Below are 72,089 nucleotides of genomic sequence, written 5' to 3'. Positions count from 1 at the left end.
TCAATACACTAATTTATAAATAAAATATTATAATTTTTTGTTTAGCTATATCAAATTATTTAGAATTTGTCAAATTAATTGGCATTGAAAATGAAATAGGTAGAGGCCAAACATGTATAATGGAATGTAATTTTTTTTTTAATAATTCTTGGTTTCTCAACAGTTTAGTTTTAACGGTATTTAGTTTTAAAACTAATAAAATATATAACACTTTTGAACCCACCAACTATTAAAAGTCAATAATTTGGAAATCGTGTTCTAATACCCACAGGTCTGGGTTTGAGTCCCAGCAGGTTCACCTCCGAGTATCTTGACAGTTAGAAAAGCTGCATAATATGAAATAATAATAATAATAATACAAAGATTGTTTAACTCAAAAAATTATTTATATATTTTAAAAATTGAAATCATCAAATCCAACCCGGGACAGAGAGTATTCCTTTCCTATTACAGTCGGTAAAGAACAGTAAAGGTAAGCAAAATATGACTACAGAAAGTACATCTTTTATTAATTTTTATTAAAATGAATGCAGAAAAACCATTATGTAAGTGTTGTTCATTAAAAGAGTGGAAATAAGCTAACAGGTGCATTTGCAACAAATAGCTTGCAGTGCCTTCTTTTAAACTATTTTGGATTTTACATATGCAATGAACATCATCAATTTTGAAGAGGCAGGATACAAAAGACACAACTCAGAAGTATATTCCCGTCCAATCCAAGCCAACGTAACACGTGAAGACAACAAAAAAATAAATAAAGATAAACAAAGCTTTGGTCAGCAGACAAGATAGTTGAAAGGTTGAGTGTGAGCCAAACGGCATGTGGCAAAAGTATGTAGAAAATTTTATAAATATTCTGACAACATATTAATTGCATTTATATGAGTACCAGCGCTGCATTGCATTTGATGTTTTGGCAGCCTTTTTTTACCTATTTCCATTCTCCAAAAATCTATTTTCTCCCCAGGAAATTAGCAACTAGCCAATCACAATTAAAAATTTTGTGTAGGAAAAACGAATTAAAAAATACTTGGATTTATGACTTTAGTCTTTTGGTACCTAAAGTCTAAAATGAAATGGCAGGGGGGCAAAAGAAAACATTAGTACCCTGCCTTATAAATAAGGTAGGGACTAATAATAAAAATTTAGACTTACGACACAACTTATTGAGATGTGACGCAATATACAGCTGTATCGTACCAGATTCCATGTTTGGCTTCCACGTTTACTCCCACTGGTCCGTCATTTGGAAGATGTCAAGATGGAATCATAACAAACGAAAAGGAACCTTGAAAAAGGACCTCCTTCACGTGCAGTCATGTCATGTTCATAATTATGACCCACGTGAACTACGCCACAAATGCCGTCCAGTCTGGTCCCACGCGATCGAATTTTTCATTATTATCACACCGACTTCCACCGTGGGTCATGTAAATCAAATCAATCGATCAATCCCTGTTCTACTATATTCATTTTGGTAGTAAATATAAATAATAAATAAATAACAAAATTTCTTCTCTTCAATAATAAATAAATAATACAATAGAAAAATGAATTTATCAATTCTCAAATATTAAACATTATCTTATTTAAAAAATTTAAACATTTAAAAAATTAAACAAATTCAAAACTTCAAAAAACTAGTTGATTTCTTTTGGAACAAATTATATATATACATATATGTATATATATACATATATACATATATATGTACATATACATATACATATGTATATATGTACATATACATATATACATATATACATATACATATACATATATACATATGTATGAACATATATATACATGTATATATGTACATATACATTTATACATATACATAGATACAAATTGTTTTTAAACTAAACATTCAGAATGTATTTTTACATTCTAATAAATTTTCGTTTATGTTTTTTTATTGGTAATTTTCATTTAAGATTTTACTATATTATAGTATTCTACCATTTAATTTAAAATTATATTAGAAAAAATTTTAAAAATTATAGCAATTAATTTAGTAAATGTTAATCTAATGTAATATATATATATATATATATATATATATTATATACATTATTTGAAAATATATATATTTTATATTAGTATAATTTTAAAATATATTTATTTTAAACCCACAATCCTTAAGAAATAATAAGGATTATATCAACAAATAGACTGAGTTAGATATAAAATGATTTAAAAAATTTAAATATATTGAAAATGATATATTTTATTTATAATTTTCTTTATCTTATTGTTTGATCAATATATACAAAAACGAACTTATATTTTCATCTAATACTCGGTAACATCCACATCTAACGTAGATACAAATTGTTTTTAAACTAAACATTCAAAATGTATTTTTACATTCTAATAAATTTTCGTTTATGTTTTTTTATTGGTAATTTTCATTTAAGATTTTACTATATTATAGTATTTTACCATTTAATTTAAAATTATATTAGAAAAAATTTAAAAAATTATAGCAATTAATTTAGTAAATGTTAATCTAATGTAATATATATATATATATTATATACATTATTTGACAATATATATATTTAATATTAGTATAATTTTAAAATATATTTATTTAAAAAAATATTACATTTATACTTATAATTTTATTTTTTTAATCTCTAAGTCAAAGTAATTTTTATTTTATACTTATAATTATATATTTTTAATATATATATAGTTCCGCTTATAAATAGGTTGCCCAGTTAATAGATAGCTAGCGTGCATTTGTAACGACGGGCTAAATGTCATGCTGGGCTTCTGATGGTTCCTTAAAGAACAAGAGCTCTTTGCGAGCAGGAGTCCCTACCTTTTGGAGTTATAGTGGGGGTTGTAGTTATTAGTGACGGGTTTGATGCAACCTTCCCAAAGTTAATTCTAATAATAATTTTATTTTTTGGTGATCACAATAAAGCCAACTAAAGGTACACAATTGTCCTTAGAGTTAACAAATTCAATAATACTAATATAATTAAAACTTTATTAGTTGTATGAAGCCTCCACAACTTTGTTTATTGTATTCAAAAGAAAATAATAATTCAAATCTCTTTGCATAAGACAACAAGGTCATATACAACTAATAATAATAATAATAAACAAACATCAAATGCACTTAATTTATCAGATACATTTGATATTTATTAAACCTCAATACACTAATTTATAAATAAAATATTATAATTTTTTGTTTAGCTATATCAAATTATTTAAAATTTGTCAAATTAATTGGCATTGAAAATGAAATAGGTAGAGGCCAAACATGTATAATGGAATGTAATTTTTTTTTTAATAATTCTTGGTTTCTCAACAGTTTAGTTTTAACGGTATTTAGTTTTAAAACTAATATAATATATAACACTTTTGAAGCCACCAACTATTAAAAGTCAATAATTTGGAAATCGTGTTCTAATACCCACAGGTCTGGGTTTGAGTCCCAGCAGCTTCACCTCCGAGTATCTTGACAGTTAGAAAAGCTGCATAATATGAAATAATAATAATAATAATACAAAGATTGTTTAACTCAAAAAATTATTTATATATTTTAAAAATCGAAATCATCAAATCCAACCCAGGACAGAGAGTATTCATTTCCTATTACAGTTGGTAAAGAACAGTAAAGGTAAGCAAAATATGACTACAGAAAGTCCATCTTTTATTAATTTTTATTACAATGAATGCAAAAAAACCATTATGTAAGTGTTGTTCATTAAAAGAGTGGAAATAAGCTAACAGGTGCATTCACAACAAATATCTTGTAGTGCCTTCTTTTAAACTATTTTGGATTTTACATATGCAATGAACATCATCAATTTTGAAGAGGCAGGATACAAAAAACACAACTCAGAAGTATATTCCCGTCCAATCCAAGCTGACGTAACACGTGAAGACAACAAAAAAATAAATAAAGATAAACAAAGCTTTGGTCAGTAGACAAGATAGTTGAAAGGTTGAGTGTGAGCCAAACGGCATGTGGCAAAAGTATGTAGAAAATTTTATAAATATTCTGACAACATATTAATTGCATTTAAATGAGTACCAGCGCTGCATTGCATTTGATGTTTTGGCAGCCTTTTTTTACCTATTTCCAATCTCCAAAAATCTATTTTCTCCCCAGGAAATTAGCAACTAGCTAATAACAATTAAAAATTTTGTGTAGGAAAAATGAATTAAAAAATACTTGGATTTATGACTTTAGTCTTTTGGTACCTAAAGTCTAAAATGAAATGGCAGGGGGGCAAAAGAAAACATTAGTACCCTGCCTTATAAATAAGGTAGGGACTAATAATAAAAATTTAGACTTACGACACAACTTATTGAGATGTGACGCAATATACAGTTGTATCGTACCAGATTCCATGTTTGGCTTCCACGTTTACTCCCACTGGTCCGTCATTTGGAAGATGTCAAGATGGAATCATAACAAACGACAAGGAACCTTGAAAAAGGACCTCCTTCACGTGCAATCATGTGATGTTCATAATTATGACCCACGTGAACTACGCCACAAATGTCGTCCAGTCTGGTCCCACGCGATTGAATTTTTCATTATTATCACACCGACTTCCACCGTGGGTCATGTAAATCAAATCACTCGATCAATCCTTGTTCTACTATATTCATTTTGGTAGTAAATATAAATAATAAATAAATAACAGAATTTCTTCTCTTCAATAATAAATAAATAATACAATAGAAAAATGAATTTATCAATTCTCAAATATTAAACATTATCTTATTTAAAAAATTTAAACATTTAAAAAATTAAACAAATTCAAAACTTCAAAAAACTAGTTAATTTCTTTTGGAACAATTATATATATACATATATGTATATATATACATATATACATATATATGTACATATACATATACATATGTATATATGTACATATACATATATACATATATACATATACATATAGATATATACATATATGTATATATATAAATATATACATATATATGAACATATATATACATATATGTATATATATACATATATACATATATATGAACATATATATACATGTATATATGTACATATATACACATATATACATCGTGTACATTCTAATAAATTTTCGTTTATGGTTTTTTATTGGTAATTTTCATTTAAGATTTTACTATATTATAGTAATCTACCATTTAATTTAAAATTATATTAGAAATTTTTTTTAAAATATAGCAATTAATTTAGTAAATGCTAATCTAATGTACAAATTATATATATATATATATATATATATTACATACATTATTTGACAATATATATTTTTTATATTAGTATAATTTTAAAATATATTTATTTATAAAAATATTACATTTATACTTATAATTTTATTTTTTTAGTCTCTAAGTCAAAGTAATTTATCAAAAATGACTTCCACCGCGGGTCATGTAAATCAAATCACTCAATCAATCCCTGTTGTACTATATTCATTTTGGTAGTACATATAAATAATAAATAAATAATAGAATTTCTTCTCTTCAATAATAAATAAATAATAGAATAGAAAAATGAATTTATCAATTCTCATATATTAAACATTATCTTATTTTAAAAATTTAAACATTTAAAAAATTAAACAAATTCAAAACTTCAAAAAACTAGTTGATTTTTTTTGGAACAATTATATATATACATATATGTATATATATACATATATACATATATATGTACATATACATATACATATGTATATATGTACATATACATATATACATATATACATATACATATACATATATACATATGTATGAACATATATATACATGTATATATGTACATATACATTTATACATATACATGTATATATGTATATGTACATATATATACATGTATACATATATGTATATATATACATATGTATACATGTATATATAAATAATCATATAATGTTAATGGGTCCTTGGTCTATGGTGAAGCTGAACGACTCACAGAGAGCTCACCAGGGATGAGGTCGAGATTGTGCCCAAGTGATTTTGACAACATACCGCATTCTTAAATCTTCAAATGGTAGTAGCTTGTAGGTCTAAACCCTCCATCAAAAAAACAAAACTATATAATATACTTAAATAAAACCTTGGTTTTGAGTAATCTTTTTTTCATAAACTCCTCAAATTTAAAATCTTTTATTATTTTAAATTGTTTTTAGAAGTGGTCATTTATAAAAATGAGCAATGGGACATAATGCAACGATTTGATGGTCATGGACATACCCAGCCATGTCGAACGAACTGGCTGCGTAGCCATTGCACACATGCCATAACTGGCTGGGTAGCAGTTGCCACTAATGATTGCTCTATAGACAAAGGTTGTAAAAAATGATTGTCCTATAGATTTTCTTGTTGAGTGATACGAGTTAAATTTGTGTTGTCGAGATGTGATATGCTTTAATGAAGGTCTGTGCACTCTGAGTTTTACTCTTCATCTTCTTTGGCACTTGAGTTCATGGCGTCTTCCTCCTCATCGCACCAAGAAAAAAAGAGATGTGGTCCTTTTGGTGAATTTGCAAGGAAAGCATTCCCTGCATCTAGAAAATTGTTTGAAGCATTCATCAATCACCGTGGCCCTAACGTGAAAGAAACAGTGGCTGCAGCACTCCATAAATCTCTCAAGGACAAGGAGTGTCGGGCATTTCTTGATGATCGAGAGTTTGAAATCGGAGATCCAATTATCTCTACGATAGAAAATGCCATATTATCTTCACGAGTTCAAATAGCCATCTTCTCGCCGCGATATGCGGAGTCCTCCTGGTGTTTAGATGAGCTGGTCCTCATGTTAAACACCAAGGCTCGTTCTATTCCTATATTTTGTGATGTGGAGCCTTTTGAACTTCGCTACCCTAACAAGGCAGCTTATGCAAACGCATTCAAAAAGCATGAAGAAAGCGGCAGATTCAGTGAAGAGAGGATTCGCCAGTGGAAAGAGGCACTGAAGTGTTGGTCACTCATCTTAGGCCACAGACACAACACATCTCATGAGTACGTAGGCTATTTGTTTTCCACATGGTATTTCTTTGTTTATTTCGATTGTTTGCTTCGACTGCCTATAACTCAACTGTCATTTTTACCTCTTCACCCTCTTCATATTTATATTGAAGTTAACTTGTAGACCTTGAAATTGCCAGTGATGTCCAGAGGCTGTGTACAAAGATTGTAGACAAAGGAACGCCTAATCTAAGGAATCGAATGGGAAGAGCTGGAAATAGTTTCCTTATTGTTCTCGATGATGTTGATCATCCGAAGCAGCTGGATGCTCTCTTGGTCAGAAGGAAAGATGGTCTTGTCATTGTCACAACGCGCGATGAAAGGGTGTTTGGAACTGCTAGTATTAGTAACTGTTACAGATTAAAAGAGATGGATGAGGCTCACGAAAAATAGCTCTTTTGCTGGAACGCCTTCGATGTGCCAATAGCACCCCAACGGTGTGAAACATTAGTTAATAGCTTCGTGGACCTATGTGGAGGATTACCTCTCTCTATACAGGTCTCTGCTGGGAATCTTTATGGCGTTGAAGACATAGCTTTTTGGCAGTCAGAATTGGAGAAATTTAGGAGCACTCTGCATCTCGACGTAAAAGAGAGACTTAAATTGAGCTTCGACAGACTAGACAGAGAACAAAAACTGATTTTTATGGACATCGCATGTTTTTTTATTGGGACAGTCAACAGTATAGGCGTCAGGATATGGAAGGGATCAGGATTGAACGCGGAGCACACAGTTCAAATTCTCAAAGATAAATGTCTTATTGAAACAGAATGGAAGCGTTCAGAGGAATTATTGTACGATGATCAACTGGTTTTCAAAATGCACAATCACCTTCGTGATTTAGGAAGAGAAATGGCGGATCATCATACGTCTCCAATTAGCCTATGGCGACCACGAGATCTTAATTCTCTGGTTGACTCGTCTCTGCCCCAGCTCGTCATATTTGAAATTATAAGATCTATCCTAATCTTGGTTTTTTAAATCTTTTGTTAAGCTTATTCTCTCTTTTAAAACAATATCAAACTGAAGCAACATTTGATCTGGATCTTTATATGTAGGAAACTGATTCCCTGAAAGACATCCTCACCAAAACGCAGAACAAAAGAATTAGATGTTTCTGTTCAATTTTTGACACATCCTTCGGTTGTCACAATAAATACTTCATAGGAGATTCGGATGATCATCGGCAGCCATTTTTTGAACTGTTATGGATTAAGGTTGACCTCATTCGGCATGCAGGTATACGCGTGGTACCTTCCAGAATAATCTGCGGATGTTTTCGGAGATTGTGGCATGAAGATATACAGGTATATTCTTCTTCTTCTTCACCGATAATTAAATCTATTTATACTCATATTGGAGAGCGCGTTCTAGATTATTACTTAATTTTAATATTTCTCGCCAGTGTGAAATAACTGTTCATCACAAATTTATTGTAAATTTCAGGTCCCGTCCCTGTTGAAAGCGCTGCAACTCAATGCAACCCCGTTCTTATATCTTCCAAAAGAATTGAGAATGTTAAATGAATTGGGAATGTTAAATAAGTTGGAGGACCTCGTAATTGTAGGTAATCTGCCGTTAAGAACGCCATATGATGGAGCATTCTTATCTGAATTGCTTACGAAACTCACTAATCTTACAAGATTGGTTCTAAGGAGTTTCAAATTGCGAGGAGAATTGACATTGAGCAGTTGTGGATACTCAGGAGGTAAGAATGTTGCAGTCGGATACATGAATAAGCTTCGAATTGTAGAAATCAACCATGTAAGCTTGGTATCTAAAGTAATAATCAGTGGAGAGTATTATTCAAGCCTTGAGAAATTGGTTCTTTATAACATGCCAGATTTAATGAAGTCATCCTATTTTTCTAAAAATATCCACACACACACAGATATTGCAAGCAGGGTTCTGTAATGGTAATTATCCTCATGGGCCAACCTACATTTTAGAAGAAGGGTTAATGTCATTAGTCAATGTTTTGTATCTAAAAGAGATATTATTAATTGAAGTATTAATGGTCTATTCTTCTATCAAAATAGACTCATGATTAGGTCAAAATATAGGAAATGTATAGGCATGAGTCATAATGTTTTATCTTAAATAGAAATATAGATAGGAGGAAAAGTTGGTTTACTTTCAAAAGCATTCAATGAAATATTATGAACTTTTCCAATAAAACTGAAAATTGAATTAGCAACATAATATAAAACATCCATTCACAATATGCATAATGATCAAACAAAACACAAGTATAACATGTATCATTTTAAATAAAATAAAAATAACTAAAGATATTGTTTGAATATGAGAAATGAATGCTTCTCATTATAAGAATCTCATTAAAAAATAATTTAAAAAACTAAATTTTAGAGTCTATGCGAATGTAAGAAGAAGAAGTGTAAGTATTTGTGGTGTCTAACTAGTTGTGTAGATACGGTTATAACTACCATGGTATGCCTGGTTATAATTTAAATGGCTAGGTGATATATATTATTGTGTAGATGGTTGAGTTGAGATATGAGTTGACTTAGATTTTTGAATCAAATGTTAAGGCAATGTGATGTAAATGAGAAAGTGCAAAGGTGCGAGTGCGTGTGTTTGAAAAAGTTTTTACAATAGTTTACAAGAAGATATCATATCTTTTTATGTCATCTTATTAGTGAGTTAGCATGAAGACAATATCTCTTTTGCCAACTTGTGCAAACCTGCATTTGGGCTTCAAGAATCCTAACATTGGTGTCTCAACTGACAAGTTCTTTCAGCTGTAGTGCATTCCTTGGTTTGGTATAAAATATATAAAATTAGTTATTTATATTTTGAGTGTGGTTCTCACCTTTCTTTTTATTGATATTATATTTCCATGTAAAAATATTGTATTTACGTGTTTGTGTTTCCTTCTCCTTACCCTTACTCGTTTTCATTGTCTTCAATGCAATTTTCCTGTAATTAGATATATTATCTTGAGTATGAATTTTTATTTTCAATTTTCATTGTCTTCAACATAATTTTATGTAATTAGATATATTATCTTGAGTATGGATTTTTTAATCATTTTTTTAAGACTTTGTCCTTGACTTAAATGAGTTTATTTTAAACGAATCTTTTAGAATAGCCTTTAAATAAATCTAAGAATTTTATTGAAAAATGCACACTTCTTGAAATAAAATACTAAAATAGAAAAAAAATTATTATATTAAGTGAGGAACCAAAGAAAAAAAACTAAAACAAGCCCTCAACCATCTAAAACTATCAATTAAATCAAAAATAAATTAATTAAATAAACTAAAATTAACAGCTCGTAATACTTAAGAAACATTTTTTCACATAAAAACCCAACTAAGCCTCACGTGAAACTACAATGAAATAGAGTTGTACACATGGCAATGATAGAATGAAGGCTTGGAATTTGATGAATGATAATAAATAAGTTAAGCTTCGCTTTAAATATTTAAAATGATATATATGAATATTTCTAAATTTTAAATTTTAAAATAGTTTAGGATGAATTAGAAATTTAATATAATTTATTATTATTAGTGATCATCATTTAATATAAGTATTAATGTATATGTTTCTATTTTTTCATATATTACTAATCCAATGTAATGTTTCTATATTGTTTGTTTGTTATACATTTATATTAATCTAGATTTTTAAAATAAAAAGTGCGGGTGATCGTCAAAATCTAGGTCCGATAGGATTATATGATGATGCCATTGTTCTATTCTTACTTGTCGTTTCCTATAATCTTTCAAGAGTTCAAACCTTGTGTTTCAATTCAAGGAGAGTGGAGGGAAAAATAACAGGTTTTATTACATTGTCAATCATAATTAATAATCCACCATCACAGTGAACAAGCTGGTACATCTAGAAAAAAGTATTCAATATTAAAAAACCTCCTTTATAATCAGTTTTTTTTCCCCTTTGGCATAAGTTGTCCCATTTTGGTCTACGACATCGTAAGCTACTGTAAGGATGATGATTTACGTCGTGTAGTGCAATTTTCTATAAGGTCGATATTGATGGCAACAGCTACCCAGGCTAGAGGATCAACATGCCTGGGTATGTCGTGTATGCCCATGGCTATGCCCCTGCCTTGTACTATGCTATGCCATCCAACCGTGGAATACCATGCCTGCATGTCGGCCACGTTCATGCTGCGTTCGAGGATGTCAGATTTCGTTTTGCATTTAACTACCCTTTATTATTATGTTATAAAGCTTTATTATTATTATTATGATGTTATATAAAGGAATAGTAACATAAGAATTTCTTGTACTTAACTTTGTAATTGTCATTTTAAAAAAAAATACATTTAAATTTTGGTAGAGAAATTAGTTCATATAAAAAATTAAAGTTAAATATAAATAAGAAATATATAAATAAACTATATAAATAATTTATTTAATGTATATAGTTAAAATTTAATGTACATCTATATTATAATAATATTATTAATTTTGTTATTAATTTATCTTATCATATTAATTTAAATATTCTAAAATTTCATAACAATTGAAATTGCCATGTTAGTAAAAGATTTTTAAATGTATTTTTTTTTAATCATTTCTTTTTGATATTGTATTATGTTTTTTGTTTTGTATTTTTTTTGGTTAAAAATATAATTTGATTATAATTTATTTTTATATAAATAATAATTTAAAATTACATAAAATTTAGATAACAAAAAATTATTTAAAAAATAATTAAACATAATATTGTATTTATCTTGTTTAATATTTTTATAAAATCTTGTTTAATATTTGTATACAATCTTGTCATAATAAATGTGTTGGTTGTTCCTCAAACTCGCCTAAACTATCCCCATGCCACCCATGCCCCCATACCCATCTGGGAGAAACTGTTATACATTTTTTGGTGCAAAATACTTGTCAGATTTGATTCGTATACGGATGCATCAGTGGAGCTTTTAATTAAATGGCAAAGGAATGCAACATGTAGCATTTTATCATTTATTTTATATTATATTATTTTATAAAGTGAATATTTTTCCTTATCTATTAAATATTAAAAAGTATTTAACTAAGAAAGAAAATGTTTTAGAATAAATAAAACAACTTATGTATTTCTCTTGATATATATTAGTCTACAAATTAATTTTGATAGAAGAATTATAAAATCAAATGAAAAAATATTATAAAATCAAATATAAAATGTGCTAATAAATGTGTTGGTTGTTCCTCAAACTTATCTAAACAAGAATAACTAAACCAACAAATTTATTAGCACAAAACAAGAATAACTAAACCAACAAATGTATTTCAGATGATAAGATCGGATAAATCTTCTAGAAGTCGGTCGAGAATAAAACAAAATTTGAGAACCAGCAGTATTCCGCGGCAACGGCTACCCAGCCAGTTATTTCGACTGGCTGGGTATGCCCTGTCGTTTACCTCTGTCGCCATCTCCATCCGTCTACATTCCTGCTTCCTCTAACATGACCATCCTACGTCCGTTCAGAAATCGTACTCTGACGGATGAGTTCTGGCCCGCTCTGACAGAAATGTGCAGGCATGATAAATATTTAAAACGATTAACATTTTAAATAAAATTTATATTGACAAAGTAATTGTATTTCATTATAACATTAACATCAATGTAATTGTAACATTAAAGTAATTGTATTTCATTATAAATGTTTTTTTAACATAAATTACTTTGTCAATATAAATTTTATTTAAAATGTTAATCTTTTTAAATATTTATCCTATTTTAAATATTTGTAAGTTACTAATAATTAATTAAAATATTACATTGCAATTAGAAATGGATAGATCATAAAATATTTACCTACAACATTTGTAAGAATTTTACTTCTAGTTATTATTATATAAGTAATGTCTTAAACCCACAATCCTTAAGAAATAATAAGGATTATATCAACAAATAGACTGAGTTAGATATAAAATGATTTAAAAAATTTAAATATATTGAAAATGATATATTTTATTTATATTTTCTTTATCTTATTGTTTGATTAATATATACAAAAACGAACTTATATTCTCATCTAATACTCGGTAACAACCAGATCTAACGTAGATACAAATTGTTTTTAAACTAAACATTCAAAATGTATTTTTACATTCTAATAAATTTTCGTTTATGTTTTTTTATTGGTAATTTTCATTTAAGATTTTACTATATTATAGTATTCTACCATTTAATTTAAAATTATATTAGAAAAAATAAAAAAAATATAGCAATTAATATAGTTAATGTTATTCTAATGTACAAATTATATATATATATATATATTATATACATTATTTGACAATATATATATTTTATATTAGTATAATTTTAAAATATATTTATTTAAAAAAATATTACATTTATACTTATAATTTTATTTTTTTAATCTCTAAGTCAAAGTAATTTTTATTTTATACTTATAATTATATATTTTTAATATATATATAGTTCCGCTTATAAATAGGTTGCCCAGTTAATAGATAGATGGCGTGCATTTGTAACGACGGGCTAAATGTCATGTTGGGCTCCTGATGGTTCCTTAAAGAACAAGAGCTCTTTGCGAGCAGGAGTCCCTGCCTTTTGGAGTTATAGTGGGGGTTGTAGTTATTAGTGACGGGTTTGATGCAACCTTCCCAAAGTTAATTCTAATAATAATTTTATTTTTTGGTGACCACAATAAAGCCAACTAAAGGTACACAATTGTCCTTAGAGTGAACAAATTCAATAATACTAATATAATTAAAACTTGATTAGTTGTATGAAGCCTCCACAACTTTGTTTATTGTATTCAAAAGAAATGTCTTAAACCCACAATCCTTAAGAAATATTAAGGATTATATCAACAAATAGACTGAGTTAGATATAAAATGATTTAATAAATTTAAATATATTGAAAATGATATATTTTATTTATAATTTTCTTTATCTTATTGTTTGATTAATATATACAAAAACGAACTTATATTCTCATCTAATACTCGGTAACATCCACATCTAACGTAGATACAAATTTTTTTTAAACTAAACATTCAAAATGTATTTTTACATTCTAATAAATTTTCGTTTATGTTTTTTTATTGGTAATTTTCATTTAAGATTTTACTATATTATAGTATTCTACCATTTAATTTAAAATTATATTAGAATTTTTTTTTAAAATATAGCAATTAATTTAGTAAATGCTAATCTAAGGTACAAATTAAATATATATATATATATATATATATATATATATATATATAGATATATATTACATACATTATTTGACAATATATATATTTTATATTAGTATAATTTTAAAATATATTTATTTATAAAAATATTACATTTATACTCATAATTTTATTTTTTTAATCTCTAAGTCAAAGTAATTTTTATTTTATACTTATAATTATATATTTTTAATATATATATATATATAGTTCCGCTTATAAATAGGTTGCCTAGTTAATAGATAGCTGGCGTGCATTTGTAACGACGGGCTAAATGTCATGCTGGGCTCCTGATGGTTCCTTAAAGAACAAGAGCTCTTTGCGAGAAGGAGTCCCTGCCTTTTGGAGTTATAGTGGGGGTTGTAGTTATTAGTGACGGGTTTGATGCAACCTTCCCAAAGTTAATTCTAATAATTATTTTATTTTTTTGTGACCACAATAAAGCCAACTAAAGGTACACAATTGTCCTTAGAGTGAACAAATTCAATAATACTAATATAATTAAAACTTGATTAGTTGTATGAAGCCTCCACAACTTTGTTTATTGTATTCAAAAGAAAATAATAATTCAAATCTCTTTGCATAAGACAACAAGGTCATATACAACTAATAATAATAATAAACAAACATCAAATGCACTTAATTTATCAGATACATTTGATATTTATTAAACCTCAATACACTAATCTATAAATAAAATATTATAATTTTTTATTTAGCTATATCAAATTATTTAGAATTTGTCAAATTAATTGGCATTGAAAATGAAATAGGTAGAGGCCAAACATGTATAATGGAATGTAATTTTTTTTATAATAATTCTTGGTTTCTCAATAGTTTAGTTTTAAATGTATTTAGTTTTAAAAGTAATAAAATATATAACACTTTTGAAGCCACCAACTATTAAAAGTCAATAATTTGGAGATCATGTTCTGATACCCACAAGTCTGGGTTTGAGTCCCAGCAGCTTCACCTCCGAGTATCTTGACAGTTAGAAATGCTGCATAATATGAAATAATAATAATAATAATAATACAAATATTGTTTAACTCAAAAAATTATTTATATATTTTAAAAATTGAAATCATCGAATCCAACCCGGGACAGAGAGTATTCCTTTCCTATTACAGTCAGTAAAGAACAGTAAAGGTAAGCAAAATATGACTACAGAAAGTCCATCTTTTATTCATTTTTATTACAATGAATGCAGAAAAACCATTATGTAAGTGTTGTTCATTAAAAGAGTGGAAATGAGCTAACAGGTGCATTCGCTACAAACAGCTTGCAGTGCCTTCTTTTAAACTATTTTGCATTTTACATATGCAATGAACATCATCAATTTTGAAGAGGCAGGATACAAAAAACACAACTCAGAAGTATATTCCCATCCAATCCAAGCTGACGTAACACGTGAAGACAACAAAAAAATAAATAAAGATAAACAAAGCTTTGGTCAGCAGACAAGATAGTTGAAAGGTTGAGTGTGAGCCAAACCACATGTGGCAAAAGTATGTAGAAAATTTTATAAATATTCTGACAACATATTAATTGCATTTATATGAGTACCAGTGCTGCATTGCATTTAATGTTTTGGCAGCCTTTTTTTACCTATTTCCAATCTCCAAAAATCTATTTTCTCCCCAGGAAATTAGCAACTAGCCAATCACAATTAAAAATTTTGTGTAGGAAAAATGAATTAAAAAATACTTGGATTTATGACTTTAGTCTTTTGGTACCTAAAGTCTAAAATGAAATGGCAGGGGGGCAAAAGAAAACATTAGTACCCTGCCTTATAAATAAGGCAGGGACTAATAATAAAAATTCAGACTTACGACACAACTTATTGAGATGTGACGCAATATACAGCTGTATCGTACCAGATTCCATGTTTGGCTTCCACGTTTACTCCCGCTGGTCCGTCATTTGGAAGATGTCAAGATGGAATCATAACAAACAACAAGGTACCTTGAAAAAGGATCTCCTTCACGTGCAGTCATGTCATGTTCATAATTATGACCCGCATGAACTACGCCACAAATGCCGTCCAGTCTGGTCCCACACGATCGAATTTTTCATTATTATCACACCGACTTCCACCGCGGGTCATGTAAATCAAATCACTCGATCAATCCCTGTTGTACTATATTCGTTTTGGTAGTACATATAAATAATAAATAAATAATAGAATTTCTTCTCTTCAATAATAAATAAATAATAGAATAGAAAAATGAATTTATCAATTCTCAAATATGAAACATTATCTTATTTTATAAATTTTAACATTTAAAAAATTAAACCAAATTCAAAACTTCAAAAAACTAGTTGATTTCTTTTGGAACAATTATATATATACATATATATCTACATATACATATACATATGTATATATGTACATATACATATATACATATATACATATACATATACATATACATATATACATATATGTATATATATAAATATATACATATATATGAACATATATATACATATATGTATATATATACATATATACATGTATATGAACATATATATACATGTATATATGTACATATACATTTATACATATACATGTATATATGTACATATATACATGTTTATGTATATATGTATATGTACATTTATACACATATATATGTCGTGTACATTCTAATAAATTTTCGTTTATGGTATTTTATTGGTAATTTTCATTTAAGATTTTACTATATTATAGTATTCTACCATTTAATTTAAAATTATATTAGAAATTTTTTTAAAAATATAGCAATTAATTTAGTAAATGCTAATCTAATGTACAAATTATATATATATATATATATATTACATACATTATTTGACAATATATATATTTTATATTAGTATAATTTTAAAATATATTTATTTATAAAAATATTACATTTATACTCATAATTTTATTTTTTTAATCTCTAAGTCAAAGTAATTTATCAAAAATGACTTCCACCGCGGGTCATGTAAATCAAATCACTCAATCAATCCCTGTTGTACTATATTCATTTTGGTAGTACATATAAATAATAAATAAATAATAGAATTTCTTCTCTTCAATAATAAATAAATAATAGAATAGCAAAATGAATTTATAAATTCTCATATATTAAACATTATCTTATTTTAAAAATTTAAACATTTAAAAAATTAAACAAATTCAAAACTTCAAAAAACTAGTTGATTTTTTTTGGAACAATTATATATATACATATATGTACATATATACATATATACATATATATGTACATATACATATACATATGTATATATGTACATATACATATATACATATATACATATACATATACATATATACATATATGTATATATATACATATATACATATATATGAACATATATATACATGTATACATTTATACATATACATGTATATATGTACATATATACATGTTTATGTATATATGTATATGTACATATATATACATGTATACATATATGTATATATATACATATATATACATGTATATATAAATAATCATATAATGTTAATGGTTCCTTGGTCTATGGTGAAGCTGAACGACTCACAGAGAGCTAACTAGGGATGAGGTCGAGATTGTGCCCAAGTGATTTTGACAGCATACCGCATTCTTAAATCTTCAAATGGTAGTAGCTTGTAGGTCTAAACCGTCCATCAAGAAAACAAAACTATATAATATACTTAAATAAAACCTTGGTTTTGAGTAATCTTTTTTTCATAAACTCCTCAAATTTAAAATCTTTTATTATTTTAAATTGTTTTTAGAAGTGGTCATTTATAAAAATGAGCAATGGGACATAATACAACGATTTGTATGGTCATGGGCATACCCAGCCATGTCGAAGGAACTGGCTGCGTAGCCATTGCACACATGCCATAACTGGCTGGGTAGCAGTTGCCACTAATGATTGCTCTATAGACAAAGGTTGTAAAAAATGATTGTCCTATAGATTTTCTTGTTGAGTGATACGAGTTAAATTTGTGTTGTCGAGATGTGATATGCTTTAATGAAGGTCTGTGCACTCTGAGTTTTACTCTTCATCTTCTTTGGCGCTTGAGTTCATGGCGTCTTCCTCATCATCGCACCAAGAAAAAAAGAGATGTGGTCCTTTTGGTGAATTTGAAAGGAAAGCATTCCCTGCATCTAGAAAATTGTTTGAAGCATTCATCAATCGCCGCAACACTAACGTGAAAGAAACAGTGGCTGCAGCACTCCATAAATCTCTCAAGGACAAGGAGTGTCGGGCATTTCTTGATGATCGAGAGTTTGAAATTGGAGATCCAATTATCTCTACGATAGAAAATGCCATATTATCTTCACGAGTTCAAATAGCCATCTTCTCGCCGTGATATGCGGAGTCCTCCTGGTGTTTAGATGAGCTGGTCCTCATGTTAAACACCAAGGCTTGTTTTATTCCTATATTTTGTGATGTGGAGCCTTTTGAACATCGCTACCCTAGCAAGGGAGCTTATGCAAACGCATTCAAAAAGCATGAAGAAAGCGGCAGATTCAGTGAAGAGAGGATTCGCCAGTGGAAAGAGGCACTGAAGTGTTGGTCACTCATCTTAGGCCACAGACACAACACATCTCATGAGTACGTAGGCTATTTGTTTTCCACATGGTATTTCTTTGTTTATTTCGATTGTTTGCTTCGACTGGCTATAACTCAATTGTCATTTTTACCTCTTCACCCTCTTCATATTTATATTGAAGTTAACTTGTAGACCTTGAAATTGCCAGTGATGTCCAGAGGCTGTGTACAAAGATTGTTTAGGCTGTACAGAAAGAGGTTGAAAATACAAGATGTCTAGAAGTTGCAAAACATCCGGTAGCGCTTGATCAACTAGTACAGGATTTTGAAAGACAGATTGGAGACCAAGGGAATATTGTTGGCATTTTTGCAATGGGGGCCTTCGGCAAAACAACCTTGGCCAAAGAATTCTTTAACTGTAAGAGATCCAATTACGAGGCCTCGAGTTTTGTGTTTGACGTAAGGGAAGCATCTTCTAAAGGTGAATTGCCATGTTTGCAAAGTCAGCTCCTCAAAGACTTCTTTAGCGAGGATCGCAAATTTCGGAGTGTAGATGAAGGAACGCCTAATCTGAGGAATCGAATGGGAAGAGCTAGAAATAGTTTCCTTATTGTTCTCGATGATGTTGATCATCCGAAGCAGCTGGATGCTCTCTTGGTCAGAAGGAAAGATGGTCTTGTCATTGTCACAACGCGCGACGAAAGGGTGTTAGGAACTGCTAGTATTACTAACTGTTACAGATTAAAAGAGATGGATGAGGCTCACAGAAAATAGCTCTTTTGCTGGAACGCCTTCGATGTGCCAATAGCACCCCAACGGTATGAAACATTAGTTAATAGCTTCGTGGACCTATGTGGAGGATTACCTCTCTCTATACAGGTCTCTGCTGGGAATCTTTATGGCGTTGAAGACATAGCTTTTTGGCAGTCAAAATTGGAGAAATTTAGGAGCACTCTGCATCTCGACGTAAAAGAGAGACTTAAATTGAGCTTCAACAGACTAGACAGAGAACAAAAACTGATTTTTATGGACATCGCATGTTTTTTTATTGGGACAGTCAAGAGTATAGGCGTCAGGATATGGAAGGGATCAGGATTGAACACGGAGCACATAGTTCAAATTCTCAAAGATAAATGTCTTATTGAAACAGAATGGAAGCGTTCAGAGGAATTATTGTACGATGATCTACTAGTTTTCAAAATGCACAATCACCTTCGAGATTTAGGAAGAGAAATGGCGGATCATCATACGTCTCCAATTCGCCTGTGGCGACCCCGAGATCTTAATTCTCTGGTTGACTCGTCTCTGCCCCAGCTCGTCATATTTGAAATTATAAGATCTATCCTAATCTTGGTTTTTTAAATCTTTTGTTAAGCTTATTCTCTCTTTTAAAACAATATCAAACTGAAGCAACATTTGATCTGGATCTTTATATGTAGGAAACTGATTCCCTGAAAGACATCCTCACCAAAACGCAGAACAAAAGAATTAAATGTTTCAGTTCAATTTTTGACACATCCTTCGGTTGCCGCACTAAATACTTCATAGGAGATTCGGATGATCATCGGCAGCCATTTTTTGAACTGTTATGGATTAAGGTTGACCTCGTTCGGCATGCAGGTATACGCGTGGTACCTTCCAGAATCATCTGCGGATGATTTCGGAGATTGTGGCATGAAGATATACAGGTATATTCTTCTTCTTCTTCACCGATAATTAAATTTATTTATATTCATATTGGAGAGCGCGTTCTAGATTATTACTTAATTTTAATATTTCTCGCCAGTGTAAAATAACTGTTCATCACAAATTTATTGTAAATTTCAGGTCCCGTCCCTGTTGAAAGCGCTGCAACTCAATGCAACCCCGTTCTTATATCTTCCAAAAGAATTGAGAATGTTAAATGAATTAGGAATGTTAAATAAGTTGGAGGACCTCGTAATTGTACGTAATCTGCCGTTAAGAACGCCATATGATGGAGCATTCTTATCTGAATTGCTTACGAAACTCACTAATCTTACAAGATTGGTTCTAAGGAGTTTCAAATTGTGAGGAGAATTGACATTGAGCAGTTGTGGATACTCAGGAGGTAAGAATGTTGCAGTCGGATACATGAATAAGCTTCGAAGTGTAGAAATCGACCATGTAAGCTTGGTATCTAAAGTAATAATCAGTGGAGAGTATTGTTCAAGCCTTGAGAAATTGGTTCTTTATAACATGCCAGATTTAATGAAGTCATCCTATTTTTCTAAAAATATCCACACACACACAGATATTGCAAGCAAGGTTCTGTAATGGTAATTATCCTCACGGGGCAACGTACATTTTAGAAGAAGGGTTAATGTCATTAGTCAATGTTTTGTACCTAAAAGAGATATTATTAATTGAAGTATTAATGATCTATTCTTCTATCAAAATAGACTCATGATTAGGTCAAAATATAGGAAATGTATAGGCATGAGTCATAATGTTTTATCTTAAATAGAAATATAGATAGGAGGAAAAGTTGGTTTACTTTCAAAAGCATTCAATGAAATATTATGAACTTTTCCAATAAAACTGAAAATTGAATTAGCAACATAATATAAAACATCCATTCACAATATGCATAATGATCAAACGAAACACAAGTATAACATGTATCATTTTAAATAACAAAAAAATAACTAAAGATATTGTTTGAATATGAGAAATGAATGCTTCTCAATATAAGAATCTCATTAAAAAATAATTTAAAAAACTAAATTTTAGAGTCTATGCGAATGTAAGAAGAAGAAGTGTAAGTATCTGTGGTGTCTAACTAGTTGTGTAGATACGGTTATAACTACCATGGTATGCCTGGTGATAATTTAAATGGCTAGGTGATATATATTATTGTGTAGATGGTTGAGTTGAGATATGAGTTGACTTAGATTTTTGAATCAAATGTTAAGGCAATGTTATGTAAATGAGAAAGTGCAAAGGTGCGAGTGCGTGTGTTTGAAAAATTTGTTACAATTGTTTACAAGAAGATATCATATCTTTTTATGTCATCTTATTAGTGAGTTAGCATGAAGACAATATCTCTTTTGCCAACTTGTGCAAACTTGCATTTGGGCTTCAAGAATCCTAACATTGGTGTCTCAACCGAAAAGTTCTTTCAACTGTAGTGCATTCCTTGGTTTGGTATAAAATATATAAAATTAGTTATTTATATTTTGAGTGTGGTTCTCACCTTTCTTTTTATTGATATTATATTTCCATGTAAAAATATTGGATTTACGTGTTTGTGTTTCCTTCTCCTTACCCTTACTCATTTTCATTGTCTTCAATGCAATTTTCCTGTAATTAGATATATTATCTTGAGTATGAATTTTTATTTTCAATTTTCATTGTCTTCAACATAATTTTATGTAATTAGATATATTATCTTGAGTATGGATTTTTTAATCATTTTTTTAAGACTTTGTCCTTGACTTAAATGAGTTTATTTTAAACGAATCTTTTAGAATAGCCTTTAAATAAATCTAAGAATTTTATTGAAAAATGCAAACTTCTTGAAATAAAATACTAAAATAGAAAAAAAATTATTATATTAAGTGAGGAACCAAAGAAAAAAAACTAAAACAAGCCCTCAACCATCTAAAACTATCAATTAAATCAAAAATAAATTAATTAAATAAACTAAAATTAATAGCTCGTAATACTTAAGAAACATTTTTTCACATAAAAACCCAACTAAGTCTCACGTGAAACTACAATGAAATAGAGTTGTACACATGGCAATGATAGAATGAAGGCTTGGAATTTGATGAATGATAATAAATAAGTTAAGCTTCGCTTTAAATATTTAAAATCATATATATCAATATTTCTAAATTTTAAATTTTAAAATAGTTTAGAATGAATTAGAAATTTAATATAATTTATTATTATTAGTGATCCTCATTTAATATAAGTATTAATGTATATGTTTCTATTTTTTCATATATTACTAATCCAATGTAATGTTTCTATATTGTTTGTTTGTTATACATTTATATTAATCTAGATTTTTTAAAATAAAAAGTGCGGGTGATCGTCAAAATCTAGGTCCGATAGGATTGTATGATGACACCATTGTTCTATTCTTACTTGTCGTTTCCTATAAGCTTTCAAGAGTTCAAACCTTGTGTTTCAATTCAAGGAGAGTGGAGGGAAAAATAACAGGTTTTATTACATTGTCAATCATAATTAATAATCCACCATCACAGTGAACAAGCTGGTAAATATAGAAAAAAGTATTCAATATTAAAAAACCTCCTTTATAATCAGTTTTTTTTCCCCTTTGGCATAAGTTGTCCCATTTTGGTCTACGACATCGTAAGCTACTGTAAGGACGATGATTTACGTCGTGTAGTGCAATTTGCTATAAGGTCGATATTGATAGCAACAGCTACCCAGGCTGGAGGATCAACATGCCTGGGTATGTCATGTATGCCCATGGCTATGCCCCTGCCTTGTACTATGCTATGCCATCCAACTGTGGAATACCATGCCTGCATGTCAGCCACGTACATGCTGCGTTCGAGGATGTCAGATTTCATTTTGCATTTAACTACCCTTTATTATTATGTTATAAAGCTTTATTATTATTATGATGTTATATAAAGGAATAGTAACATAAGAATTTCTTGTACTTAACTTTGTAATTGTCATTTAAAAAAAATACATTTAAATTTTGGTAGAGAAATTAGTTCATATAAAAAATTAAAGTTAAATATAAATAAGAAATATATAAATAAACTATATAAATAATTTATTTAATGTATATAGTTAAAATTTAATGTACATCTATATTATAATAATATTATTAATTTTGTTATTAATTTATCTTATCTTTTATCTTATCATATTAATTTAAATATTCTAAAATTTCATAACAATTGAAATTGCCATGTTAGTAAAAGATTTTAAAATGTATTTTTTTTTAATCATTACTTTTTGATATTGTATTATGTTTTTTGTTTTGTATTTTTTTTGGTTAAAAATATAATATGATTATAATTTATTTTTATATAAATAATAATTTAAAATTACATAAAATTTAGATAACAAAAAATTATTTAAAAAATAATTAAACATAATATTCTATTTATCTTGTTTAATATTTTTTATAAAATCTTGTTTAATATTTGTATACAATCTTGTCATAATAAATGTGTTGGTTGTTCCTCAAACTCGCCTAAACTATCCCCATGCCACCCATGCCCCCATACCCGTCTGGGAGAAACTGTTATACATTTTTTGGTGCAAAATACTTGTCAAATTTGATTCGTATACGGATGCATCAGTGGAGCTTTTAATTAAATGGCAAAGGAATGCAACATGTAGCATTTTATCATTTATTTTATATTATATTATTTTATAAAGTGAATATTTTTCCTTATCTATTAAATATTAAAATGTATTTAACTAAGAAAGAAAATGTTTTAGAATAAATAAAACAACTTATGTATTTCTCTTGATATATATTAGTCTACAAATTAATTTTGATAAAAGAATTATAAAATCAAATGAAAAAATATTATAAAATCAAATATAAAATGTGCTAATAAATGTGTTGGTTGTTCCTCAAACTTATCTAAACAAGAATAACTAAACCAACAAATTTATTAGCACAAAACAAGAATAACTAAACCAAGAAATGTATTTCAGATGATAAGATCGGATAAATCTTCTTGAAGTCGATCAACAATAAAACAAAATTTGAGAACCAGCAGTATTCCGCGGCAACGGCTACCCAGCCAGTTATTTCGACTGGCTGGGTATGCCCTGTTGTTTACCTCTGTCGCCATCTCCGTCCGTCTACATTCTTGCTTCCTCTAACATGACCATCCTACGTCCGTTCAGAAACCGTACTCTGACGGATGAGTTCTGGCCCGCTCTGACAGAAATGTGCAGGCATGATAAATATTTAAAACGATTAACATTTTAAATAAAATTTATATTGACAAAGTAATTGTATCTCATTATAACATTAACATCAATGTAATTGTAACATTAAAGTAATTGTATTTCATTATAAATGTTTTTTTAACATAAATTACTTTGTCAATATAAATTTTATTTAAAATGTTAATCTTTTTAAATATTTATCCTATTTTAAATATTTGTAAGTTACTAATAATTAATTAAAATATTACATTGCAATTAGAAATGGATAGATCATAAAACATTTACCTACAACATTTGTAAGAATTTTACTTCTAGTTATTATTATATAAGTAATGTCTTAAACCCACAATCCTTAAGGAATAATAAGGATTATATCAACAAATAGACTGAGTTAGATATAAAATGATTTAAAAAATTTAAATATATTGAAAATGATATATTTTATTTATAATTTTCTTTATCTTATTGTTTGATCAATATATACAAAAATGAACTTATATTCTCATCTAATACTCGGTAACATCCACATCTAACGTAGATACAAATTGTTTTTAAACTAAACATTCAAAATGTATTTTTACATTCTAATAAATTTTCGTTTATGTTTTTTTATTGGTAATTTTCATTTAAGATTTTACTATATTATAGTATTCTACCATTTAATTTAAAATTATATTAGAAAAAATTAAAAAAATTATAGCAATTAATTAAGTAAATGTTAATCTAATGTAATATATATATATATATATATATATATATATATTATATACATTATTTGACAATATATATATTTTATATTAGTATAATTTTAAAATATATTTATTTAAAAAAATATTACATTTATACTTATAATTTTATTTTTTTAATCTCTAAGTCAAAGTAATTTTTATTTTATACTTATAATTATATATTTTTAATATATATATAGTTCCGCTTATAAATAGGTTGCCGAGTTAATAGATAGCTAGCGTGCATTTGTAACGACGTGCTAAATGTCATGCTGGGCTTCTGATGGTTCCTTAAAGAACAAGAGCTCTTTGCGAGCAGGAGTCCCTGCCTTTTGGAGTTATAGTGGGGGTTGTAGTTATTAGTGACGGGTTTGATGCAACCTTCCCAAAGTTAATTCTAATAATAATTTTATTTTTTGGTGACCACAATAAAGCCAACTAAAGGTACACAATTGTCCTTACAGTGAACAAATTCAATAATACTAATATAATTAAAACTTTATTAGTTGTATGAAGCCTCCACAACTTTGTTTATTGTATTCAAAAGAAAATAATAATTCAAATCTCTTTGCATAAGACAACAAGGTCATATACAACTAATAATAATAATAATAAACAAACATCAAATGCACTTAATTTATCAGATACATTTGATATTTATTAAACCTCAATACACTAATTTATAAATAAAATATTATAATTTTTTGTTTAGCTATATCAAATTATTTAGAATTTGTCAAATTAATTGGCATTGAAAATGAAATAGGTAGAGGCCAAACATGTATAATGGAATGTAATTTTTTTTTTAATAATTCTGGGTTTCTCAACAGTTTAGTTTTAATGGTATTTAGTTTTAAAACTAATAAAATATATAACACTTTTGAAGCCACCAACTATTAAAAGTCAATAATTTGGAAATCGTGTTCTAATACCCACAGGTCTGGGTTTGAGTCCCAGCAGCTTCACCTCCGAGTATCTTGACAGTTAGAAAAGCTGCATAATATGAAATAATAATAATAATAATACAAAGATTGTTTAACTCAAAAAATTATTTATATATTTTAAAAATCAAAATCATCAAATCCAACCCGAGATAGAGAGTATTCCTTTCCTATTACAGTCGGTAAAGAACAGTAAAGGTAAGCAAAATATGACTACAGAAAGTCCATCTTTTATTAATTTTTATTACAATGAATGCAGAAAAACCATTATGTAAGTGTTGTTCATTAAAAGAGTGGAAATAAGCTAACAGGTGCATTCGCAACAAATAGCTTGCAGTGCCTTCTTTTAAACTATTTTGGATTTTACATATGCAATGAACATCATCAATTTTGAAGAGGCAGGATACAAAAAACACAACTCAGAAGTATATTCCTGTCCAATCCAAGCTGACGTAACACGTGAAGACAACAAAAAAATAAATAAAGATAAACAAAGCTTTGGTCAGCAGACAAGATAGTTGAAAGGTTGAGTGTGAGCCAAACGGCATGTGGCAAAAGTATGTAGAAAATTTTATAAATATTCTGACAACATATTAATTGCATTTATATGAGTACCAGCGCTGCATTGCATTTGATGTTTTGGCAGCCTTTTTTTACCTATTTCCAATCTCCAAAAATCTATTTTCTCCCCAGGAAATTAGCAACTAGCTAATAACAATTAAAAATTTTGTGTAGGAAAAATGAATTAAAAAATACTTGGATTTATGACTTTAGTCTTTTGGTACCTAAAGTCTAAAATGAAATGGCAGGGGGGCAAAAGAAAACATTAGTACCCTGCCTTATAAATAAGGTAGGGACTAATAATAAAAATTTAGACTTAAGACACAACTTATTGAGATGTGACGAAATATACAGTTGTATCGTACCAGATTCCATGTTTGGCTTCCACGTTTACTCCCACTGGTCCGTCATTTGGAAGATGTCAAGATGGAATCATAACAAACGACAAGGAACCTTGAAAAAGGACCTCCTTCACGTGCAATCATGTCATGTTCATAATTATGACCCACGTGATCTACGCCACAAATGTCGTCCAGTCTGGTCCCACGCGATCGAATTTTTCATTATTATCACACCGACTTCCACCGTGGGTCATGTAAATCAAATCACTCGATCAATCCCTATTCTACTATATTCATTTTGGTAGTAAATATAAATAATAAATAAATAACAGAATTTCTTCTCTTCAATAATAAATAAATAATACAATAGAAAAATGAATTTATCAATTCTCAAATATTAAACATTATCTTATTTAAAAAATTTAAACATTTAAAAAATTAAACAAATTCAAAACTTCAAAAAACTAGTTAATTTCTTTTGGAACAATTATATATATACATATATGTATATATATACATATATACATATATATGTACATATACATATACATATGTATATATGTACATATACATATACATATGTATATATGTACATATACATATATACATATATACATATACATATAGATATATACATATATGTATATATATAAATATATACATATATATGAACATATATATACATATATGTATATATATACATATATATATATATATGAACATATATATACATGTATATATGTACATATATACACATATATACATCGTGTACATTCTAATAAATTTTCGTTTATGGTTTTTTATTAGTAATTTTCATTTAAGATTTTACTATATTATAGTATTCTACCATTTAATTTAAAATTATATTAGAAATTTTTTTAAAAATATAGCAATTAATTTAGTAAATGCTAATCTAATGTACAAATTATATATATATATATATATTACATACATTATTTGACAATATATATTTTTTATATTAGTATAATTTTAAAATATATTTATTTATAAAAATATTACATTTATACTTATAATTTTATTTTTTTAGTCTCTAAGTCAAAGTAATTTATCAAAAATGAATTCCACCGCGGGTCATGTAAATCAAATCACTCAATCAATCCCTATTGTACTATATTCGTTTTGGTAGTACATATAAATAATAAATAAATAATAGAATAGAAAAATGAATTTATCAATTCTCATATATTAAACATTATCTTATTTTAAAAATTTAAACATTTAAAAAATTAAACAAATTCAAAACTTCAAAAAACTAGTTGATTTTTTTTGGAACAATTATATATATACATATATGTATATATATACATATATACATATATATGTACATATACATATACATATGTATATATGTACATATACATATATACATATATACATATACATATACATATATACATATGTATGAACATATATATACATGTATATATGTACATATACATTTATACATATACATGTATATATGTATATGTACATATATATACATGTATACATATATGTATATATATACATATGTATACATGTATATATAAATAATCATATAATGTTAATGGGTCCTTGGTCTATGGTGAAGCTGAACGACTCACAGAGAGCTCACCAGGGATGAGGTCGAGATTGTGCCCAAGTGATTTTGACAACATACCGCATTCTTAAATTTTCAAATGGTAGTAGCTTGTAGGTCTAAACCCTCCATCAAAAAAACAAAACTATATAATATACTTAAATAAACCTTGGTTTTGAGTAATCTTTTTTTCATAAACTCCTCAAATTTAAAATCTTTTATTATTTTAAATTGTTTTTAGAAGTGGTCATTTATAAAAATGAGCAATGGGACATAATGCAACGATTTGATGGTCATGGACATATGCAACCATGTCGAACGAACTGGCTGCGTAGCCATTGCACACATGCCATAACTGGCTGGGTAGCAGTTGCCACTAATGATTGCTCTATAGACAAAGGTTGTAAAAAATGATTGTCCTATAGATTTTCTTGTTGAGTGATACGAGTTAAATTTGTGTTGTCGAGATGTGATATGCTTTAATGAAGGTCTGTGCACTCTGAGTTTTACTCTTCATCTTCTTTGGCACTTGAGTTCATGGCGTCTTCCTCCTCATCGCACCAAGAAAAAAAGAGATGTGGTCCTTTTGGTAAATTTGAAAGGAAAGCATTCCCTGCATCTAGAAAATTGTTTGAAGAATTCATCAATCACCGCGGCCCTAACGTGAAAGAAACAGTGGCTGCAGCACTCCATAAATCTCTCAAGGACAAGGAGTGTCGGGCATTTCTTGATGATCGAGAGTTTGAAATCGGAGATCCAATTATCTCTACGATAGAAAATGCCATATTATCTTCACGAGTTCAAATAGCCATCTTCTCGCCGCGATATGCGGAGTCCTCCTGGTGTTTAGATGAGCTGGTCCTCATGTTAAACACCAAGGCTCATTCTATTCCTATATTTTGTGATGTGGAGCCTTTTGAACTTCGCTACCCTAACAAGGCAGCTTATGCAAACGCATTCAAAAAGCATGAAGAAAGCGGTAGATTCAGTGAAGAGAGGATTCGCCAGCGGAAAGAGGCACTGAAGTGTTGGTCACTCATCTTAGGCCACAGACACAACACATCTCATGAGTACGTAGGCTATTTGTTTTCCACATGGTATTTCTTTGTTTATTTCGATTGTTTGCTTCGACTGGCTATAACTCAACTGTCATTTTTACCTCTTCACCCTCTTCATATTTATATTGAAGTTAACTTGTAGACCTTGAAATTGCCAGTGATGTCCAGAGGCTGTGTACAAAGATTGTAGACAAAGGAACGCCTAATCTAAGGAATCGAATGGGAAGAGCTCGAAATAGTTTCCTTATTGTTCTCGATGATGTTGATCATCCGAAGCAGCTGGATGCTCTCTTGGTCAGAAGGAAAGATGGTCTTGTCATTGTCACAACGCGCGATGAAAGGGTGTTTGGAACTGCTAGTATTAGTAACTGTTACAGATTAAAAGAGATGGATGAGGCTCACGAAAAATAGCTCTTTTGCTGGAACGCCTTCGATGTGCCAATAGCACCCCAACGGTGTGAAACATTAGTTAATAGCTTCGTGGACCTATGTGGAGGATTACATCTCTCTATACAGGTCTCTGCTGGGAATCTTTATGGCATTGAAGACATAGCTTTTTGGCAGTCAGAATTGGAGAAATTTAGGAGCACTCTGCATCTCGACGTAAAAGAGAGACTTAAATTGAGCTTCGACAGACTAGACAGAGAACAAAAACTGATTTTTATGGACATCGCATGTTTTTTTATTGGGACAGTCAACAGTATAGGCGTCAGGATATGGAAGGGATCAGGATTGAACGCGGAGCACACAGTTCAAATTCTCAAAGATAAATGTCTTATTGAAACAGAATGGAAGCGTTCAGAGGAATTATTGTACGATGATCAACTGGTTTTCAAAATGCACAATCACCTTCGTGATTTAGGAAGAGAAATGGCGGATCATCATACGTCTCCAATTAGCCTATGGCGACCACGAGATCTTAATTCTCTGGTTGACTCGTCTCTGCCCCAGCTCGTCATATTTGAAATTATAAGATCTATCCTAATCTTGGTTTTTTAAATCTTTTGTTAAGCTTATTCTCTCTTTTAAAACAATATCAAACTGAAGCAACATTTGATCTGGATCTTTATATGTAGGAAACTGATTCCCTGAAAGACATCCTCACCAAAACGCAGAACAAAAGAATTAGATGTTTCTGTTCAATTTTTGACACATCCTTCGGTTGTCACAATAAATACTTCATAGGAGATTCGGATGATCATCGGCAGCCATTTTTTGAACTGTTATGGATTAAGGTTGACCTCATTCGGCATGCAGGTATACGCGTGGTACCTTCCAGAATAATCTGCGGATGTTTTCGGAGATTGTGGCATGAAGATATACAGGTATATTCTTCTTCTTCTTCACCGATAATTAAATCTATTTATACTCATATTGGAGAGCGCGTTCTAGATTATTACTTAATTTTAATATTTCTCGCCAGTGTAAAATAACTGTTCATCACAAATTTATTGTAAATTTCAGGTCCCGTCCCTGTTGAAAGCGCTGCAACTCAATGCAACCCCGTTCTTATATCTTCCAAAAGAATTGAGAATGTTAAATGAATTGGTAATGTTAAATAAGTTGGAGGACCTCGTAATTGTAGGTAATCTGTCGTTAAGAACGCCATATGATGGAGCATTCTTATCTGAATTGCTTACGAAACTCACTAATCTTACAAGATTGGTTCTAAGGAGTTTCAAATTGCGAGGAGAATTGACATTGAGCAGTTGTGGATACTCAGGAGGTAAGAATGTTGCAGTCGGATACATGAATAAGCTTCGAATTGTAGAAATCAACCATGTAAGCTTGGTATCTAAAGTAATAATCAGTGGAGAGTATTGTTCAAGCCTTGAGAAATTGGTTCTTTATAACATGCCAGATTTAATGAAGTCATCCTATTTTTCTAAAAATATCCACACACACACAGATATTGCAAGCAGGGTTCTGTAATGGTAATTATCCTCATGGGGCAACCTACATTTTAGAAGAAGGGTTAATGTCATTAGTCAATGTTTTGTATCTAAAAGAGATATTATTAATTGAAGTATTAATGGTCTATTCTTCTATCAAAATAGACTCATGATTAGGTCAAAATATAGGAAATGTATAGGCATGAGTCATAATGTTTTATCTTAAATAGAAATATAGATAGGAGGAAAAGTTGGTTTACTTTCAAAAGCATTCAATGAAATATTATGAACTTTTCCAATAAAACTGAAAATTGAATTAGCAACATAATATAAAACATCCATTCACAATATGCATAATGATCAAACAAAACACAAGTATAACATGTATCATTTTAAATAAAATAAAAATAACTAAAGATATTGTTTGAATATGAGAAATGAATGCTTCTCATTATAAGAATCTCATTAAAAAATAATTTAAAAAACTAAATTTTAGAGTCTATGCGAATGTAAGAAGAAGAAGTGTAAGTATTTGTGGTGTCTAACTAGTTGTGTAGATACGGTTATAACTACCATGGTATGCCTGGTTATAATTTAAATGGCTAGGTGATATATATTATTGTGTAGATGGTTGAGTTGAGATATGAGTTGACTTAGATTTTTGAATCAAATGTTAAGGCAATGTGATGTAAATGAGAAAGTGCAAAGGTGCGAGTGCGTGTGTTTGAAAAAGTTGTTACAATAGTTTACAAGAAGATATCATATCTTTTTATGTCATCTTATTAGTGAGTTAGCATGAAGACAATATCTCTTTTGCCAACTTGTGCAAACCTGCATTTGGGCTTCAAGAATCCTAACATTGGTGTCTCAACTGACAAGTTCTTTCAGCTGTAGTGCATTCCTTGGTTTGGTATAAAATATATAAAATTAGTTATTTATATTTTGAGTGTGGTTCTCACCTTTCTTTTTATTGGTATTATATTTCCATGTAAAAATATTGTATTTACGTGTTTGTGTTTCCTTCTCCTTACCCTTACTCGTTTTCATTGTCTTCAATGCAATTTTCCTGTAATTAGATATATTATCTTGAGTATGAATTTTTATTTTCAATTTTCATTGTCTTCAACATAATTTTATGTAATTAGATATATTATCTTGAGTATGGATTTTTTAATCATTTTTTTAAGACTTTGTCCTTGACTTAAATGAGTTTATTTTAAACGAATCTTTTAGAATAGCCTTTAAATAAATCTAAGAATTTTATTGAAAAATGCACACTTCTTGAAATAAAATACTAAAATAGAAAAAAAATTATTATATTAAGTGAGGAACCAAAGAAAAAAAACTAAAACAAGCCCTCAACCATCTAAAACTATCAATTAAATCAAAAATAAATTAATTAAATAAACTAAAATTAACAGCTCGTAATACTTAAGAAACATTTTTTCACATAAAAACCCAACTAAGCCTCACGTGAAACTACAATGAAATAGAGTTGTACACATGGCAATGATAGAATGAAGGCTTGGAATTTGATGAATGATAATAAATAAGTTAAGCTTCGCTTTAAATATTTAAAATGATATATATGAATATTTCTAAATTTTAAATTTTAAAATAGTTTAGGATGAATTAGAAATTTAATATAATTTATTATTATTAGTGATCATCATTTAATATAAGTATTAATGTATATGTTTCTATTTTTTCATATATTACTAATCCAATGTAATGTTTCTATATTGTTTGTTTGTTATACATTTATATTAATCTAGATTTTTAAAATAAAAAGTGCGGGTGATCGTCAAAATCTAGGTCCGATAGGATTATATGATGATGCCATTGTTCTATTCTTACTTGTCGTTTCCTATAATCTTTCAAGAGTTCAAACCTTGTGTTTCAATTCAAGGAGAGTGGAGGGAAAAATAACAGGTTTTATTACATTGTCAATCATAATTAATAATCCACCATCACAGTGAACAAGCTGGTACATCTAGAAAAAAGTATTCAATATTAAAAAACCTCCTTTATAATCAGTTTTTTTTCCCCTTTGGCATAAGTTGTCCCATTTTGGTCTACGACATCTTAAGCTACTGTAAGGATGATGATTTACGTCGTGTAGTGCAATTTTCTATAAGGTCGATATTGATGGCAACAGCTACCCAGGCTAGAGGATCAACATGCCTGGGTATGTCGTGTATGCCCATGGCTATGCCCCTGCCTTGTACTATGCTATGCCATCCAACCGTGGAATACCATGCCTGCATGTCGGCCACGTTCATGCTGCGTTCGAGGATGTCAGATTTCGTTTTGCATTTAACTACCCTTTATTATTATGTTATAAAGCTTTATTATTATTATTATGATGTTATATAAAGGAATAGTAACATAAGAATTTCTTGTACTTAACTTTGTAATTGTCATTTTAAAAAAAAATACATTTAAATTTTGGTAGAGAAATTAGTTCATATAAAAAATTAAAGTTAAATATAAATAAGAAATATATAAATAAACTATATAAATAATTTATTTAATGTATATAGTTAAAATTTAATGTACATCTATATTATAATAATATTATTAATTTTGTTATTAATTTATCTTATCATATTAATTTAAATATTCTAAAATTTCATAACAATTGAAATTGCCATGTTAGTAAAAGATTTTTAAATGTATTTTTTTTTAATCATTTCTTTTTGATATTGTATTATGTTTTTTGTTTTGTATTTTTTTTGGTTAAAAATATAATTTGATTATAATTTATTTTTATATAAATAATAATTTAAAATTACATAAAATTTAGATAACAAAAAATTATTTAAAAAATAATTAAACATAATATTGTATTTATCTTGTTTAATATTTTTATAAAATCTTGTTTAATATTTGTATACAATCTTGTCATAGTAAATGTGTTGGTTGTTCCTCAAACTCGCCTAAACTATCCCCATGCCACCCATGCCCCCATACCCATCTGGGAAAAACTGTTATACATTTTTTGGTGCAAAATACTTGTTAGATTTGATTCGTATACGGATGCATCAGTGGAGCTTTTAATTAAATGGCAAAGGAATGCAACATGTAGCATTTTATCATTTATTTTATATTATATTATTTTATAAAGTGAATATTTTTCCTTATCTATTAAATATTAAAAATTATTTAACTAAGAAAGAAAATTTTTTAGAATAAATAAAACAACTTATGTATTTCTCTTGATATATATTAGTCTACAAATTAATTTTGATAGAAGAATTATAAAATCAAATGAAAAAATATTATAAAATCAAATATAAAATGTGCTAATAAATGTGTTGGTTGTTCCTCAAACTTATCTAAACAAGAATAACTAAACCAACAAATTTATTAGCACAAAACAAGAATAACTAAACCAACAAATGTATTTCAGATGATAAGATCGGATAAATCTTCTAGAAGTCGGTCGAGAATAAAACAAAATTTGAGAACCAGCAGTATTCCGCGGCAACGGCTACCCATCCAGTTATTTCGATTGGCTGGGTATGCCCTGTTGTTTACCTCTGTTGCCATCTCCATCCGTCTACATTCCTGCTTCCTCTAACATGACCATCCTACGTCCATTCAGAAATCGTACTCTGACGGATGAGTTCTGGCCCGCTCTGACAGAAATGTGCAGGCATGATAAATATTTAAAACGATTAACATTTTAAATAAAATTTATATTGACAAAGTAATTGTATTTCATTATAACATTAACATCAATGTAATTGTAACATTAAAGTAATTGTATTTCATTATAAATGTTTTTTTAACATAAATTACTTTGTCAATATAAATTTTATTTAAAATGTTAATCTTTTTAAATATTTATCCTATTTTAAATATTTGTAAGTTACTAATAATTAATTAAAATATTACATTGCAATTAGAAATGGATAGATCATAAAATATTTACCTACAACATTTGTAAGAATTTTACTTCTAGTTATTATTATATAAGTAATGTCTTAAACCCACAATCCTTAAGAAATAATAAGGATTATATCAACAAATAGACTGAGTTAGATATAAAATGATTTAAAAAATTTAAATATATTGAAAATGATATATTTTATTTATATTTTCTTTATCTTATTGTTTGATTAATATATACAAAAACGAACTTATATTCTCATCTAATACTCGGTAACAACCACATCTAACGTAGATACAAATTGTTTTTAAACTAAACATTCAAAATGTATTTTTACATTCTAATAAATTTTCGTTTATGTTTTTTTATTGGTAATTTTCATTTAAGATTTTACTATATTATAGTATTCTACCATTTAATTTAAAATTATATTAGAAAAAATAAAAAAAATATAGCAATTAATATAGTTAATGTTATTCTAATGTACAAATTATATATATATATATATATTATATACATTATTTGACAATATATATATTTTATATTAGTATAATTTTAAAATATATTTATTTAAAAAAATATTACATTTATACTTATAATTTTATTTTTTTAATCTCTAAGTCAAAGTAATTTTTATTTTATACTTATAATTATATATTTTTAATATATATATAGTTCCGCTTATAAATAGGTTGCCCAGTTAATAGATAGATGGCGTGCATTTGTAACGACGGGCTAAATGTCATGCTGGGCTCCTGATGGTTCCTTAAAGAACAAGAGCTCTTTGCGAGCAGGAGTCCCTGCCTTTTGGAGTTATAGTGGGGGTTGTAGTTATTAGTGACGGGTTTGATGCAACCTTCCCAAAGTTAATTCTAATAATAATTTTATTTTTTGGTGACCACAATAAAGCCAACTAAAGGTACACAATTGTCCTTAGAGTGAACAAATTCAATAATACTAATATAATTAAAACTTGATTAGTTGTATGAAGCCTCCACAACTTTGTTTATTGTATTCAAAAGAAATGTCTTAAACCCACAATCCTTAAGAAATATTAAGGATTATATCAACAAATAGACTGAGTTAGATATAAAATGATTTAATAAATTTAAATATATTGAAAATGATATATTTTATTTATAATTTTCTTTATCTTATTGTTTGATTAATATATACAAAAACGAACTTATATTCTCATCTAATACTCGGTAACATCCACATCTAACGTAGATACAAATTGTTTTTAAACTAAACATTCAAAATGTATTTTTACATTCTAATAAATTTTTGTTTATGTTTTTTTATTGGTAATTTTCATTTAAGATTTTACTATATTATAGTATTCTACCATTTAATTTAAAATTATATTAGAATTTTTTTTAAAAATATAGCAATTAATTTAGTAAATGCTAATCTAAGGTACAAATTAAATATATATATATATATATATATTACATACATTATTTGACAATATATATATTCTATATTAGTATAATTTTAAAATATATTTATTTATAAAAATATTACATTTATACTCATAATTTTATTTTTTTAATCTCTAAGCCAAAGTAATTTTTATTTTATACTTATAATTATATATTTTTAATATATATATATATATAGTTCCGCTTATAAATAGGTTGCCTAGTTAATAGATAGCTGGCGTGCATTTGTAACGACGGGCTAAATGTCATGCTGGGCTCCTGATGGTTCCTTAAACAACAAGAGCTCTTTGCGAGAAGGAGTCCCTGCCTTTTGGAGTTATAGTGGGGGTTGTAGTTATTAGTGACGGGTTTGATGCAACCTTCCCAAAGTTAATTCTAATAATAATTTTATTTTTTTGTGACCACAATAAAGCCAACTAAAGGTACACAATTGTCCTTAGAGTGAACAAATTCAATAATACTAATATAATTAAAACTTGATTAGTTGTATGAAGCCTCCACAACTTTGTTTATTGTATTCAAAAGAAAATAATAATTCAAATCTCTTTGCATAAGACAACAAGGTCATATACAACTAATAATAATAATAAACAAACATCAAATGCACTTAATTTATCAGATACATTTGATATTTATTAAACCTCAATACACTAATCTATAAATAAAATATTATAATTTTTTATTTAGCTATATCAAATTATTTAGAATTTGTCAAATTAATTGGCATTGAAAATGAAATAGGTAGAGGCCAAACATGTATAATGGAATGTAATTTTTTTTATAATAATTCTTGGTTTCTCAACAGTTTAGTTTTAAATGTATTTAGTTTTAAAAGTAATAAAATATATAACACTTTTGAAGCCACCAACTATTAAAAGTCAATAATTTGGAGATCATGTTCTGATACCCACAAGTTTGGGTTTGACTCCCAGCAGCTTCACCTCCGAGTATCTTGACAGTTAGAAAAGCTGCATAATATGAAATAATAATAATAATAATAATACAAATATTGTTTAACTCAAAAAATTATTTATATATTTTAAAAATCGAAATCATCGAATCCAACCCGGGACAGAGAGTATTCCTTTCCTATTACAGTCAGTAAAGAACAGTAAAGGTAAGCAAAATATGACTACAGAAAGTCCATCTTTTATTCATTTTTATTACAATGAATGCAGAAAAACCATTATGTAAGTGTTGTTCATTAAAAGAGTGGAAATGAGCTAACAGGTGCATTCGCTACAAACAGCTTGCAGTGCCTTCTTTTAAACTATTTTGCATTTTACATATGCAATGAACATCATCAATTTTGAAGAGGCAGGATACAAAAAACACAACTCAGAAGTATATTCCCGTCCAATCCAAGCTGACGTAACACGTGAAGACAACAAAAAAATAAATAAAGATAAACAAAGCTTTGGTCAGCAGACAAGATAGTTGAAAGGTTGAGTGTGAGCCAAACCACATGTGGCAAAAGTATGTAGAAAATTTTATAAATATTCTGACAACATATTAATTGCATTTATATGAGTACCAGCGCTGCATTGCATTTAATGTTTTGGCAGCCTTTTTTTACCTATTTCCAATCTCCAAAAATCTATTTTCTCCCCAGGAAATTAGCAACTAGCCAATCACAATTAAAAATTTTGTGTAGGAAAAATGAATTAAAAAATACTTGGATTTATGACTTTAGTCTTTTGGTACCTAAAGTCTAAAATGAAATGGCAGGGGGGCAAAAGAAAACATTAGTACCCTGCCTTATAAATAAGGCAGGGACTAATAATAAAAATTTAGACTTACGACACAACTTATTGAGATGTGACGCAATATACAGGTGTATCGTACCAGATTCCATGTTTGGCTTCCACGTTTACTCCCGCTGGTCCGTCATTTGGAAGATGTCAAGATGGAATCATAACAAACGACAAGGTACCTTGAAAAAGGATCTCCTTCACGTGCAGTCATGTCATGTTCATAATTATGACCCGCATGAACTACGCCACAAATGCCGTCCAGTCTGGTCCCACACGATCGAATTTTTCATTATTATCACACTAACTTCCACCGCGGGTCATGTAAATCAAATCACTCGATCAATCCCTGTTGTACTATATTCATTTTGGTAGTACATATAAATAATAAATAAATAATAGAATTTCTTCTCTTCAATAATAAATAAATAATAGAATAGAAAAATGAATTTATCAATTCTCAAATATGAAACATTATCTTATTTTATAAATTTTAACATTTAAAAAATTAAACCAAATTCAAAACTTCAAAAAACTAGTTGATTTCTTTTGGAACAATTATATATATACATATATGTATATATATACATATATACATATATATCTACATATACATATACATATGTATATATGTACATATACATATATACATATATACATATACATATACATATACATATATACATATATGTATATATATAAATATATACATATATATGAACATATATATACATATATGTATATATATACATATATACATATATGTATATATATACATATATGTATATATATACATATATACATATATGTATATATATACATATATACATGTATATGAACATATATATACATGTATATATGTACATATACATTTATACATATACATGTATATATGTACATATATACATGTTTATGTATATATGTATATGTACATTTATACACATATATATGTCGTGTACATTCTAATAAATTTTCGTTTATGGTATTTTATTGGTAATTTTCATTTAAGATTTTACTATATTATAGTATTCTACCATTTAATTTAAAATTATATTAGAAATTTTTTTTAAAATATAGCAATTAATTTAGTAAATGCTAATCTAATGTACAAATTATATATATATATATATATATATATATATATATATATATATATATATATATATATATATATATATATATATATATATATATATATATTACATACATTATTTGACAATATATATATTTTATATTAGTATAATTTTAAAATATATTTATTTATAAAAATATTACATTTATACTCATAATTTTATTTTTTTAATCTCTAAGTCAAAGTAATTTATCAAAAATGACTTCCACCGCGGGTCATGTAAATCAAATCACTCAATCAATCCCTGTTGTACTATATTCGTTTTGGTAGTACATATAAATAATAAATAAATAATAGAATTTCTTCTCTTCAATAATAAATAAATAATAGAATAGCAAAATGAATTTATAAATTCTCATATATTAAACATTATCTTATTTTAAAAATTTAAACATTTAAAAAATTAAACAAATTCAAAACATCAAAAAACTAGTTGATTTTTTTTGGAACAATTATATATATACATATATGTACATATATACATATATACATATATATGTGCATATACATATACATATGTATATATGTACATATACATATATACATATATACATATACATATACATATATACATATATGTATATATATACATATATACATATATATGAACATATATATACATGTATACATTTATACATATACATGTATATATGTACATATATACATGTTTATGTATATATGTATATGTACATATATATACATGTATACATATATGTATATATATACATATATATACATGTATATATAAATAATCATATAATGTTAATGGTTCCTTGGTCTATGGTGAAGCTGAACGACTCACAGAGAGCTAACTAGGGATGAGGTCGAGATTGTGCCCAAGTGATTTTGACAGCATACCGCATTCTTAAATCTTCAAATGGTAGTAGCTTGTAGGTCTAAACCGTCCATCAAGAAAACAAAACTATATAATATACTTAAATAAAACCTTGGTTTTGAGTAATCTTTTTTTCATAAACTCCTCAAATTTAAAATCTTTTATTATTTTAAATTGTTTTTAGAAGTGGTCATTTATAAAAATGAGCAATGGGACATAATACAACGATTTGTATGGTCATGGGCATACCCAGCCATGTCGAAGGAACTGGCTGCGTAGCCATTGCACACATGCCATAACTGGCTGGGTAGCAGTTGCCACTAATGATTGCTCTATAGACAAAGGTTGTAAAAAATGATTGTCCTATAGATTTTCTTGTTGAGTGATACGAGTTAAAATTGTGTTGTCGAGATGTGATATGCTTTAATGAAGGTCTGTGCACTCTGAGTTTTACTCTTCATCTTCTTTGGCGCTTGAGTTCATGGCGTCTTCCTCCTCATCGCACCAAGAAAAAAAGAGATGTGGTCCTTTTGGTGAATTTGAAAGGAAAGCATTCCCTGCATCTAGAAAATTGTTTGAAGCATTCATCAATCGCCGCAACACTAACGTGAAAGAAACAGTGGCTGCAGCACTCCATAAATCTCTCAAGGACAAGGAGTGTCGGGCATTTCTTGATGATCGAGAGTTTGAAATTGGAGATCCAATTATCTCCACGATAGAAAATGCCATATTATCTTCACGAGTTCAAATAGCCATCTTCTCGCCGTGATATGCCGAGTCCTCCTGGTGTTTAGATGAGCTGGTCCTCATGTTAAACACCAAGGCTCGTTTTATTCCTATATTTTGTGATGTGGAGCCTTTTGAACATCGCTACCCTAGCAAGGGAGCTTATGCAAACGCATTCAAAAAGCATGAAGAAAGCGGCAGATTCAGTGAAGAGAGGATTCGCCAGTGGAAAGAGGCACTGAAGTGTTGGTCACTCATCTTAGGCCACAGACACAACACATCTCATGAGTACGTAGGCTATTTGTTTTCCACATGGTATTTCTTTGTTTATTTCGATTGTTTGCTTCGACTGGCTATAACTCAATTGTCATTTTTACCTCTTCACCCTCTTCATATTTATATTGAAGTTAACTTGTAGACCTTGAAATTGCCAGTGATGTCCAGAGGCTGTGTACAAAGATTGTTGAGGCTGTACAGAAAGAGGTTGAAAATACAAGATGTCTAGAAGTTGCAAAACATCCGGTAGCGCTTGATCAACTAGTACAGGATTTTGAAAGACAGATTGGAGACCAAGGGAATATCGTTGGCATTTTTGCAATGGGGGCCTTCGGCAAAACAACCTTGGCCAAAGAATTCTTTAACTGTAAGAGATCCAATTACGATGCCTCGAGTTTTGTGTTTGACGTAAGGGAAGCATCTTCTAAAGGTGAATTGCCATGTTTGCAAAGTCAGCTCCTCAAAGACTTCTTGAGCGAGGATCGCAAATTTCGGAGTGTAGATGAAGGAACGCCTAATCTGAGGAATCGAATGGGAAGAGCTAGAAATAGTTTCCTTATTGTTCTCGATGATGTTGATCATCCGAAGCAGCTGGATGCTCTCTTGGTCAGAAGGAAAGATGGTCTTGTCATTGTCACAACGCGCGACGAAAGGGTGTTAGGAACTGCTAGTATTACTAACTGTTACAGATTAAAAGAGATGGATGAGGCTCACAGAAAATAGCTCTTTTGCTGGAACGCCTTCGATGTGCCAATAGCACCCCAACGGTATGAAACATTAGTTAATAGCTTCGTGGACCTATGTGGAGGATTACCTCTCTCTATACAGGTCTCTGCTGGGAATCTTTATGGCGTTGAAGACATAGCTTTTTGGCAGTCAAAATTGGAGAAATTTAGGAGCACTCTGCATCTCGACGTAAAAGAGAGACTTAAATTGAGCTTCGACAACCTAGACAGAGAACAAAAACTGATTTTTATGGACATCGCATGTTTTTTTATTGGGACAGTCAAGAGTATAGGCGTCAGGATATGGAAGGGATCAGGATTGAACACGGAGCACACAGTTCAAATTCTCAAAGATAAATGTCTTATTGAAACAGAATGGAAGCGTTCAGAGGAATTATTGTACGATGATCTACTAGTTTTCAAAATGCACAATCACCTTCGAGATTTAGGAAGAGAAATGGCGGATCATCATACGTCTCCAATTCGCCTGTGGCGACCCCGAGATCTTAATTCTCTGGTTGACTCGTCTCTGCCCCAGCTCGTCATATTTGAAATTATAAGATCTATCCTAATCTTGGTTTTTTAAATCTTTTGTTAAGCTTATTCTCTCTTTTAAAACAATATCAAACTGAAGCAACATTTGATCTGGATCTTTATATGTAGGAAACTGATTCCCTGAAAGACATCCTCACCAAAACGCAGAACAAAAGAATTAGATGTTTCAGTTCAATTTTTGACACATCCTTCGGTTGCCGCACTAAATACTTCATAGGAGATTCGGATGATCATCGGCAGCCATTTTTTGAACTGTTATGGATTAAGGTTGACCTCGTTCGGCATGCAGGTATACGCGTGGTACCTTCCAGAATCATCTGCGGATGATTTCGGAGATTGTGGCATGAAGATATACAGGTATATTCTTCTTCTTCTTCACCGATAATTAAATTTATTTATATTCATATTGGAGAGCGCGTTCTAGATTATTACTTAATTTTAATATTTCTCACCAGTGTAAAATAACTGTTCATCACAAATTTATTGTAAATTTCAGGTCCCGTCCCTGTTGAAAGCGCTGCAACTCAATGCAACCCCGTTCTTATATCTTCCAAAAGAATTGAGAATGTTAAATGAATTAGGAATGTTAAATAAGTTGGAGGACCTCGTAATTGTACGTAATCTGCCGTTAAGAACGCCATATGATGGAGCATTCTTATCTGAATTGCTTACGAAACTCACTAATCTTACAAGATTGGTTCTAAGGAGTTTCAAATTGCGAGGAGAATTGACATTGAGCAGTTGTGGATACTCAGGAGGTAAGAATGTTGCAGTCGGATACATGAATAAGCTTCGAAGTGTAGAGATCGACCATGTAAGCTTGGTATCTAAAGTAATAATCAGTGGAGAGTATTGTTCAAGCCTTGAGAAATTGGTTCTTTATAACATGCCAGATTTAATGAAGTCATCCTATTTTTCTAAAAATATCCACACACACACAGATATTGCAAGCAAGGTTCTGTAATGGTAATTAACCTCACGGGGCAACGTACATTTTAGAAGAAGGGTTAATGTCATTAGTCAATGTTTTGTACCTAAAAGAGATATTATTAATTGAAGTATTAATGATCTATTCTTCTATCAAAATAGACTCATGATTAGGTCAAAATATAGGAAATGTATAGGCATGAGTCATAATGTTTTATCTTAAATAGAAATATAGATAGGAGGAAAAGTTGGTTTACTTTCAAAAGCATTCAATGAAATATTATGAACTTTTCCAATAAAACTGAAAATTGAATTAGCAACATAATATAAAACATCCATTCACAATATGCATAATGATCAAACAAAACACAAGTATAACATGTATCATTTTAAATAACAAAAAAATAACTAAAGATATTGTTTGAATATGAGAAATGAATGCTTCTCAATATAAGAATCTCATTAAAAAATAATTTAAAAAACTAAATTTTAGAGTCTATGCAAATGTAAGAAGAAGAAGTGTAAGTATCTGTGGTGTCTAACTAGTTGTGTAGATACGGTTATAACTACCATGGTATGCCTGGTGATAATTTAAATGGCTAGGTGATATATATTATTGTGTAGATGGTTGAGTTGAGATATGAGTTGACTTAGATTTTTGAATCAAATGTTAAGGCAATGTGATGTAAATGAGAAAGTGCAAAGGTGCGAGTGCGTGTGTTTGAAAAATTTGTTACAATTGTTTACAAGAAGATATCATATCTTTTTATGTCATCTTATTAGTGAGTTAGCATGAAGACAATATCTCTTTTGCCAACTTGTGCAAACCTGCATTTGGGCTTCAAGAATCCTAACATTGGTGTCTCAACCGACAAGTTCTTTCAACTGTAGTGCATTCCTTGGTTTGGTATAAAATATATAAAATTAGTTATTTATATTTTGAGTGTGGTTCTCACCTTTCTTTTTATTGATATTATATTTCCATGTAAAAATATTGGATTTACGTGTTTGTGTTTCCTTCTCCTTACCCTTACTCATTTTCATTGTCTTCAATGCAATTTTCCTGTAATTAGATATATTATCTTGAGTATGAATTTTTATTTTCAATTTTCATTGTCTTCAACATAATTTTATGTAATTAGATATATTATCTTGAGTATGGATTTTTTAATCATTTTTTTAAGACTTTGTCCTTGACTTAAATGAGTTTATTTTAAACGAATCTTTTAGAATAGCCTTTAAATAAATCTAAGAATTTCATTGAAAAATGCAAACTTCTTGAAATAAAATACTAAAATAGAAAAAAAATTATTATATTAAGTGAGGAACCAAAGAAAAAAAACTAAAACAAGCCCTCAACCATCTAAAACTATCAATTAAATCAAAAATAAATTAATTAAATAAACTAAAATTAACAGCTCGTAATACTTAAGAAACATTTTTTCACATAAAAACCCAACTAAGTCTCACGTGAAACTACAATGAAATAGAGTTGTACACATGGCAATGATAGAATGAAGGCTTGGAATTTGATGAATGATAATAAATAAGTTAAGCTTCGCTTTAAATATTTAAAATCATATATATCAATATTTCTAAATTTTAAATTTTAAAATAGTTTAGAATGAATTAGAAATTTAATATAATTTATTATTATTAGTGATCCTCATTTAATATAAGTATTAATGTATATGTTTCTATTTTTTCATATATTACTAATCCAATGTATTGTTTCTATATTGTTTGTTTGTTATACATTTATATTAATCTAGATTTTTTAAAATAAAAAGTGCGGGTGATCGTCAAAATCTAGGTCCGATAGGATTGTATGATGACACCATTGTTCTATTCTTACTTGTCGTTTCCTATAAGCTTTCAAGAGTTCAAACCTTGTGTTTCAATTCAAGGAGAGTGGAGGGAAAAATAACAGGTTTTATTACATTGTCAATCATAATTAATAATCCACCATCACAGTGAACAAGCTGGTAAATATAGAAAAAAGTATTCAATATTAAAAAACCTCCTTTATAATCATTTTTTTTTCCCCTTTGGCATAAGTTGTCCCATTTTGGTCTACGACATCGTAAGCTACTGTAAGGACGATGATTTACGTCATGTAGTGCAATTTGCTATAAGGTCGATATTGATAGCAACAGCTACCCAGGCTGGAGGATCAACATGCCTGGGTATGTCATGTATGCCCATGGCTATGCCCCTACCTTGTACTATGCTATGCCATCCAACTGTGGAATACCATGCCTGCATGTCAGCCACGTTCATGCTGTGTTCGAGGATGTCAGATTTCATTTTGCATTTAACTACCCTTTATTATTATGTTATAAAGCTTTATTATTATTATGATGTTATATAAAGGAATAGTAACATAAGAATTTCTTGTACTTAACTTTGTAATTGTCATTTAAAAAAAAATACATTTAAATTTTGGTAGAGAAATTAGTTCATATAAAAAATTAAAGTTAAATATAAATAAGAAATATATAAATAAACTATATAAATAATTTATTTAATGTATATAGTTAAAATTTAATGTACATCTATATTATAATAATATTATTAATTTTGTTATTAATTTATCTTATCTTTTATCTTATCATATTAATTTAAATATTCTAAAATTTCATAACAATTGAAATTGCCATGTTAGTAAAAGATTTTAAAATGTATTTTTTTTTAATCATTACTTTTTGATATTGCATTATGTTTTTTGTTTTGTATTTTTTTTGATTAAAAATATAATATGATTATAATTTATTTTTATATAAATAATAATTTAAAATTACATAAAATTTAGATAACAAAAAATTATTTAAAAAATAATTAAACATAATATTCTATTTATCTTGTTTAATATTTTTTATAAAATCTTGTTTAATATTTGTATACAATCTTGTCATAATAAATGTGTTGGTTGTTCCTCAAACTCGCCTAAACTATCCCCATGCCACCCATGCCCCCATACCCGTCTGGGAGAAACTGTTATACATTTTTTGGTGCAAAATACTTGTCAGATTTGATTCGTATACGGATGCATCAGTGGAGCTTTTAATTAAATGGCAAAAGAATGCAACATGTAGCATTTTATCATTTATTTTATATTATATTATTTTATAAAGTGAATATTTTTCCTTATCTATTAAATATTAAAATGTATTTAACTAAGAAAGAAAATGTTTTAGAATAAATAAAACAACTTATGTATTTCTCTTGATATATATTAGTCTACAAATTAATTTTGATAAAAGAATTATAAAATCAAATGAAAAAATATTATAAAATCAAATATAAAATGTGCTAATAAATGTGTTGGTTGTTCCTCAAACTTATCTAAACAAGAATAACTAAACCAACAAATTTATTAGCACAAAACAAGAATAACTAAACCAACAAATGTATTTCAGATGATAAGATCGGATAAATCTTCTAGAAGTCGATCGAGAATAAAACAAAATTTGAGAACCAGCAGTATTCCGCGGCAACGGCTACCCAGCCAGTTATTTCGACTGGCTGGGTATGCCCTGTTGTTTACCTCTGTCGCCATCTCCGTCCGTCTACATTCTTGCTTCCTCTAACATGACCATCCTACGTCCGTTCAGAAACCGTACTCTGACGGATGAGTTCTGGCCCGCTCTGACAGAAATGTGTAGGCATGATAAATATTTAAAACGATTAACATTTTAAATAAAATTTATATTGACAAAGTAATTGTATCTCATTATAACATTAACATCAATGTAATTGTAACATTAAAGTAATTGTATTTCATTATAAATGTTTTTTTAACATAAATTACTTTGTCAATATAAATTTTATTTAAAATGTTAATCTTTTTAAATATTTATCCTATTTTAAATATTTGTAAGTTACTAATAATTAATTAAAATATTACATTGCAATTAGAAATGGATAGATCATAAAATATTTACCTACAACATTTGTAAGAATTTTACTTCTAGTTATTATTATATAAGTAATGTCTTAAACCCACAATCCTTAAGGAATAATAAGGATTATATCAACAAATAGACTGAGTTATATATAAAATGATTTAAAAAATTTAAATATTTTGAAAATGATATATTTTATTTATAATTTTCTTTATCTTATTGTTTGATCAATATATACAAAAACGAACTTATATTCTCATCTAATACTCGGTAACATCCACATCTAACATAGATAATAATTGTTTTTAAACTAAACATTCAAAATGTATTTTTACATTCTAATAAATTTTCATTTATGTTTTTTTATTGGTAATTTTCATTTAAGATTTTACTATATTATAGTATTCTACCATTTAATTTAAAATTATATTAGAAAAAATTAAAAAAATTATAGCAATTAATTAAGTAAATGTTAATCTAATGTAATATATATATATATATATATATATATATATATATATATATATTATATACATTATTTGACAATATATATATTTTATATTAGTATAATTTTAAAATATATTTATTTAAAAAAATATTACATTTATACTTATAATTTTATTTTTTTAATCTCTAAGTCAAAGTAATTTTTATTTTATACTTATAATTATATATTTTTAATATATATATAGTTCCGCTTATAAATAGGTTGCCGAGTTAATAGATAGCTAGCGTGCATTTGTAACGACGCGCTAAATGTCATGCTGGGCTTCTGATGGTTCCTTAAGAACAAGAGCTCTTTGCGAGCAGGAGTCCCTGCCTTTTGGAGTTATAGTGGGGGTTGTAGTTATTAGTGACGGGTTTGATGCAACCTTCCCAAAGTTAATTCTAATAATAATTTTATTTTTTGGTGACCACAATAAAGCCAACTAAAGGTACACAATTGTCCTTACAGTGAACAAATTCAATAATACTAATATAATTAAAACTTTATTAGTTGTATGAAGCCTCCACAACTTTGTTTATTGTATTCAAAAGAAAATAATAATTCAAATCTCTTTGCATAAGACAACAAGGTCATATACAACTAATAATAATAATAATAAACAAACATCAAATGCACTTAATTTATCAGATACATTTGATATTTATTAAACCTCAATACACTAATTTATAAATAAAATATTATAATTTTTTGTTTAGCTATATCAAATTATTTAGAATTTGTCAAATTAATTGGCATTGAAAATGAAATAGGTAGAGGCCAAACATGTATAATGGAATGTAATTTTTTTTTTAATAATTCTGGGTTTCTCAACAGTTTAGTTTTAATGGTATTTAGTTTTAAAACTAATAAAATATATAACACTTTTGAAGCCACCAACTATTAAAAGTCAATAATTTGGAAATCGTGTTCTAATACCCACAGGTCTGGGTTTGAGTCCCAGCAGCTTCACCTTCGAGTATCTTGACAGTTAGAAAAGCTGCATAATATGAAATAATAATAATAATAATACAAAGATTGTTTAACTCAAAAAATTATTTATATATTTTAAAAATCGAAATCATCAAATCCAACCCGTGATAGAGAGTATTCCTTTCCTATTACAGTCGGTAAAGAACAGTAAAGGTAAGCAAAATATGACTACAGAAAGTCCATCTTTTATTAATTTTTATTACAATGAATGCAGAAAAACCATTATGTAAGTGTTGTTCATTAAAAGAGTGGAAATAAGCTAACAGGTGCATTCGCAACAAATAGCTTGCAGTGCCTTCTTTTAAACTATTTTGGATTTTACATATGCAATGAACATCATCAATTTTGAAGAGGCAGGATACAAAAAACACAACTCAGAAGTATATTCCCGTCCAATCCAAGCCGACGTAACACGTGAAGACAACAAAAAAATAAATAAAGATAAACAAAGCTTTGGTCAGCAGACAAGATAGTTGAAAGGTTGAGTGTGAGCCAAACGGCATGTGGCAAAAGTATGTAGAAAATTTTATAAATATTCTGACAACATATTAATTGCATTTAAATGAGTACCAGCGCTGCATTGCATTTGATGTTTTGGCAGCCTTTTTTTACCTATTTCCAATCTCCAAAAATCTATTTTCTCCCCAGGAAATTAGCAACTAGCCAATCACAATTAAAAATTTTGTGTAGGAAAAATGAATTAAAAAATACTTGGATTTATGACTTTAGTCTTTTGGTACCTAAAGTCTAAAATGAAATGGCAGGGGGCAAAAGAAAACATTAGTACCCTGCCTTATAAATAAGGTAGGGACTAATAATAAAAATTCAGACTTACGACACAACTTATTGAGATGTGACGCAATATACAGGTGTATCGTACCAGATTCCATGTTTGGCTTCCACGTTTACTCCCACTGGTCCGTCATTTGGAAGATGTCAAGATGGAATCATAACAAACGACAAGGAACCTTGAAAAAGGACCTCCTTCACGTGCAATCATGTCATGTTCATAATTATGACCCACGTGAACTACACCACAAATGTCGTCCAGTCTGGTCCCACGCGATCGAATTTTTCATTATTATCACACCGACTTCCACCGCGGGTCATGTAAATCAAATCACTCGATCAATCCTTGTTGTACTATATTCATTTTGGTAGTAAATATAAATAATAAATAAATAACACAATTTCTTCTCTTTAATAATAAATAAATAATACAATAGAAAAATGAATTTATCAATTCTCAAATATTAAACATTATCTTATTTAAAAAATTTAAACATTTAAAAAATTAAACAAATTCAAAACTTCAAAAAACTAGTTGATTTCTTTTGGAACAATTATATATATACATATATGTATATATATACATATATACATATATATGTACATATACATATATACATATATACATATACATATAGATATATACATATATGTATATATATAAATATATACATATATATGAACATATATATACATATATGTATATATATACATATATACATATATATATGAACATATATATACATGTATATATGTACATATATACACATATATACATCGTGTACATTCTAATAAATTTTCGTTTATGGTTTTTTATTGGTAATTTTCATTTAAGATTTTACTATATTATAGTATTCTACCATTTAATTTAAAATTATATTAGAAATTTTTTTTTAAATATAGCAATTAATTTAGTAAATGCTAATCTAATGTACAAATTATATATATATATATATATATATATATATATATATATATATATATATATATATATATATATATATATATATATATATATATATATATATATACATATATATATATATATAATATATATATATATATATATATATATATATATATATAATATATATATATATATATATATATATATTACATACATTATTTGACAATATATATTTTTTATATTAGTATAATTTTAAAATATATTTATTTATAAAAATATTACATTTATACTTATAATTTTATTTTTTTAGTCTCTAAGTCAAAGTAATTTATCAAAAATGACTTCCACCGTGGGTCATGTAAATCAAATCACTCAATCAATCCCTGTTGTACTATATTCGTTTTGGTAGTACATATAAATAATAAATAAATAATAGAATTTCTTCTCTTCAATAATAAATAAATAATAGAATAGAAAAATGAATTTATCAATTCTCATATATTAAACATTATCTTATTTTAAAAATTAAAACATTTAAAAAATTAATAAAATTCAAAACTTCAAAAACTAGTTGATTTTTTTTGGAACAATTATATATATAGACATATATGTATATATATACATATATACATATATATGTACATATACATATACATATGTATATATGTACATATACATATATACATATATACATATACATATACATATATACATATGTATGAACATATATATACATGTATATATGTGCATATACATTTATACATATACATGTATATATGTATATGTACATCTATATACATGTATACATATATGTATATATATACATATGTATACATGTATATATAAATAATCATATAATGTTAATGGGTCCTTGGTCTATGGTGAAGCTGAACGACTCACAGAGAGCTCACTAGGGATGAGGTCGAGATTGTGCCCAAGTGATTTTGACAACATACCGCATTCTTAAATCTTCAAATGGTAGTAGCTTGTAGGTCTAAACCCTCCATCAAAAAAACAAAACGATATAATATACTTAAATAAAACCTTGGTTTTGAGTAATCTTTTTTTCATAAACTCCTCAAATTTAAAATCTTTTATTATTTTAAATTGTTTTTAGAAGTGGTCATTTATAAAAATGAGCAATGGGACATAATGCAACGATTTGATGGTCATGGACATACCCAGCCATGTCGAACGAACTGGCTGCGTAGCCATTGCACACATGCCATAACTGGCTGGGTAGCAGTTGCCACTAATGATTGCTCTATAGACAAAGGTTGTAAAAAATGATTGTCCTATAGATTTTCTTGTTGAGTGATACGAGTTAAATTTGTGTTGTCGAGATGTGATATGCTTTAATGAAGGTCTGTGCACTCTGAGTTTTACTCTTCATCTTCTTTGGCGCTTGAGTTCATGGCGTCTTCCTCCTCATCGCACCAAGAAAAAAAGAGATGTGGTCCTTTTGGTGAATTTGAAAGGAAAGCATTCCCTGCATCTAGAAAATTGTTTGAAGCATTCATCAATCACCGCGGCCCTAACGTGAAAGAAACAGTGGCTGCAGCACTCCATAAATCTCTCAAGGACAAGGAGTGTCGGGCATTTCTTGATGATCGAGAGTTTGAAATTGGAGATCCAATTATCTCTACGATAGAAAATGCCATATTATCTTCATGAGTTCAAATAGCCATCTTCTCGCCGCGATATGCAGAGTCCTCCTAGTGTTTAGATGAGCTGGTCCTCATGTTAAACACCAAGGCTCGTTTTATTCCTATATTTTGTGATGTGGAGCCTTTTGAACTTCGCTACCCTAACAAGGGAGCTTATGCAAACGCATTCAAAAAGCATGAAGAAAGCGGCAGATTCAGTGAAGAGAGGATTCGCCAGTTGAAAGAGGCACTGAAGTGTTGGTCACTCATCTTAGGCCACAGACACAACAAATCTCATGAGTACGTAGGCTATTTGTTTTCCAAATGGTATTTCTTTGTTTATTTCGATTGTTTGCTTCGACTGGCTATAACTGAACTGTCATATTTACATCTTCACCCTCTTCATATTTATATTGAAGTTAACTTGTAGACCTTGAAATTGCCAGTGATGTCCAGAGGCTGTGTACAAAGATTGCTGAGGCTGTACAGAAAGAGGTTGAAAATACAAGATGTCTGCAAGTTGCAAAACATCCGGTAGCGCTTGATCAACTAGTACAGGATTTTGAAAGACAGATTGGAGACCAAGGGAATATTGTTGGCATTTTTGCAATGCGGGCCTTCGGCAAAACAACCTTGGCCAAAGAATTCTTTAACTGTAAGAGATCCAATTACGAGGCCTCAAGTTTTGTGTTTGACGTAAGGGAAGCATCTTCTAAAGGTGAATTGCCATGTTTGCAAAGTCAGCTCCTCAAAGACTTGTTCAGCGAGGATCGCAAATTTCGGAGTGTAGACAAAGGAACGCCTAATCTGAGGAATCGAATGGGAAGAGTTGGAAATAGTTTCCTTATTGTTCTCGATGATGTTGATCATCCGAAGCAGCTGGATGCTCTCTTGGTCAGAAGGAAAGATGGTCTTGTCATTGTCACAACGCGCGACGAAAGTGTGTTAGGAACTGCTGGTATTACTAACTGTTACAGATTAAAAGAGATGGATGAGGCTCACGGAAATAGCTCTTTTGCTAGAACGCCTTCGATGTGCCAATAGCACCCCAACGGTATGAAACATTAGTTAATAGCTTCGTGGACCTATGTGGAGGATTACCTCTCTCTATACAGGTCTCTGCTGGGAATCTTTATGGCGTTGAAGACATAGCTTTTTGGCAGTCAGAATTGGAGAAATTTAGGAGCACTCTGCATCTCGACGTAAAAGAGAGACTTAAATTGAGCTTCGACAGACTAGACAGAGAACAAAAACTGATTTTTAATGACATCGCATGTTTTTTTATTGGGACAGTCAACAGTATAGGCGTCAGAATATGGAAGGGATCAGGATTGAACGCGGAGCACACAGTTCAAATTCTCAAAGATAAATGTCTTATTGAAACAGAATGGAAGCGTTCAGAGGAATTATTGTACGATGATCTACTAGTTTTCAAAATGCACAATCACCTTCAAGATTTAGGAAGAGAAATGGCGGATCATCATACGTCTCCAATTCGCCTGTGGCGACCCCAAGATCTTAATTCTCTGGTTGACTCGTCTTTGCCCCAGCTCATCATATTTGAAATTATAAGATCTATCCTAATCTTGGTTTTTTAAATCTTTTGTTAAGCTTATTCTCTCTTTTAAAACAATATCAAACTGAAGCAACATTTGACCTGGATCTTTATATGTAGGAAACTGATTCCCTGAAAGACATCCTCACCAAAACGCAGAACAAAAGAATTAGATGTTTCAGTTCAATTTTTGACACATCCTTGGGTTGCCGCACTAAATACTTCATAGGAGTTTCGGATGATCATCGGCAGCCATTTTCTGAATTGTTATGGATTAAGGTTGACCTCGTTCGGCATGCAGGTATACGCGTGATACCTTCCAAAATCATCTGCGGATGTTTTCGGAGATTGTGGCATGAAGATATACAGGTATATTCTTCTTCTTCTTCACCGATAATTAAATCTATTTATATTCATATTGGAGAGCGCGTTCTAGATTATTACTTAATTTTAATATTTCTCGCCAGTGTAAAATAACTGTTCATCACAAATTTATTGTAAATTTCAGGTCTCGTCCCTGTTGAAAGCGCTGCAACTCAATGCAACCCCGTTCTTATATCTTCCAAAAGAATGGAGAATGTTAAATAAGTTGGAGGACCTCGTAATTGTAGGTAATCTGCCGTTAAGAACGCCATATGATGGAGCATTCTTATCTGAATTGGTTACGAAACTCACTAATCTTACAAGATTGGTTCTAAGGAGTTTCAAATTGCGAGGAGAATTGACATTGAGCAGTTGTGGATACTCAGGAGGTAAGAATGTTGCAGTCGGATACATGAATAAGCTTCGAAGTGTAGAAATCGACCATGTAAGCTTGGTATCTAAAGTAATAATCAGTGGAGAGTATTGTTCAAGCCTTGAGAAATTGGTTCTTTATAACATGCCAGATTTAATGAAGTCATCCTATTTTTCTAAAAATATCCACACACACACAGATATTGCAAGCAGGGTTCTGTAATGGTAATTATCCTCATGGGGCAACCTACATTTTAGAAGAAGGGTTAATGTCATTAATCAATGTTTTGTACCTAAAAGAGATATTATTAATTGAAGTATTAATGATCTATTCTTTTATCAAAATAGACTCATGATTAGGTCAAAATATAGGAAATGTATAGGCATGAGTCATAATGTTTTATCTTAAATAGAAATATAGATAGGAGGAAAAGTTGGTTTACTTTCAAAAGCATTCAATGAAATATTATGAACTTTTCCAATAAAACTGAAAATTGAATTAGCAACATAATATAAAACATCCATTCACAATATGCATAATGATCAAACAAAACACAAGTATAACATGTATCATTTTAAATAACAAAAAAATAACTAAAGATATTGTTTGAATATGAGAAATGAATGCTTCTCAATATAAGAATCTCATTAAAAAATAATTTAAAAAACTAAATTTTAGATTCTATGCGAATGTAAGAGGAAGAAGTGTAAGTATCTGTGGTGTCTAACTAGTTGTGTAGATACGGTTATAACTACCATGGTAGGCCTGGTTATAATTTAAATGGCTAGGTGATATATATTATTGTGTAGATGGTTGAGTTGAGATATGAGTTGACTTAGATTTTTGAATCAAATGTTAAGGCAATGTGATGTAAATGAGAAAGTGCAAAGGTGCGAGTGCGTGTGTTTGAAAAAGTTGTTACAATAGTTTACAAGAAGATATCATATCTTTTTATGTCATCTTATTAGTGAGTTAGCATGAAGACAATATCTCTTTTGCCAACTTGTGCAAACCTGCATTTGGGCTTCAAGAATCCTAACATTGGTGTCTCAACCGACAAGTTCTTTCAACTGTAGTGCATTCCTTGGTTTGGTATAAAATATATAAAATTAGTTATTTATATTTTGAGAGTGGCTCTCACCTTTCTTTTTATTGATATTATATTTCCATGTAAAAATATTGGATTTATGTGTTTGTGTTTCCTTCTCCTTACCCTTACTCGTTTTCATTGTCTTCAATGCAATTTTCCTGTAATTAGATATATTATCTTGAGTATGAATTTTTATTTTCAATTTTCATTGTCTTCAACATAATTTTATGTAATTAGATATATTATCTTGAGTATGGATTTTTTAATCATTTTTTTAAGACTTTGTCCTTGACTTAAATGAGTTTATTTTAAACGAATCTTTTAGAATAGCCTTTAAATAAATCTAAGAATTTTATTGAAAAATGCAAACTTCTTGAAATAAAATACTAAAATAGAAAAAAAATTATTATATTAAGTGAGGAACCAAAGAAAAAAAACTAAAACAAGCCCTCAACCATCTAAAACTATCAATTAAATCAAAAATAAATTAATTAAATAAACTAAAATTAACAGCTCGTAATACTTAAGAAACATTTTTTCACGTAAAAACGCAACTAAGCCTCACGTGAAACTACAATGAAATAGAGTTGTACACATGGCAATGATAGAATGAAGGCTTGGAATTTGATGAATGATAATAAATAAGTTAAGCTTCGCTTTAAATATTTAAAATCATATATATCAATATTTCTAAATTTTAAATTTTAAAATAGTTTAGGATGAATTAGAAATTTAATATAATTTATTATTATTAGTGATCATCATTTAATATAAGTATTAATGTATATGTTTCTATTTTTTCATATATTACTAATCTAATGTAATGTTTCTATATTGTTTGTTTGTTATACATTTATATTAATCTAGATTTTTTAAAATAAAAAGTGCGGGTGATCGTCAAAATCTAGGTCCGATAGGATTGTATGATGACGCCATTGTTCTATTCTTACTTGTCGTTTCCTATAATCTTTCAAGAGTTCAAACCTTGTGTTTCAATTCAAGGAGAGTGGAGGGAAAAATAACAGGTTTTATTACATTGTCAATCATAATTAATAATCCACCATCACAGTGGACAAGCTGGTAAATATAGAAAAAAGTATTCAATATTAAAAAACCTCCTTTATAATCAGTTTTATTTCCCCTTTGGCATAAGTTGTCCCATTTTGGTCTACGACATCGTAAGCTACTGTAAGGACGATGATTTACGTCGTGTAGTGCAATTTGCTATAAGGTCGATATTGATAGCAACAGCTACCCAGGCTGGAGGATCAACATGCCTGGGTATGTCATGTATGCCCATGGCTATGCCCCTACCTTGTACTATGCTATGCCATCCAACCGTGGAATACCATGCCTGCATGTCAACCACGTTCATGCTGCGTTTGAGGATGTCAGATTTCGTTTTGCATTTAACTACCCTTTATTATTATGTTATAAAACTTTATTATTATTATGATGTTATATAAAGGAATAGTAACATAAGAATTTCTTGTACTTAACTTTGTAATTGTCATTTAAAAAAAAATACATTTAAATTTTGGTAGAGAAATTAGTTCATATAAAAAATTAAAGTTAAATATAAATAAGAAATATATAAATAAACTATATAAATAATTTATTTAATGTATATAGTTAAAATTTAATGTACATCTATATTATAATAATATTATTAATTTTGTTATTAATTTATCTTATCCCTGTTGTACTATATTCGTTTTGGTAGTACATATAAATAATAAATAAATAATAGAATTTCTTCTCTTCAATAATAAATAAATAATAGAATAGCAAAATGAATTTATCAATTCTCATATATTAAACATTATCTTATTTTAAAAATTTAAACATTTAAAAAATTAAACAAATTCAAAACTTCAAAAAACTAGTTGATTTTTTTTGGAACAATTATATATATACATATATACATATATATGTACATATACATATACATATGTATATATGTACATATACATATATACATATATACATATACATATATACATATGTATGAACATATATATATATATGTATATATGTACATATACATTTATACATATACATGTATATATGTATATGTACATCTATATACATGTATACATATATGTATATATATACATATGTATACATGTATATATAAATAATCATATAATGTTAATGGGTCCTTGGTCTATGGTGAAGCTGAACGACTCACAGAGAGCTCACCAGGGATGAGGTCGAGATTGTGCCCAAGTGATTTTGACAACATACCGCATTCTTAAATCTTCAAATGGTAGTAGCTTGTAGGTCTAAACCCTCCATCGAAAAAACAAAACTATATAATATACTTAAATAAAACCTTGGTTTTGAGTAATCTTTTTTTCATAAACTCCTCAAATTTAAAATCTTTTATTATTTTAAATTGTTTTTAGAAGTGGTCATTTATAAAAATGAGCAATGGGACATAATCCAACGATTTGATGGTCATGGACATACCCAGCCATGTCGAACGAACTGGCTGCGTAGCCATTGCACACATGCCATAACTGGCTGGGTCATGTAAATCAAATCACTATATTTAGTATATTATTTGACAATATATATCAAAAATATATATTTGACAATATTTGACACACATTAAAATATACATTAGTATAACATACATTAAATCAATCCATTTGACAATATATATTAGTATAATTTTAAAATATATTTATTTATAAAAATATTACATTTATACTTATAATTTTGTTTTTTTAGTCTCTAAGTCAAAGTAATTTATCAAAAATGACTTCCACCGCGGGTCATGTAAATCAAATCACTCAATCAATCCCTGTTGTACTATATTCGTTTTGGTAGTACATATAAATAATAAATAAATAATAGAATTTCTTCTCTTCAATAATAAATAAATAATAGAATAGAAAAATGAATTTATCAATTCTCATATATTAAACATTATCTTATTTTAAAAATTTAAACATTTAAAAAATTAAACAAATTCAAAACTTCAAAAAACTAGTTGATTTTTTTTGGAACAATTATATATATACATATATGTATATATATACATATATACATATATATGTACATATACATATACATATGTATATATGTACATATACATATATACATATATACATATACATATACATATATACATATGTATGAACATATATATACATGTATATATGTACATATACATTTATACATATACATGTATATATGTATATGTACATATATATACATGTATACATATATGTATAGATATACATATGTATACATGTATATATAAATAATCATATAATGTTAATGGGTCCTTGGTCTATGGTGAAGCTGAACGACTCACAGAGAGCTCACCAGGGATGAGGTCGAGATTGTGCCCAAGTGATTTTGACAACATACCGCATTCTTAAATCTTCAAATGGTAGTAGCTTGTAGGTCTAAACCCTCCATCAAAAAAACAAAACTATATAATATACTTAAATAAAACCTTGGTTTTGAGTAATCTTTTTTTCATAAACTCCTCAAATTTAAAATCTTTTATTATTTTAAATTGTTTTTAGAAGTGGTCATTTATAAAAATGAGCAATGGGACATAATGCAACGATTTGATGGTCATGGACATACCCAGCCATGTCGAACGAACTGGCTGCGTAGCCATTGCACACATGCCATAACTGGCTGGGTAGCAGTTGCCACTAATGATTGCTCTATAGACAAAGGTTGTAAAAAATGATTGTCCTATAGATTTTCTTGTTGAGTGATACGAGTTAAATTTGTGTTGTCGAGATGTGATATGCTTTAATGAAGGTCTGTGCACTCTGAGTTTTACTCTTCATCTTCTTTGGCACTTGAGTTCATGGCGTCTTCCTCCTCATCGCACCAAGAAAAAAAGAGATGTGGTCCTTTTGGTGAATTTGCAAGGAAAGCATTCCCTGCATCTAGAAAATTGTTTGAAGCATTCATCAATCACCGCGGCCCTAACGTGAAAGAAACAGTGGCTGCAGCACTCCATAAATCTCTCAAGGACAAGGAGTGTCGGGCATTTCTTGATGATCGAGAGTTTGAAATCGGAGATCCAATTATCTCTACGATAGAAAATGCCATATTATCTTCACGAGTTCAAATAGCCATCTTCTCGCCGCGATATGCGGAGTCCTCCTGGTGTTTAGATGAGCTGGTCCTCATGTTAAACACCAAGGCTCATTCTATTCCTATATTTTGTGATGTGGAGCCTTTTGAACTTCGCTACCCTAACAAGGCAGCTTATGCAAACGCATTCAAAAAGCATGAAGAAAGCGGCAGATTCAGTGAAGAGAGGATTCGCCAGTGGAAAGAGGCACTGAAGTGTTGGTCACTCATCTTAGGCCACAGACACAACACATCTCATGAGTACGTAGGCTATTTGTTTTCCACATGGTATTTCTTTGTTTATTTCGATTGTTTGCTTCGACTGGCTATAACTCAACTGTCATTTTTACCTCTTCACCCTCTTCATATTTATATTGAAGTTAACTTGTAGACCTTGAAATTGCCAGTGATGTCCAGAGGCTGTGTACAAAGATTGTAGACAAAGGAACGCCTAATCTAAGGAATCGAATGGGAAGAGCTGGAAATAGTTTCCTTATTGTTCTCGATGATGTTGATCATCCGAAGCAGCTGGATGCTCTCTTGGTCAGAAGGAAAGATGGTCTTGTCATTGTCACAACGCGCGATGAAAGGGTGTTTGGAACTGCTAGTATTAGTAACTGTTACAGATTAAAAGACATGGATGAGGCTCACGAAAAATAGCTCTTTTGCTGGAACGCCTTCGATGTGCCAATAGCACCCCAACGGTGTGAAACATTAGTTAATAGCTTCGTGGACCTATGTGGAGGATTACCTCTCTCTATACAGGTCTCTGCTGGGAATCTTTATGGCGTTGAAGACATAGCTTTTTGGCAGTCAGAATTGGAGAAATTTAGGAGCACTCTGCATCTCGACGTAAAAGAGAGACTTAAATTGAGCTTCGACAGACTAGACAGAGAACAAAAACTGATTTTTATGGACATCGCATGTTTTTTTATTGGGACAGTCAACAGTATAGGCGTCAGGATATGGAAGGGATCAGGATTGAACGCGGAGCACACAGTTCAAATTCTCAAAGATAAATGTCTTATTGAAACAGAATGGAAGCGTTCAGAGGAATTATTGTACGATGATCAACTGGTTTTCAAAATGCACAATCACCTTCGTGATTTAGGAAGAGAAATGGCGGATCATCATACGTCTCCAATTAGCCTATGGCGAACACGAGATCTTAATTCTCTGGTTGACTCGTCTCTGCCCCAGCTCGTCATATTTGAAATTATAAGATCTATCCTAATCTTGGTTTTTTAAATCTTTTGTTAAGCTTATTCTCTCTTTTAAAACAATATCAAACTGAAGCAACATTTGATCTGGATCTTTATATGTAGGAAACTGATTCCCTGAAAGACATCCTCACCAAAACGCAGAACAAAAGAATTAGATGTTTCTGTTCAATTTTTGACACATCCTTCGGTTGTCACAATAAATACTTCATAGGAGATTCGGATGATCATCGGCAGCCATTTTTTGAACTGTTATGGATTAAGGTTGACCTCATTCGGCATGCAGGTATACGCGTGGTACCTTCCAGAATAATCTGCGGATGTTTTCGGAGATTGTGGCATGAAGATATACAGGTATATTCTTCTTCTTCTTCACCGATAATTAAATCTATTTATACTCATATTGGAGAGCGCGTTCTAGATTATTACTTAATTTTAATATTTCTCGCCAGTGTAAAATAACTGTTCATCACAAATTTATTGTAAATTTCAGGTCCCGTCCCTGTTGAAAGCGCTGCAACTCAATGCAACCCCGTTCTTATATCTTCCAAAAGAATTGAGAATGTTAAATGAATTGGGAATGTTAAATAAGTTGGAGGACCTCGTAATTGTAGGTAATCTGCCGTTAAGAACGCCATATGATGGAGCATTCTTATCTGAATTGCTTACGAAACTCACTAATCTTACAAGATTGGTTCTAAGGAGTTTCAAATTGCGAGGAGAATTGACATTGAGCAGTTGTGGATACTCAGGAGGTAAGAATGTTGCAGTCGGATACATGAATAAGCTTCGAATTGTAGAAATCAACCATGTAAGCTTGGTATCTAAAGTAATAATCAGTGGAGAGTATTGTTCAAGCCTTGAGAAATTGGTTCTTGATTTAATGAAGTCATCCTATTTTTCTAAAAATATCCACACACACACAGATATTGCAAGCAGGGTTCTGTAATGGTAATTATCCTCATGGGGCAACCTACATTTTAGAAGAAGGGTTAATGTCATTAGTCAATGTTTTGTATCTAAAAGAGATATTATTAATTGAAGTATTAATGGTCTATTCTTCTATCAAAATAGACTCATGATTAGGTTAGGAAATGTATAGGCATGAGTCATAATGTTTTATCTTAAATAGAAATATAGATAGGAGGAAAAGTTGGTTTACTTTCAAAAGCATTCAATGAAATATTATGAACTTTTCCAATAAAACTGAAAATTGAATTAGCAACATAATATAAAACATCCATTCACAATATGCATAATGATCAAACAAAACACAAGTATAACATGTATCATTTTAAATAAAATAAAAATAACTAAAGATATTGTTTGAATATGAGAAATGAATGCTTCTCATTATAAGAATCTCATTAAAAAATAATTTAAAAAACTAAATTTTAGAGTCTATGCGAATGTAAGAAGAAGAAGTGTAAGTATTTGTGGTGTCTAACTAGTTGTGTAGATACGGTTATAACTACCATGGTATGCCTGGTTATAATTTAAATGGCTAGGTGATATATATTATTGTGTAGATGGTTGAGTTGAGATATGAGTTGACTTAGATTTTTGAATCAAATGTTAAGGCAATGTGATGTAAATGAGAAAGTGCAAAGGTGCGAGTGCGTGTGTTTGAAAAAGTTGTTACAATAGTTTACAAGAAGATATCATATCTTTTTATGTCATCTTATTAGTGAGTTAGCATGAAGACAATATCTCTTTTGCCAACTTGTGCAAACCTGCATTTGGGCTTCAAGAATCCTAACATTGGTGTCTCAACTGACAAGTTCTTTCAGCTGTAGTGCATTCCTTGGTTTGGTATAAAATATATAAAATTAGTTATTTATATTTTGAGTGTGGTTCTCACCTTTCTTTTTATTGATATTATATTTCCATGTAAAAATATTGTATTTACGTGTTTGTGTTTCCTTCTCCTTACCCTTACTCGTTTTCATTGTCTTCAATGCAATTTTCCTGTAATTAGATATATTATCTTGAGTATGAATTTTTATTTTCAATTTTCATTGTCTTCAACATAATTTTATGTAATTAGATATATTATCTTGAGTATGGATTTTTTAATCATTTTTTTAAGACTTTGTCCTTGACTTAAATGAGTTTATTTTAAACGAATCTTTTAGAATAGCCTTTAAATAAATCTAAGAATTTTATTGAAAAATGCACACTTCTTGAAATAAAATACTAAAATAGAAAAAAAATTATTATATTAAGTGAGGAACCAAAGAAAAAAAACTAAAACAAGCCCTCAACCATCTAAAACTATCAATTAAATCAAAAATAAATTAATTAAATAAACTAAAATTAACAGCTCGTAATACTTAAGAAACATTTTTTCACATAAAAACCCAACTAAGCCTCACGTGAAACTACAATGAAATAGAGTTGTACACATGGCAATGATAGAATGAAGGCTTGGAATTTGATGAATGATAATAAATAAGTTAAGCTTCGCTTTAAATATTTAAAATGATATATATGAATATTTCTAAATTTTAAATTTTAAAATAGTTTAGGATGAATTAGAAATTTAATATAATTTATTATTATTAGTGATCATCATTTAATATAAGTATTAATGTATATGTTTCTATTTTTTCATATATTACTAATCCAATGTAATGTTTCTATATTGTTTGTTTGTTATACATTTATATTAATCTAGATTTTTAAAATAAAAAGTGCGGGTGATCGTCAAAATCTAGGTCCGATAGGATTATATGATGATGCCATTGTTCTATTCTTACTTGTCGTTTCCTATAATCTTTCAAGAGTTCAAACCTTGTGTTTCAATTCAAGGAGAGTGGAGGGAAAAATAACAGGTTTTATTACATTGTCAATCATAATTAATAATCCACCATCACAGTGAACAAGCTGGTACATCTAGAAAAAAGTATTCAATATTAAAAAACCTCCTTTATAATCAGTTTTTTTTCCCCTTTGGCATAAGTTGTCCCATTTTGGTCTACGACATCGTAAGATACTGTAAGGATGATGATTTACGTCGTGTAGTGCAATTTTCTATAAGGTCGATATTGATGGCAACAGCTACCCAGGCTAGAGGATCAACATGCCTGGGTATGTCGTGTATGCCCATGGCTATGCCCCTGCCTTGTACTATGCTATGCCATCCAACCGTGGAATACCATGCCTGCATGTCGGCCACGTTCATGCTGCGTTCGAGGATGTCAGATTTCGTTTTGCATTTAACTACCCTTTATTATTATGTTATAAAGCTTTATTATTATTATTATGATGTTATATAACGGAATAGTAACATAAGAATTTCTTGTACTTAACTTTGTAATTGTCATTTTAAAAAAAAATACATTTAAATTTTGGTAGAGAAATTAGTTCATATAAAAAATTAAAGTTAAATATAAATAAGAAATATATAAATAAACTATATAAATAATTTATTTAATGTATATAGTTAAAATTTAATGTACATCTATATTATAATAATATTATTAATTTTGTTATTAATTTATCTTATCATATTAATTTAAATATTCTAAAATTTCATAACAATTGAAATTGCCATGTTAGTAAAAGATTTTTAAATGTATTTTTTTTTAATCATTTCTTTTTGATATTGTATTATGTTTTTTGTTTTGTATTTTTTTTGGTTAAAAATATAATTTGATTATAATTTATTTTTATATAAATAATAATTTAAAATTACATAAAATTTAGATAACAAAAAATTATTTAAAAAATAATTAAACATAATATTGTATTTATCTTGTTTAATATTTTTATAAAATCTTGTTTAATATTTGTATACAATCTTGTCATAGTAAATGTGTTGGTTGTTCCTCAAACTCGCCTAAACTATCCCCATGCCACCCATGCCCCCATACCCATCTGGGAGAAACTGTTATACATTTTTTGGTGCAAAATACTTGTTAGATTTGATTCGTATACGGATGCATCAGTGGAGCTTTTAATTAAATGGCAAAGGAATGCAACATGTAGCATTTTATCATTTATTTTATATTATATTATTTTATAAAGTGAATATTTTTCCTTATCTATTAAATATTAAAAAGTATTTAACTAAGAAAGAAAATGTTTTAGAATAAATAAAAGAACTTATGTATTTCTCTTGATATATATTAGTCTACAAATTAATTTTGATAGAAGAATTATAAAATCAAATGAAAAAATATTATAAAATCAAATATAAAATGTGCTAATAAATGTGTTGGTTGTTCCTCAAACTTATCTAAACAAGAATAACTAAACCAACAAATTTATTAGCACAAAACAAGAATAACTAAACCAACAAATGTATTTCAGATGATAAGATCGGATAAATCTTCTAGAAGTCGGTCGAGAATAAAACAAAATTTGAGAACCAGCAGTATTCCGCGGCAACGGCTACCCATCCAGTTATTTCGACTGGCTGGGTATGCCCTGTCGTTTACCTCTGTTGCCATCTCCATCCGTCTACATTCCTGCTTCCTCTAACATGACCATCCTACGTCCGTTCAGAAATCGTACTCTGACGGATGAGTTCTGGCCCGCTCTGACAGAAATGTGCAGGCATGATAAATATTTAAAACGATTAACATTTTAAATAAAATTTATATTGACAAAGTAATTGTATTTCATTATAACATTAACATCAATGTAATTGTAACATTAAAGTAATTGTATTTCATTATAAATGTTTTTTTAACATAAATTACTTTGTCAATATAAATTTTATTTAAAATGTTAATCTTTTTAAATATTTATCCTATTTTAAATATTTGTAAGTTACTAATAATTAATTAAAATATTACATTGCAATTAGAAATGGATAGATCATAAAATATTTACCTACAACATTTGTAAGAATTTTACTTCTAGTTATTATTATATAAGTAATGTCTTAAACCCACAATCCTTAAGAAATAATAAGGATTATATCAACAAATAGACTGAGTTAGATATAAAATGATTTAAAAAATTTAAATATATTGAAAATGATATATTTTATTTATATTTTCTTTATCTTATTGTTTGATTAATATATACAAAAACGAACTTATATTCTCATCTAATACTCGGTAACAACCACATCTAACGTAGATACAAATTGTTTTTAAACTAAACATTCAAAATGTATTTTTACATTCTAATAAATTTTCGTTTATGTTTTTTTATTGGTAATTTTCATTTAAGATTTTACTATATTATAGTATTCTACCATTTAATTTAAAATTATATTAGAAAAAATAAAAAAATATAGCAATTAATATAGTTAATGTTATTCTAATGTACAAATTATATATATATATATATATATTATATACATTATTTGACAATATATATATTTTATATTAGTATAATTTTAAAATATATTTATTTAAAAAAATATTACATTTATACTTATAATTTTATTTTTTTAATCTCTAAGTCAAAGTAATTTTTATTTTATACTTATAATTATATATTTTTAATATATATATAGTTCCGCTTATAAATAGGTTGCCCAGTTAATAGATAGATGGCGTGCATTTGTAACGACGGGCTAAATGTCATGCTGGGCTCCTGATGGTTCCTTAAAGAACAAGAGCTCTTTGCGAGCAGGAGTCCCTGCCTTTTGGAGTTATAGTGGGGGTTGTAGTTATTAGTGACGGGTTTGATGCAACCTTCCCAAAGTTAATTCTAATAATAATTTTATTTTTTGGTGACCACAATAAAGCCAACTAAAGGTACACAATTGTACTTAGAGTGAACAAATTCAATAATACTAATATAATTAAAACTTGATTAGTTGTATGAAGCCTCCACAACTTTGTTTATTGTATTCAAAAGAAATGTCTTAAACCCACAATCCTTAAGAAATATTAAGGATTATATCAACAAATAGACTGAGTTAGATATAAAATGATTTAATAAATTTAAATATATTGAAAATGATATATTTTATTTATAATTTTCTTTATCTTATTGTTTGATTAATATATACAAAAACGAACTTATATTCTCATCTAATACTCGGTAACATCCACATCTAACGTAGATACAAATTGTTTTTAAACTAAACATTCAAAATGTATTTTTACATTCTAATAAATTTTCGTTTATGTTTTTTTATTGGTAATTTTCATTTAAGATTTTACTATATTATAGTATTCTACCATTTAATTTAAAATTATATTAGAATTTTTTTTAAAAATATAGCAATTAATTTAGTAAATGCTAATCTAAGGTACAAATTAAATATATATATATATATATATATATATATTACATACATTATTTGACAATATATATATTTTATATTAGTATAATTTTAAAATATATTTATTTATAAAAATATTACATTTATACTCATAATTTTATTTTTTTAATCTCTAAGTCAAAGTAATTTTTATTTTATACTTATAATTATATATTTTTAATATATATATATATAGTTCCGCTTATAAATAGGTTGCCTAGTTAATAGATAGCTGGCGTGCATTTGTAACGACGGGCTAAATGTCATGCTGGGCTCCTGATGGTTCCTTAAAGAACAAGAGCTCTTTGCGAGAAGGAGTCCCTGCCTTTTGGAGTTATAGTGGGGGTTGTAGTTATTAGTGACGGGTTTGATGCAACCTTCCCAAAGTTAATTCTAATAATAATTTTATTTTTTTGTGACCACAATAAAGCCAACTAAAGGTACAAAATTGTCCTTAGAGTGAACAAATTCAATAATACTAATATAATTAAAACTTGATTAGTTGTATGAAGCCTCCACAACTTTGTTTATTGTATTCAAAAGAAAATAATAATTCAAATCTCTTTGCATAAGACAACAAGGTCATATACAACTAATAATAATAATAAACAAAAATCAAATGCACTTAATTTATCAGATACATTTGATATTTATTAAACCTCAATACACTAATCTATAAATAAAATATTATAATTTTTTATTTAGCTATATCAAATTATTTAGAATTTGTCAAATTAATTGGCATTGAAAATGAAATAGGTAGAGGCCAAACATGTATAATGGAATGTAATTTTTTTTATAATAATTCTTGGTTTCTCAACAGTTTAGTTTTAAATGTATTTAGTTTTAAAAGTAATAAAATATATAACACTTTTGAAGCCACCAACTATTAAAAGTCAATAATTTGGAGATCATGTTCTGATACCCACAAGTTTGGGTTTGAGTCCCAGCAGCTTCACCTCCGAGTATCTTGACAGTTAGAAAAGCTGCATAATATGAAATAATAATAATAAAAATAATACAAATATTGTTTAACTCAAAAAATTATTTATATATTTTAAAAATCGAAATCATCGAATCCAACCCGGGACAGAGAGTATTCCTTTCCTATTATAGTCAGTAAAGAACAGTAAAGGTAAGCAAAATATGACTACAGAAAGTCCATCTTTTATTCATTTTTATTACAATGAATGCAGAAAAACCATTATGTAAGTGTTGTTCATTAAAAGAGTGGAAATGAGCTAACAGGTGCATTCGCTACAAATAGCTTGCAGTGCCTTCTTTTAAACTATTTTGCATTTTACATATGCAATGAACATCATCAATTTTGAAGAGGCAGGATACAAAAAACACAACTCAGAAGTATATTCCCGTCCAATCCAAGCTGACGTAACACGTGAAGACAACAAAAAAATAAATAAAGATAAACAAAGCTTTGGTCAGCAGACAAGATAGTTGAAAGGTTGAGTGTGAGCCAAACCACATGTGGCAAAAGTATGTAGAAAATTTTATAAATATTCTGACAACATATTAATTGCATTTATATGAGTACCAGCGCTGCATTGCATTTAATGTTTTGGCAGCCTTTTTTTACCTATTTCCAATCTCCAAAAATCTATTTTCTCCCCAGGAAATTAGCAACTAGCCAATCACAATTAAAAATTTTGTGTAGGAAAAATGAATTAAAAAATACTTGGATTTATGACTTTAGTCTTTTGGTACCTAAAGTCTAAAATGAAATGGCAGGGGGGCAAAAGAAAACATTAGTACCCTGCCTTATAAATAAGGCAGGGACTAATAATAAAAATTCAGACTTACGACACAACTTATTGAGATGTGACGCAATATACATCTGTATCGTACCAGATTCCATGTTTGGCTTCCACGTTTACTCCCGCTGGTCCGTCATTTGGAAGATGTCAAGATGGAATCATAACAAACGACAAGGTACCTTGAAAAAGGATCTCCTTCACGTGCAGTCATGTCATGTTCATAATTATGACCCGCATGAACTACGCCACAAATGCCGTCTAGTCTGGTCCCACACGATCGAATTTTTCATTATTATCACACTAACTTCCACCTCGGGTCATGTAAATCAAATCACTCGATCAATCCCTGTTGTACTATATTCATTTTGGTAGTACATATAAATAATAAATAAATAATAGAATTTCTTCTCTTCAATAATAAATAAATAATAGAATAGAAAAATGAATTTATCAATTCTCAAATATGAAACATTATCTTATTTTATAAATTTTAACATTTAAAAAATTAAACCAAATTCAAAACTTCAAAAAACTAGTTGATTTCTTTTGGAACAATTATATATATACATATATGTATATATATACATATATACATATATATCTACATATACATATCCATATGTATATATGTACATATACATATATACATATATACATATACATATACATATACATATATACATATATGTATATATATAAATATATACATATATATGAACATATATATACATATATGTATATATATACATATATACATGTATATGAACATATATATACATGTATATATGTACATATACATTTATACATATACATGTATATATGTACATATATACATGTTTATGTATATATGTATATGTACATTTATACACATATATATGTCGTGTACATTCTAATAAATTTTCGTTTATGGTATTTTATTGGTAATTTTCATTTAAGATTTTACTATATTATAGTATTCTACCATTTAATTTAAAATTATATTAGAATTTTTTTTAAAAATATAGCAATTAATTTAGTAAATGCTAATCTAATGTACAAATTATATATATATATATATATATATATATATATATATATATATATATATATATATATATATATATATATATATTAATATTACATACATTATTTGACAATATATATATTTTATATTAGTATAATTTTAAAATATATTTATTTATAAAAATATTACATTTATACTCATAATTTTATTTTTTCAATCTCTAAGTCAAAGTAATTTATCAAAAATGACTTCCACCGCGGGTCATGTAAATCAAATCACTCAATCAATCCCTGTTGTACTATATTCGTTTTGGTAGTACATATAAATAATAAATAAATAATAGAATTTCTTCTCTTCAATAATAAATAAATAATAGAATAGCAAAATGAATTTATAAATTCTCATATATTAAACATTATCTTATTTTAAAAATTTAAACATTTAAAAAATTAAACAAATTCAAAACTTCAAAAAACTAGTTGATTTTTTTTGGAACAATTATATATATACATATATGTACATATATACATATATACATATATATGTACATATACATATACATATGTATATATGTACATATACATATATACATATATACATATACATATACATATATACATATATGTATATATATACATATATACATATATATGAACATATATATACATGTATACATTTATACATATACATGTATATATGTACATATATACATGTTTATGTATATATGTATATGTACATATATATACATGTATACATATATGTATATATATACATATATATACATGTATATATAAATAATCATATAATGTTAATGGTTCCTTGGTCTATGGTGAAGCTGAACGACTCACAGAGAGCTAACTAGGGATGAGGTCGAGATTGTGCCCAAGTGATTTTGACAGCATACCGCATTCTTAAATCTTCAAATGGTAGTAGCTTGTAGGTCTAAACCGTCCATCAAGAAAACAAAACTATATAATATACTTAAATAAAACCTTGGTTTTGAGTAATCTTTTTTTCATAAACTCCTCAAATTTAAAATCTTTTATTATTTTAAATTGTTTTTAGAAGTGGTCATTTATAAAAGTGAGCAATGGGACATAATACAACGATTTGTATGGTCATGGGCATACCCAGCCATGTCGAAGGAACTGGCTGCGTAGCCATTGCACACATGCCATCACTGGCTGGGTAGCAGTTGCCACTAATGATTGCTCTATAGACAAAGGTTGTAAAAAATGATTGTCCTATAGATTTTCTTGTTGAGTGATACGAGTTAAAATTGTGTTGTCGAGATGTGATATGCTTTAATGAAGGTCTGTGCACTCTGAGTTTTACTCTTCATCTTCTTTGGCGCTTGAGTTCATGGCATCTTCCTCCTCATCGCACCAAGAAAAAAAGAGATGTGGTCCTTTTGGTGAATTTGAAAGGAAAGCATTCCCTGCATCTAGAAAATTGTTTGAAGCATTCATCAATCGCCGCAACACTAACGTGAAAGAAACAGTGGCTGCAGCACTCCATAAATCTCTCAAGGACAAGGAGTGTCGGGCATTTCTTGATGATCGAGAGTTTGAAATTGGAGATCCAATTATCTCCACGATAGAAAATGCCA

Source organism: Cupressus sempervirens, chromosome 7, assembly GCF_028749045.1.
Source record: "Cupressus sempervirens isolate cs-2001-9-10 chromosome 7, ASM2874904v1, whole genome shotgun sequence".
NCBI classification, from domain to species: Eukaryota; Viridiplantae; Streptophyta; class Pinopsida; order Cupressales; family Cupressaceae; genus Cupressus; species Cupressus sempervirens.
This window is presented reverse-complemented; position numbering follows the sequence as displayed.